Here is a 72089-nt window from a genome sequence, read left to right as displayed (position 1 = left end):
ATAGAATCATCCATGTATTTTGTTTTTTTCTACTGTATACATTCACTACCTATTAGGATTTCACCAGTTTAGGAACTGCTCATTGAAGCTCCCACACTCAGTGTTTCCTTCACTAAGTGTCATGCCATTATCTAAGTTTCATTTCTAAGTGTCAACAACATAAAGAGAAGCTCTTGTTGGCACTAGAAGAGTTACTCTATAGTGATGTCAGTGTAAATGGGAACCAAGATAACTTTTAGGCACGTTCTAATTCTTTACCCAATGGCCCCTCAGCTTGTATGGGACTTGACAGTACAAAGGTGATCAAGATGCTTCAAGGAATTAGCCCTGGGACACTGACTTTACACCAGGAATATGATGAAACATGTCCCAAGAGGAGTCATCTATTGTTCTCATCTTGGTCTTCTGAGTGCAACTCCTTTTGCCCATTTTTTTTCTGCCTAGATCTCAGGTTGCTGAGTCCAAGCCAGATCTCTAAGTAGTCAATAGAAGCAAAAGACAAGTCACTCAATGTACTCTATACTTTTTTTGGGTGTGGAATGAATCCATCTCTCACTTGTTCCCCAGTGCTATGTGGGTGGAGATGTATTTTACTATCCTGTTTTCTTTAAGGAGATATCCTGGGATGCCATCAATATGTATTTTACTTTCCCATATTTCTTTAAGTAGATATCCAGGGATGCCATCAATATGCCTTGATGGCCTGGTGCCAGAGCAGTCCCCACAAGAGTGCCATAATGAGTGCTGGGTAGTATCTTATAACCGACGTCTCAACGATAGGCAGAATGGGGAAGAAAGGGCTCACATTTACTTTCTTCTCTGCCAAGAACCTACTCATTCAGTCAGGAGATGGTTAACATCAGGAAAGAGATTAAGAAAGGAAGAACTACTTGCATCCTCTGCTCTTGCTCACCCACGTGTGCTTGAAGAGCCAGACCCAGCCAGACCTGAATCTAAGCCACAGCGCTCAGAGGATGTTTTGACAGAGCGAGGATGTTGAGGCTTGTTTGGTAGGAAGGGCAGCTGCCATAGAATTTGCACCAGACTCTCTTGTTCTTTTGGACAAGAGACAATTCTGATAACCTGTATATGTAGCTATATGATATGTAGCTAATTTTTACAGAATCCCTTTTATCAGTCCTCAGAAAGGAAAGTCTTGCAAAGACCACAGAAAAGTGACCTACTCTGCTAAATTTAAGAACCATAAAACATTAAATGACTAAATTGGAAATCAGTTCTATCTTCCTCCATCTGCTAAGCTCTGCCTTCTCAGCAGCAAAGCACGTAGCTTAGGGAAATTCTCCCATTTCTCTACATTAGGGTTTGATGTTAAAAGCTTTCTCCTGTCACAAATAAAAATTAGCTGTAATTAGTTCAGTTTACGTTCTACTACACTACCTTGGAAACTTCCTTTGGGATCTGAGAATCCAGTTGTCTTCTAATGTGTCTTATGACTCATCAGCAGCAATAAATAAACACATCAAGGTCCTTCAGCTCAGGAAGGCTCTCTCACCATAACTGGGGCTAGCTCCACTGAACATGCCATTTCTCATGCACAGTTCTGTATCCAGTCCAGTTCAGTTATCGTGGGCCCTAGGCTACCTCAGCACTAAGTTTAGTTTGGTTTTAATACAAATGCATTTAGGAACAAGAGTACTGAGCACTGTGTGAGCTGCTTCCATTCCCTGAAGTTCATGGTGCTAGAAGTGAAGGGGGATTCATTTCCTGATAAGTTGGATGAAATCCTTTTGCAGGTTGCGTAGTTCACAACTAAATATAGCACTTGTCAATGCTTTCCTTGCCCGAAGGAAGAGAAGATCGTCTAATGGTTTCCTCTTCATTACACAGTTCCTAAAATAAAATGCCTTTGTTTAATTGAATGCCTCTGCAGTCCCAGTCAGGTGCAACTCCTCTATCTTCAAACAAAAGGATAACAAAGGAAACATGCAACTGCCATGTGACCTTGTCACTCGCTTTGAGGAGAGGAAGAGCCACAAGCCAGTCATATGTTTCCCTTCGTACTTCAAGGACAGGAGGAGCAGCTGTCAGTCCGGGGGCAGAAGGATGGAGAGGATCACACACTGTATAAAAGCGGAATAGGAACCAGAGTTAAGCTGCAATCAGCAGGGGAATGGCATCGAAAAGGGTGCAAGGGGCTTTCTCCTTAAGTCTCCTTAACCCAGTTCTGTCATGGCAGTTCACTTTGCTGGACTGTGGGGTTTCTGCTGTGGTTGGTGGCTCTTCATCAAAGTCTCATGAAACTGAGTGAGATTTTACCATGACCACGACGTCAGTGAAGATGTATTGCTTGCAGAAATTGACTTCTTTGGTATGAGGACTGAGTTATCAATCTGAGCAAAGGTCTCAATAACTGTAATTCCTTTTATGAATGTTATTTTGCATTATTGTTTTCACTGTAAGCTTGACTTAGAACAAGATCTCATTGTATCAGACATGGAGCGTACCCACAGAGGCTCCTCTGGACTTGCATTTGAAATTGGTGATAAATATGTGGTGTGGCAAGGGAATGGAAAAAGAATGGAAGAGAAAGGAATGAATTAGGTGCTCAAAATTTGCACACTGTTAGCGGCAGTGTCTGAATGCCAGATTTAGGATGCTAATAATAAACTGTGGAAGAGCTCCTCATTCTGAGCATTGGCTGCTCGTGCACTCGCTGCTTCCTAAACCTGAATACCCTCTCCTGTGGTAGAAAAGTGAGTCTCGGCAATGACTGCATCTCCCACATTTGTTATCCTACAGGTGTGAAGGCCAGAGAAGCCGTTATGATCTTGTGATCTGATAATCTGACCTCTGGTGTAACCCAGGGCAGAAGAAATTCATGCAGGAGCTCCTGCACACCACTGTGGTCTCAATTTGTGGTTGATGGCGGGTTGGAAACTATGGCTTGGTGCAATCTCCTGAAGATGGATCACCACATCCTGGGTCAGGTATTGCAGCGGTTTGCGTTCAGTGAGTCACTGCAGCACGCACACCATTGAGCCTCGCCATCCTCCTGTGGTTCCCTCCTGGGAACCAATACATTTTGCAGACTCTTTCAGTGCAAAACAAATAAAAGTCTCATGTTGGGTCTATTGCTCAGCCTCAAGTATCTGACAGAAAACAGACCTGGGGCTCTGAACGTGCGCAGATTGTCAATAAAGTGTCACTGATGAAAGGAAAAGCTACTTTCTACCTATGTCACAAATTTACAAGCTGGGGTATTATCTAACCCAGACATTGTTATTTAAGCCAGTAGTCTTGGCCTTAGGGAGACGGTCTGGCTTTGCCAAGAGGCTCCTCAGGACATTAAAACTGAGTTTCTCTTCCTATCTGAAAACATCTCTCACTGAAACACTCTTCAAGGGAAATCACAAACGCAGGAAACAGCAGTTACAGTGAAGTGTGTTTGTCCATATAGAGGAATGCGATGATATCATTTTGGAATGTGCTTTCTTTCTCGGGTTTTTGTTTTGGTGGTAAGAACGTCACTTTCTTAAAAAGTAAAGCACATTCCTAGCCATTGTCTCCCTCCTTCCCCTCCAAATGTTGCCTACAAATCAACATTCCCACCTCCTGCCATGTGTTTTTCCCAAACTGTCAGATACTGTTCTAATATTATCAGTACAACCATCTGATGTCAGGTACACCAATAGGCAATTATAAATAGTTATTTGCTGTGAGCTAGATAACTAATTTCTAACATATAAGTTTCAAGATGTTCTTTGCTATTTTATCTTGAAGATGCCATTTTATTTGCATTTGGGATAGAAAATTTGACCATTTAAAAGCATCAGTTTCCATCATGCCCTTGTAAAACCCCAGACCTTGGTCCTCTGAAATGCACTCAGACACTCAATACCTCAGACTGAGAATTTTTGGAGGAACCCAAAGGGATTTAATGTCCCATTCTCCATAAATGTGTGTGGACATACTCCCACAGCCAGGTAATATTTTTCAGTGCAGATGAAGTTTACCACAACATGGAGATATTCTCTGCTATGATTTTCTGTGGAACTGTGTCTTTTTTTCCGCATTTTACTCTAATCCATGTTTTACGCACCTCTACCACATCCCCTATGACATCATACTTTCGGGTTACCACTGCCAGTTGTTGTAAAGCCTAACTTAGGGCTAAGTGATAACCAAAACCAGTTCAAGACCTCAAAGACCAGTGTTCCAAAGGGACCAAGATCTGAGGTATACATCTGCCTTCCCAAGAGGCAAACCCTGTCTTCCCATGCTAGGTTGCTGTCTGAGGGAGCATTTTCCATCTCATGGAGGAGTGAACATCCAAGTTTGCCCAGAAAATAAGCCTGCAACTGATAAGGATAGAAACAAATTCCCTATCAGGGAACAGCAAGAGGGACGCTCTGCGTTGTTGGAAGGTTCTGTTGTGTGCATGGGGAAGCCGAGTGCCACTTCCCCAAGGACAACACTTCTCTTTCAGGAGCTTGTCCTGCAGTCTGCGACCTCTTCAAATGGAAAAGTGGATCCCAGCTGGCTGAGAAAAAATGAGCTTCTTGCCCACCCTAACAGCCAGATTCAATATTGAAATTTTGATATTGAGAAAGGCTGAATTGTTGTTGTTGTTCTATAAGTAAGTCTTTACTTTCACTGGGCACTGTTTAAAATGCTACAGATCTGTGACTGGACAGAGAATCAAAATGATTGAGGACACTTCAAGATCAAACATTAACTTTGCTCTATCAGAGCAATTGTTATAAAAGAATGATTCTTCATACTGGGCTGGGTGGACATAATTCTACTAGCATAAATGAGTATATTCTCTTATGTCTTTTATTCTGGCTACAGAATGATTATAAAAAAGCAAAGGGTTCCTACTGAGTTAAGTCAGGATTGTGTGGGGGTGTAAGGGTGTGCCTTCACTGGCACAGTTTACAGGACAGTGGCCAGAAAACCAACTCAACACTTCTCTGTATTCTTTAACAATTAGATAAACCAGTAATAAGTTCATAATTGCAATTCCACAAGGTAATTTCATGTGCCTAAGAGATGACAATATGCATGCAATTAAAAGAAGAGAGCTTTTCATCCCTGCAAACTTTATCACCGAATGCTCCATCATCTATTTGCAGCATGCAAGCAGAAGGGAGGGCAGGGGTCACCCTGAGCTCGGTGGAGGTACCAAGAGGGGAAGCAGAAATCCTGCTGTAAATTCACCGAGTTCAGCTCAACAGAAAATACGGAAACGCCGCTCTCTGACCTGCCAAGCAATTATCAGCTTTTCGGTAATATGCAAGTGGAAATATCTTGGGATAAGGTTCTTAGGCCTTGTATAACAAATAGGGTATAAAAATCCCTTTATCCTGACCATCTTTGAAATTTAAAAAGCAGCTCAATTTCTGAATTATTACACTTAAGCTGTCTTTCAACTTTCTTTTTTCCCCCGACAGCTTTAAATCTCTTTGTGGGTGGAGGTCTAATGTCAGCACATGCAATTCTATACTTTAATCATTTTTTAACTATAAGATCAAAGTAAATAGGTTTTTATTACTCCAGTGTCCGATGTTTCATAACTTAACTATTGAATGCCAGGCAATAGGTTTCAATGCACTGCTTTAAATCATTCCAGCTGCACACATTTTCCACCAAGAGATGTATTAAAGGGAAAAAAAAAAAAAAAAAAAAAAAGAGTATCCTAATAATCATTAGATATGAAAATTATTAGCAGTATGAATAAAATATCACAGCCTTGATCCTACACTGACTCTGGGGCTGTGAGAGCGGTGTACTGTCCAAGAAGAAACCCAGTGGCAGGCTGTGTTAGCATCTTCATCTCATTTTCTTTCCCAACTCTCCTTCTCTTTCCCTACTCCCACACAGGAACTCAGAGAAATTAATACCTGGCTCTCAGCCAGACTGCGAGCAATCCCCTAAGGTATGGCCTCTCTGGCCATAGCACAAGAAGAACGAAGGCATCTTTCACCCCCCTGTTGTCTATCCATCCCTAAATGTGCCTGAATCCTGTCCATGCTACCGGTCTCACCCCATTGCTCTGTCTGTGGGAATTCCTCCCATGCTTGAGATGCTGCCTCACTCCCATGGATGGGTATCACAGGAATAAGGTTTTCCAGGATAACTGCACGCTGCTTTCATTGACACCACTGCCTTCAAATTTGGAATAGTAACTGCAAGCCAGGGCAACATTGTGATTGTTCCTTTATACTTTTGGAGAAAAGATTTCATTTAAGATACATTCTGATATATTAACATGGTCGGTGCTCATGGGAATGTGACACAACATTGCCTAGCAGCCCAGAAAAATTGCAGTGGCACCTTACTGTGACCATAGTTTAAGAAATACTGTTTGAATTTTGGGGGATCCTATGTGAGGAATTTGATTTGATGACTCTTGTGAGTCCCTTCCAGTTTGGCATATTCTGTGACTCTACGATGCTAAGCCCAGAGCTACACATTTCTGTACACAAACCACTTTGGATGGACGTGCCATCCTGCTGATGCTCGCCATTCAGCTGCTCCATGCACATGGGCTCATCGAGCTGTGCTTCCACATGAGCAGAACATGCTTGAAATCCTCCCAAATACTTCTCTGTCACAAGCTGTTCCAATTAAGAAAATATGCAATAATACCCCTAATTACATTTTACTTTGATGAGAGATCTAGGCTTTTTTTTTCTTTTTCTTTTTTTCTTTTCTTTCTTTTCTTAAATGTATGTTGTATAGAGTTAGGAGAACCTTCATTTCCATTCTTTGCATACTTTGGCATCAGCCATGTCTCCGCCCGACGGCAGGCTCAGGGCCCTGCAGGGGCACATGCACCTCTCAGCTCTGGGTTTGGGGTACCAGGCACTGGCAGAGCAGTGCAGGCTGCTCTCTCCTGACTCAGCCCTGCTTCAGCATTTCCAGCATAAGAGGTACACCATGCTCTCAAGGGGTTGGGGTCTTGCTGCAAAATTCCTCCCTTGGCACCATCAGGATCCAGCGAGTGCTGAGCGGGAGATTTATATTTTGTTGATTACAGTGGTAATCAGCCACAAACACAAATTCAAAGAGCAAGATTCAACCAAACACATGTTCTCTTTGAGCGAGATAAAATCTCTGCCTTTTACATGCCTATCTATTGATGTGTTCCTGGATAAAATGTGTAATTTTAATTAACTGAAAGTACAGGCTTTTTCATATTGAACTTGGTGCTCAAACCAAAAATCATACAGCAAAAACCCCAAGCTGGCTGAGTGCATGAGAGATCTTACTTTGTGCTGAAGAATTGGTATGTGTGCCACTCTCCTCTCAATCAATATGCATTAGTGTGCAACTGGTGACTACGGAAACATCCACACCACTTGGCTCATTCTCTTGCCAAGCATTGATGTGTTCAGCTTCTTAGATGCAAGTTACACAGAGAAATTTCAGCTATGAGGAATGCAATTATTGCTAAGAAAGAGAAAACCTGAAAATAAATTTGTCAGTACAGTACTGAAGTTAAGCACAAGGAATTAGATTCTTCATTGTAACTGTTCAATATTATTCTAGTACAAAACATTTTTCTGTTATATAAATTACCAAATCAAAACTATCTCCCTCCTTTTAACCCTCATGTATGTAAGTATGGGTGAAGGTGCAGTTATTGTATTTATCATGTACTTCTCAAGAATGTTGTGCTTTTGTTGGCTCTCAGGATTATTTAGTCAGTAGAGATCACTTGATCGTACCAAAGAAGAATTTTAGGTCAGGAATTTACAGTTACACAGAACCTAAACCCCGAGCCAGTGGCATTATATTAGTGCTATCTTCTCATCTCCATCCAGCCCCAGGTCTCGGGCGGCCCTTCCTGGATATCCTCTGTTGTCCCTGCCAAGGTTTTTGCCATCTCACTCTCTCTTTTGACACCACCCTGTTGTTTGGCTACTGAGCCCTGTTGTTTCTCTAATGAGATCAAGGATTTTGCCAAGTCCTGTTCCTTCCACTTCTGTAGCATATTTCAAATTCCTCCAGCCCTCTCTATCTCAAAATTCTTGGCTCTGTAAAACTGTTTTATTTTGGCTGCTGGAATCCCATACTAACCTAACCAGATTTATGCTGGCAACACACATCTTTGTTACCACGTCTGTTTTTCCCTGGGCACATCTTTGTTTACCTAGTCTGGTGGTGGTGGAACCAGTACAGTAAAACTCAGTGTATAGACACATAGGAAAGTCCGTGACTGAGTCTTTAAAATATATAAAAGTGCCACAAAACAGAGCTGAGGACATAGCTTAACTCAGAACTCTGGTTTTCTTTTTGTTTTGTTTCTTTCTTTCATGCCCACTTTGCACACAGGTGAATGCCCATGAGCAACTGTCTCTTGGTAATAGCAAACATGATGCAGAGACTCTCAGATTCTTCCATTAAAGCTGATTGAATTAGGCTATTGCAGCTAATAATGTCTGTTAATTACATCAGTGGATCACTGGTTTAATGTACACTGGTAGATAAATGTAGATGCTGATATTGGTGATGGCAGTGATAAAAATATAACAACACAAATGCATTCTCGTCTGCTGCAAATCACTTCTTCCTCTATAAACTTTCCCAGTGTTTCGATTAAAATTCACCTTCAATTTTAGTTAGCTAAGTAAAGCTCAGGTAACATTCATCCCACGACCATTTCTATCAGTACTATCTTCCTACTCTGGCAGATCACCCAGAACACTGACTACAACAGCTTTCCCATACACAAAATGCACTAGATCGCTTTCATTTCAGAGTTTCTTCAGTGGCTTACTAAAAGACAAAGTTCATCTTATTTTTAAAGCTTTTTATAAGACCCGTTTTGGCTGAACTTGGAAAATGTGACTATTCAATGGGAAAGGGCAGACCCTCTTTCTTTTTTTTTTTTGTATGAACACAATGGCAGGATAAGGGAGGCACCGCGCATTGCAAGGAATACACTTTAATCAAGTTGCCCAGCACCAAATATTCATCTCCTACCACTCTAGATGCCAATGTTTGTTTTCTGTCTGGGAGAAGAAACAGACAGCACTTTTCACTTCAATAAAAATCTTTCAGAATGAAGCAAACAGATGACCTAATTTGGAGGATCTGCTCCTTTCCTTGGTTTGCACGTGACCTAGGAGGTAAGGATGACTGCAGTCTCTCCTTACAGCCTTGCTGGAGGAGATTTAACACTTTCCTGCTCAGTTGCTGAGACACAAGAGAACAAACTTGATAGCATTGGGTTCGACACTCTCTTCAGCAAGGGACTTACTCTCTTCTACAACTCCTACCAACAACATCACTGTTACTAACCCATACTGCTTGCATGGAGTGGGAGCTGCAAAACATGCTGCTATGACTAAACCTGCAGGATGGAAGGTGGAAATCTAGCTTTATTAAACACCCGCAGGCGCTTGCTAATACTACTTGTGCAACTAAATCCAGGACTTTATATTCAGTCTCACAGCAGTCCCATTCTCTAGTACAATAGTATCCAGTGCTGTAAGTTTTAAGGATATCATCGCAAGCTTTCCGATAGGTTTCCTTAAATTCCCAGCTCCTACAATGGACATCCAAATATATCATGACAAAAAAGCATGAACATGGGGAAAACTTATCTTTACCTAAATAATTCACTCCCAGCCTTCAAGTTTGCACAAGAAAACATAAAAGTCTTAAAAGATTCACAGAAAAACTGAAATGCTTATTTATTTATTTTGAATTCTCATTATAGCATGGCCAATCTCCAGGACTTCGGGGCTCAAGTGTTACGTTTTTAATACTGGTGGCTGACAGTGGACATGAACAATATTGTAGGGCCGCAAGCATCTTGTCTTATATGCACATAGCATCTGGAACAGCAGAGATGACTTTGTGATCTGCGACCAGGCAGAAACAACAGCCTGAAGAGTCCTGCTCTTTTCACACGTTCATCTCCTTTGAAGCCAGATCTCCTGCCCTTTCCTTCCAGTAGAACTTAATGCTCCAAAACCAAGGGAAGAAGGGGTAAGAAGAATGGTGAAGAGGAAGAAACATGAAACCTAAGTCCTCCATCTCCTACATCCTACCCTGTTGCATGCTGGAAGAGCATTCCTGTTGTCACTGAGCTGCAGGTAGAAAAGACACCAGTGCTGCGCTGTCCTGAGATCCTGTGCTAGGAGTGGAGGAAGGGGAGAAGGGAGGCAGCAGTGTACTGGAACCAATGTGTTTTCTCCCCATGTAAATCCTTATCTGCTGTGCCTTACACAGCCCCACACAGCCACCGCTTGGTGGAATTTGCAGAGTTGTCCACAAACTTCCAAAAAATATAGCATCAACTATCAGCCAAAATGAGATGGTTTCTCTTGGAACTTGTACCCTATTGGTGAATCATAACCACTGGTGGAAACATATGTTTTATTTCTCATTTAAGCCTGGACACTATACCACTGTTTTTTGCTACTGCGATGTAATATAGCATCTCCCTGTAAAGATGCATTAGGCAAAAACCATGCATACACAGGTAATACTGCAATAATTTTGTAAGCAGAAGCTAAGACCTGCTCTTACACCTGCACAGGAGACTACAGCAGGTGTTGCTACCAGCATGGACTGTTACTGAACTCCAGGTACAAGGTAGTTAACATGAGAACAGGTGGCTTGTTTTAAGTATCTTGAAGTAATATATGGCAGTACATATGGGATTCCATCTTTGTTCCAGAGCCACGCATGAATGGATCAGATTTCATTTTCATAAAATCCTGTTGTCTTCTGCTGGCTCACTGGTTATTAATATTAAAGGAAATGGTACCACGTGTGGTCCTGCACATGCATTATTAAAAGCACCAGAAACCTAGGGCTACCAAGCACCCAGGCATAGTTTACTTCCGCTGTGCTTTAGGGCAATTGCTCTGCATGGGCTTTATCCATTCTGGTACCAGCTGCCTACCTGTCTTAGCCATTAGTTGTCACCAGTTCTCCATACGCAACAGGGAGAGGTTTCTCTCTGAGCAAGTTGTTACGATTATGAAATTTTCCTGTGTTAGAAGGGATAGGAGTGAAGATGCCTCCACATACTCTAAGCCCACATCATCTCTGCTGCCCACGTAATGTATCATCCCCTGAAGCCACATCCCCTACTCACTGCTGACACTGAGTACACTGAGTATTCATTCCGATTTGAAGCTGCAAGATATAATTTAGTACGTAGTTTTGCATCCAGGCATTGTAAACTGACTCTTCTCTCATCACTACACCTAAAGCAGCCACTTTGCTTACCAGCCCAACACAAGTTTTTTACTCAAATTGAAACAGTTGAAATCAAACATATAATCACTTAATACTCGTGATCTGTTGTTGGGAGAAAATGCTTTTCTTCTGCCCAGAACTTCTAATGCCTGTTGTTCCTGCTTGGAAAGTGCAGAAAACAAGCAGAGAAATACAAAGTTATTTTCTATAGATGTAAATCTTTTTTTCCAGTCAGTTCCATTACTGAGTCAGCTATCTATGTGCACTGCCAAAGCAAGTAATGGGAACTGTCTATGTAGAACAAAGAGAGCACAAATCAACAGGAGAGAAAATTGAGTCTCTTTTGAGCCACAGTGAAAATCAAAGCCATCAGCGATGTACAATGTGACAGGGCTCACTGCAGATTTGTCCATTCCCCACACCGTATAGACAGTGTCTACGTTGCATGACTGCTTTGCAGCTCTTTTTCCTTTAATCCAAATAGTGTCAGCCTTCAGCCTGCTTTTCAGGGTATCTGTCCGCCTGCAGACACTACTGCATTGATTCCCATCTGGTGCATGTTTTAAAAGTTTTCTACACAACCTTAAGGATTAACTGCCTTTTTTTTTTCTTTTTTTTTCCCCCCCCTCACAGAAATTTAGATTCTGAAGCCCACTGAAGAAAACAATCACTGCAAAGAAGTACCAAATCTCTTGCAAACTCTCCCCCGATCACTGCATTCAAAGACCTACCAGCAGCTGTTGATGTAACGTTATGGATGTTTAGCAGGACTTCCTGTATCTAATGAACATAGCTCTTTCAGTGAGGAGACAAAGTGCAATGCTGTCCCAGGAAAATAAAAACGATGTAACATTCAGTCAGGAATGCACTTACTACACGGCCTGGAATCAGGAATTGATCTCATGCCTCTGTAACAAAGATCCCATCTGTAGTCCCATGCGGGGAGGGCACTGACACTGCTTCAGAAGGGAAGTGGTTATCCTGCTCCCAAAAGGAACTGATTAGGGGAGATGTTCCAGAAGCTATTCGATACAGACTGCACAATTCAGGATGCCATTTATACAGTGATTCAAAAAACTACACAGTATTCTCAAATATTTTTACGTCTAAGAGTGCCAACAGCTTTGTCAACCGACAGTGAAAATTAAACTTTAAGAGAAATGAGGCGTTGTAAGTGCTTTTAAAACCTTGCTCCTTATTTGTGCCTTTTTGCACAAAGGATGTGCCCAGGGATATGGGAAGCAAAAAATACAAAGTTGTGAGGTGGTGTTGGAAACAAGGACGAGGTAACACTGGCAGCTTGTAAGAAAGGCTTTCAGCATCTTTTGCCAAATATCCAACTTGTGGAAACTGTGCAAGCAAGGGAGTTTTGCTTCATCAATACTATAAAATAAACTGAAGTTAAAATGGGTGCTGCCCAATCCAGTTGTCAAACATTGCTGCCGCAATACAAAGACAAATGTTTATTGGCTTAACTTTGAAACTGCAGTAAATGCTCTTCTATTCAATTAGATAAACAAATAAAGTACTGAGTATATAATGGGGCTCTTTCAAGTAAATTATGCTTCCTAACTCATGTGTAAAAGAAAAATGACTTTTAATGTTTATATTCCTGTAAAATAAGAAACCATCAAGGCTCTCCTTCTGCTACATTCCAAATATATAGTTAAAAAAAAAAAAAAAGGAGGTTTAAATGATGTCCATTTTATGACGTGAGCAAAGGAATAAAAAAAAGCCAGGCTGACATTGCAGCTTTTCTTCTCACTGTTACCAGAGAGAGAAAAAAAAATAAAAAAATTCTCCGTTCTGTTCTCATTTACAGTAGCACAAATCTCCAGGAACTGCACTGACTTCAGTTGGTTATTTTGGATTTATGGCAGACTGAGAGAGATTAGAATTTCGTCACACATAAATGAAGAACAGAACATCCACATTTGCTGTAAATATATTTTCCTTCTTAGGTACACAAAAGAGCAATGCTGCCTTAGCTCATGCGCTGCTGGTTTACCCGACAACTGAGAGATATTTATCCTGGTACTGAGTGGGATGCTGCAGGGAACTACGTACTTTGTCACCTTCGCCAGCAAATACTTCCATTTTATGGCCATAAAGAACCACATTCTCTACAGGATAAGGGCGTTAGAGAAAAGGCTAAATGCATACATACAGCATTATGCGTCCAGTGATGAGAACCACCTGTTTATGAGTCTGTTCTATTGTTTCTGCCAAAGATTGGCTCTAAGTCACAGCAATCTCTCATGCAGATATATTTGCATACATGGACTGTGTGTCTTTAAAATACCAAGCAGAAATCTGTAGTAGTTATTGTCGAGCACTCTAGTTAAAACAATATATAATTCCTGATCTTCATGAAGGATGGCATTTTATTCACTCAGCTTACCCAGTTATGAGAGTCTAAAATCTAAACTCAGCAACTAAAAAATATAACAAATAGCTCTCTACAGATTTAGAACCAATGACATCCCCTGCATAGCTTCAGATCTCAGTGCCCCCAGTGACTTATTCAGCATGTGGCCAAACAGTGACTTTGCACTGTCTTGACACCTCTCAGTTTGCAATACTCATACCTCCTTCCATTCTGCGAGCTTTCTAATGAAGAGTCTGCAGGCAAGGAAGAGGCGTTAAGAGAGGGAGCATGGTGAAAGGAAGGTGAAAACAGACTGCGTCAGGAGATCAGCAGAGATTAGGGATGGATATCTGTGGGCTTGCTTTTGCTGTGAGCATGCTAATGCCCAAATCTCCGACTGAAATGCACTGGTTACGTTTTCTGTGGCCTCTAAGGTTATACTACAAAATAACAAATCCAAATGATTCACAAATTAAAAATGTGCAGCTCTTCTTCAATTTTTGTGCATTTGCTTTTGGTTGTTTTTGTGCTGAATTAGAACTAAAGAATTGCTATTGTCTAAACGCACAATATTTATTACAAAAAAAAACACTGCCAGGATTTCAAAGTCAAGCACTCAAAAGCTAGGAAATGTCAATGCCAACAGTTTTGAGGGTCCAATTTAAAATGCCTCGGATTTAATTTTTCAGAACCTTCTTTCTTAGACAGCCCTTCATATTACAGTGGACCGGTCTCCACCTTCTCAGTGAGCTCTCAACAACAGTTCAGCTCAGCTGCTTCCAGGTTCATTGCTAAGCCACCCGAACTCAATCAACTTGACCCCCTACTTGATTCCTGACTTTAAGTTGTGCACCTAAATCCTGCTTCCCACCTCCTCCACTACTGTGGTGCTCTCCTTTCTGTGCTGTCCTTCAAGCACTCACTCTCCTTGATGAAAGCTACACTCCCTTGAATTAGGTTGTGCAGAGCTTAGCCCATCCTTCCTCAGAGTCCTCCTCCAGCTTGCTTCTAACCACAAGAATCTTTAAAAGCATCCAGGCTGTTTTGTTCTGATATTGATGAGTACAATAAACTTGTGGATTCCTAAGCACTACTGCAATACAAATAAATATGAAAATAATACTGCACGCTTAATGAAGAAGAGGCAGGAAAATGGCCAGTTGTGGCTTCTTACCATCCTATCTCATAAATCAGATATACACTTATATTGAAATACGTCAAAATAAAAGCCAGGTACTTGCTCCCTACATCTGGTGGAAAACAACTCTCCAACTATATTTTTCTCCTTTGGAACATCTGAATTTACTGGACAGAAACGTTTCATAGAGACAAGTATTCAATTAAATTCCTCTGGAAAACATGCAAGCTTCCCTTGGAGCTGCGCCAGCCCCCGGCTTCTGAGCAGCCCAGCTGGTAGTCTCCTGAGGAGCAGGGCTTCCAGCTCCCACAGCTTCAGCAAATCTTGCTAGGCAAACTGCCTGAAGATAAAGACCCACAGGCTTTTACTGCCTGCAGTCCAAGGCAGGCTACCAGGCTCAGCGTCATGGGGATTGGAGAGCTCTGAGATAGCCGGGTCATGGCTGGAGCCAGGGCCAACACTCAAGCATTCAGCCAGTCGGGCTCCAGTCCTTTTTACTATTTCAAACAACTGGAACATCAAGATTCCTTGAGAAATCGACATACTTTTCTCCTTTCAGCTCTCTTGCACACATATTGGCCAAAGAAAAGCAGATTTCTTATTCTTTTGCCTTTCTTCAGCTGTTCCTTATTACTTTGTATTAGTCTTGTTTGTTTCTTTGTATAAACTAGTTTGTAGCTCTTTAGGGAAATTCACTATTTTTCTACCTGTACTTCTAGCATAATGAGACCCAGATTATAACTGTGCATGGTACTGCAACACAAAGACAAGGTGTTATCGTTTTCTTTTATTCCCTCATTAGAGAGAGGAGCTTATTGAAAAATCAAAGTCTTCCCTGTAATCATTTTCACTCCGCTAGCTGTAGGCAACATTTGTTGGATAGTAATTAAAATAATTAAAAAGCATCTGAATTTTGCATACATATTGTTTCTGATTTTTTCCACAGGCGATGTGTTTGTTCTTCCCCCAGCTGAAAAGCTAGAAATCAGAATTTACTTCCAATGTTCTCACCTCCTTCTCTCTATGTTATACCATATTGCAACTTGTCATATTTTGTTACGAATACCTTATGAACTGCCTTATTGACATATTAGCTACATAAGTTACATATTTATGTGGAAGAGCTCTTTTTCCTCCACTATTTTTAGAAATCAATGTAACATGTCATGATACCTGTATCTGTAATTGTACTGATATTTCAATTATGTATTTTTTACAGTATTTAGTACAACCCAAGGCATTGTATGAGCCCTTCATTTCCCAGGGTGGATGGCTAAATTCCAGCTCTTCTGAAAAATGACACTATTCTAGTTGAAACAGGTGAGCTTTTCACTATACCCACAAGACAGTACTTGGCTTTGCAAAGTAAAGATGGTCATTTCTCACTCAAAGAGACTCAGTTTGATTTTCTCAAAACACGCAGAAGCCAATGAAAAGATCTAAGGGAAACAAACCAAAACATTCCCATAACTCAGAGTGGTGCACACCAGCAATACCACACACCGTTCCTGTCTCGCTCATGCTGTCAGTCCTTATGAACCAAATTCTGCAAACCCACACATGAATAATTACTCTGAGTCCTTCTGACTGAAGCTACTCATGTGATTAAAGCAACTCTGAACCAACTGATGGTAAATAAAATTGTTGGAACATACTGTTACGTGCCGTAGTGTGGACCTCTGATTTTATATTTAGAAACGTAAATGTAAATCATTTAAAACAACACCAAAAATAAGTCCCTCAGATAAGTTACTACTAAAATAAAATAAAAATTTCTCTAGGGCTCCATTTAAAATGCCAGAAGAATTGCATAAGCACGATCCTGACTTTCATGAATGTAACCAGGGTGGTTATGCCCCAGAACTGAGTAATAATTAAAAGCGAGATATTGGCAGTTTCAGGCTTGCTTTTCTGCAGGAGCCCAGGGGGTAAACTTTAAAGGCAAACTTCAGAACAGCCACTTCATTATAGAAAGAACCTGCACCCTATCCCCAGAGAGCCACTCACAACATCTCTGCGGCAATGCAAGGATGATGGCCCACGTGCAGAGGACATGCTTTCATGCTGTCACCCATATGGATTTCTAACATGAAATTACAAATCTTGCTGGATTTTGGATCTTTTACCCATCTTTTGGCAGCTCTGCTGGCTTCCTTCTGCCTCTCGCTGGGGACTTAGGTTACGTGTTCCCCTAACATCAAAGCCTTGCTACTAAATTGGTGGCATCTCCTCGGCACAGGACCTGAGCTTAGCAGCTCACAAATTCTGGTGTAGATTACATTTCCTTGTTTTTTTTTCCTGTAACCATGATGGTTACAAATAACTTTTAAAAATGAAAGCTGAGAATGGCAAGTCAGTGAGCCTCTAACTGCTGAGGCTTTCATACTTGCAGTATCTTTAACTAGAGTACTCACACACATCAAAAGAAACACAAGACAATAATGATATCCTGCAATATCTGGAGATAAGGAAAGCTCTGGACTCGGTGATTTTGTTCATGAGCAGTGGTTTGCCAAGGAGAAGGTAAGCCTGATGAAGACAGATTGAATTTAAAAGCATGCACACACAGTCATGTACAGAAATCACTGCAGGAAATGTGCTGCCTAACTGTACATGAATGAACCCAGCAGCTCAGGCACTTTGCTAAGCTTCAGCAGGGACATTCCCCTCTGCACATGAGAAACAGTGGGGCTGCAGCAGCAAACTTGTGGAGGAAACATTCCCAGTTGTGTCCTAAAGTAAACAGCATAAAACAAGCTAACAAGGATACAACTCAACCCTCTACAAAGTACATACCCACAGAGTGTGCATCTATGTGTGTTTCAGGGGAAGGGAAGCTCTGTGTCTGCAAAGAAAATTGAAGCTCAAGGAAATTTTTTTAAAACAACACCAAAAAATTGCTGGGAAATTTTGCTGGTAATAAGAGTTACACAAAACATCTATATTTTAGTAACTTACAACAGGATACAAGCAGGTCCAGATCACCACTCATGACAACATTACATATGGCATTTAGAATCACAGAACCCTTAGAGTTGGAAGGCACTTTTAATGGTCATCTAGTTCCAACTCCCCTGCAATGAACAGGGACATGCACAGCTAGATCAGGTTGCCCAGGTCCTGATCCAGCCTTGCTTTGAAAGTCTCCGAAAAGACATAACACAGAAATCCTTTCTGAGGAAAAAAAAAGCAATACATGTGCTGCCATGAAAGGCAACCTGTCATTCTGACGCCTTCTTGTTTTTTGGGAGTCAAATAAACAGTAACACTTAGGAAGGAAGATGAGATGGAACAAGGCAATTGGTTTTGGAAGCATATTATCTGTATCTATTTCAATTAGGAGTGTAGTGGTAAAAATGGATAGTGATCTGCAAAGAAACTGCGATAGCAAAGAGTCATCCAGGATGTAAGAAGTGTGGGAACTGATAATCTAGTGACAATATCATATAAATGTAAATGATATTTATGGAGAATTGCTAATTGAAACCAAAGGACTTTGCAAGCAGTTAAACATCTGCTTAAGTATCAGAACCATCTCTGTAAGTAATAGACACGAACACAGCACTTGATTACCTTGGAATTATGAATGCCCATTTTCACGTTTCTGGAGGAATGAAACCACCTTAAAATAGGAACAGCTTTGAAACAGGAACAGACATGTGGACATGTCTAGTAACACACAACATGGTACAGAGATCTGCAAGCTGATAGTGATCTGGAGTAATAAATCCATATGGGGCAGCACTGAGCAAATGCCTCCCAATGTTCTTTGGAATCAAGTTACACCAGCAAAAGTGGTGAGGACATGGTGGGCACGTCTGCTCTGGTGGAACTTTGTGTGCACTGTGTGAACAGAGCACCCCTGGCCCCAGAGCCAAGCTGCCATGTAGCATCTCTGCATTTGTTGGGTGTTGTGAAGTCAGTGCAGTTACATCCAAGTCACAGTCACTGTGCTGCAGTCAAGGTACAAAAGTAGTGCAAGGAAACAAGAAAGCAGAAGTACACCTCGCCCATTCAACAATATGTTATTCCCCTTTGTCCATGGGAGCAGGTGGGAGCAGAGGGGCATTTCCTTCCCAGGATTGTTCTTGGACTTGCTGCAAGCAGTATCTAGCCATTAATTGTAACAAAATTCTTATCCAGTTGCTCAATACTAGCTTCACCGCAGAGCATATTTTCCTATTTATTCTCACTCGGATTTCACCTGTAAAATAGCACTAAGCTAGCTCCTCAAACTTACTGTTATGCCCTTAGTTCAGCTGTCTGCTCACAACACCATCTGATACAGAAGTCTACTTCCAATTACAACTGCAGGTACATTAGCAAGACCAGGTCTGTGACATGCGCAACCCCAAAAGCTTCCCACCTAAGAATAAGAATGGAATATGCAATTCATCACATGCTATGACACGTTCCCAAAAACATACGCACACTCAAAACCTCAAAGTGGTGTCAGAATGTTTATTGAAGAGGGCAATCTAACTGGCTGAGCCGACCTGGGTACCCGGTAACTTTTAACATAAGCAAACAGAGATACTGTAAACTTGCTGTGCACGGAAACTGTGTTTATACTTAAATTGGTCTTGGAAGACTTAAAATAATTTAATAGCAAAATATAGCTTAAGTTCCCAGGAGCTCTGAATGACCTCAAGATCACTGTGAGAAAAACAGAAATACGGGGATACATCCAGCGATGCAAACAGTCACACCAATACTTTCAAATAGTCAGCTAATAAAATACCTTCAGCTGCCTACTTGTCATGAAAGTTTTACAAATATTTCTCTTAAAAGACACTACTTTTTGGTTCCACAAAACACACTATTTTGTCACTTGCATTATCAGAGCTGACAACAGGCGTTCTGCAATGTAAGCGCTGCCTCACTTCTGAGTTTTGTAATTGCTAGTTATCTTCTTTTTAGCCATATTGTTAAGACTCTCACCACCACATTAAGGGATAATAAACTTATTAATGATGCAGTGGGAAGAGATTAGAAGAGAAAAAAAAAGGATGGGAAGAATTGCAGGTTATTCCCAGCATAGTTAATGTATTCATAAAATAATTTGATTTATATGGCAGCTAAAGCACTGGAAGGAAGGTGATGGGGTCACCACCCCTGGAGGTGTTCAAGAACTGTGGAGATGTAACACTGAGTGACACGGCAGTGGCCATGGCTGGGGTAGGATGGGGTTGGACTGATTATCTTAGTGGTCTTTTCCAACCTTAATGATTCTACGAGCCACCCTTGGTGCAATTTGATGTCGTTACCTCTCATCCTGTCAGTTACCTGGGAAAAGGGGCTGACTCCCACCTCACTACACTCCTTTCACAGAGCTGTACAGAGCCATCAGGTCTCTCCTGAGCAAGGCATGCAGGCAGACGGGACTGTCCTTTAACATCCAGGTCCTCATCTGGCAGAGCCGAACGTGCAGCCAGGATCAGAATGAAATTCAGGCAAAACTCAGCACTGACGTCACATCTCTGGTTTCTGTTTAGAACTGGAGCACAGCACTGACGTTAGCTTAACATGTAGAAATAGCTAACAGACTGCAAACGTTCGCTTTCGAGAAAGCAGCCTCACATATAGGTGTTTCTGCACAGGGTAAACCTAAAAAGGCCCCTCCGCGCCTCTGCCTCGCCCCCTTTTTGGGGAGAAAGCCGGCATTTCAGCTCCTCTCAGAGAAGGCAGGCGCCGTGTCCTTGCGTCACTGCTGCTGAACGAACGGAGCTGCGGCCCCGAGCCGTGCCCGCACCCAGGCCCTGCCTCGCCCGGTCCGCAGCGGCTGCGCGCGCCTCTGCCCTTCCTCCTCTTCCTCTTCCTCCTGGCGGCTGCCGCCCTCAGCGGGATGGACGCCATTGAGGAGCTGGCGCTCCAACCCTGCACGTCCTCTCTCTACCTGCGGCCTTTCCGCCTCACCTACCGGCAGGTGAGCGAGCGAGGGAGCGAATACCCACTAGCGGCTCGCCCGCCCAGCGTCTTCCTCCACGTCCCTCCGCCCCTTCCCTCCGCCGAAGCCGGCGGCTGACGAAAGGGGCGGGAGAGCGGCGGGGAAGGGCAGGCGGGCGGCGGGTCCCTGTGCTGTCCCCGCACTCCTCCCAGCGCCGCCCCCGCCATCTTGGCGGCGTCACAGTGCAAGGAAGGTTGCGCGGGGGCTCAGGCTACAGCCAAGCTGGTTTCTTTTCAGTGTTGTTTTTTTATTTTATATGTAGTTTCCTTAAAGAATCGCAGAATCAGAGATGTTGGAAGAGACCTCTGGGGATCATCTAGCCCAGCCTTTACTAAGGCAGGTTCCCCACAGCAGGTTGCTCTGCTCGTTGGTTGGGATAATTAAATTGATATGCAAAAAAGCTGTAAGTTTGACACTGAATTAGTTATTTCTTTTTAGATTATCGGAAGGAAACTTGAAGAATGTTCTTTCATACTCTGAATTTTTGTTGGGTTAGTGTGTAAATGGCACTTATTAGTTTTATTTTCATTTCTGAGTCATGCTGTATTTACTTAGAAAATGGGATTCAATTAAAATGTATGAAACTATTACAAAATTACATTTAATTGAGTACAAGTGCCTCAGACGGGTTGAGCATGTTGAGAAACAACGATGTGTTTGTTCATATGCTGTGGTTTGAGAAGGAATGGCATTGCCACCAAAAGAAGTACACTTGCATTTTCTGCTGTCTTGCTGCTACTCTTCCTCTCTCCTCCTTTTACAAGGGTCTGTGCAGCTGGGTCAGGGACCTGCTCCAAGTCAGGCCTAATTGGTCAAAAAGGAAATAATTTTTGACCTAAACCTAGATCTCCAATTCAAGTGTTTATGCTAGCAAAGGAGAGGTGATAATCTGGTGGTTAGGGGTGGATGTTTGGGGGCTGATTGAGGGTAGAGATTGTTTCTGTTGGCCTCAGCACTATTTTGAAACGAAGGTGGATGATGGAGGTTTATATGGTGTTTGTACAAAATCTAGCTTGGGCCCAGCCTCCTAAGAGCATATGCTGAACAGCACGCAACTGCCCACACCTGACCTGGGAGACAGGCCCTAAGTTTATTAAAAGCACAATTTTTCATGTAAAAACTGACTTACTAACCAAAGAAAAATGCTGGATATTTTTAGTCATTTGACTAATTGTGTAAAAGGTGTTTAGGCCTGCTGAAAACCTCAGGAAATGCGTAAACACTTAAGTGTCTAAAGTCTTTTTGAACAAGTGGAATCATCTAAATGAGGAAAGTTTAAATAATAGCATTTGTTACACTGGGAAAACTGAAACCAGTTTGCATACTTAGTTAATGAAATGCATGGGATCTTGCTGTAATTGGAAGGCTTGAAGTGGTCTTTCAGATACTGTTTCACAAAATGTGATGTGTCCCCTAAAATTCATTGTAGTCTGAAGAAGATTTACTGATGCATATTTTTGTGTTTGTTTAATTCTGATGAAGGATACTTTTGTCCTTACAGATTGTCATTTTGTGGATGCCCTGGCCCTGGAGGCATTCAAGGCCAGGCTGGATGTGGCTCTGGGCAGCCTGGTGGAGCGGTTGGTGACCCTGCCCATAGCAGGGGGGTTGAAACCAGATGGTCTTTGAGGTCCTTTTCAATCCAGGCCATTTTATGATTCTATGATTTTAAAATCTATTACGAATTGTTACAAACAATATGTCACTTTATTTCCAAAAATTCAAGAACAATTAAGCCTTTGCATGGATTCTTACATACTTCATCTACAAATTGCACTACTTACGTGGAGATAATTTTGATCCCATCACTATGGCTAAAACAATGAGCTCTTCAGCGGTTAAATATAAATTTAGATACGGACGATTTATATCACAGTTTATCCTCCAAGTCTGTTTGTATCCATTAAACGTGCATCCCGCTGAGCTGTAAACTACCGTTGCTCCAGTGAGTTTGCGGACTGCCAGAAATGTGCAGGATACCAGAAGGTGATCCATAGGGGGGTTAAATAAGAAATGCTGAGGGGTAAGGCTGTTAGCTTCTATAGGTTACCAGTGCTGAAGGTGATTGTGTCAAACCTCGTCAAGTGGAACCAAAGACTTGGAAGGCTTCTGTATGTGCAAAGCGCTCCTGACCAGCAGGCAGAACTGTAGGCCAGAAGATTGGATATTTCATCCAGCTCAATGTTTTGCTGAGCATCAGGGTGTTCAGACAAGGATCTGTGGACGCATGCAGGAGCGGAGTTGTGTGTACTTTTGAATCAAATCTGGTGGTTCCTTTCATGTTAAACACAGCTTGTTAGGTTTGTGCTCAGGTCTTAAGTTTGCCTGTGTTCTGAAAGCTTGGATTTGTTCCATGTTTATATAATGCAAAAGTAGAAACAGAAACGCAGTGAAGGAGTCATAGAAATCAGCAAACTGTAGGCAGATTTGGATAGGCGCAATGCAGAGGGCTGTGTTTAAAACTGTGTTTCAAAATAAAAATCTACCAGCACCTTGGAATGGACTTCACTTTCTAGTTGAGATTTTCAGCCATAAACTCTGTCCTCACTCACATACAGGATAGCATCTGGCTGTTATTAGTGTGTACTTGCCCCCATAGTGCAAACTGATTTGTTGTCTAAAATGGCTCCTTTTTAAAACATATATCACCTACAGAATTTGCTTCTCTACCAGGAACTCCGTGGTAAATCTCTTTTCACTTTTTCCTATTGAAGTCTTTTTTTGCTTTTCATAAATAATTTATTCAAGAGACCAGAGGGATGGCTAATGAGAGATTAACTCTGTGCCCAAGGGCTAGGGCATTTCCCTGGGATGTGGTAGAGTCAGGCTGCAAGATCTTGCTTCAATTAATATTGCTTCCCACATCACAGGAGAGTGCTCTCACTGCTGGGAAACACATTTGTGTGTAAATCTTCAGCTCTCTTTTGTGTATGTTAGCCAGGCACTGGCCTGTATGCTAGACAGACAAAAAATAAAAAATAATAATAGAAAATGAAGGTTACAAAGCCTGCTGAGGCTGGGCAGAGTTTTGAGGATTTGGGGCAGCTTTAGGTACCTAAATGGGAATCTGTGTTCTCAGTGTTCTTAATAACAGTTGCATGGGATTTCAGTGGTTCTTAATGTTGGGTTTGGACTGTAATATAGGGTTTTGACAGGCAGAGCTCTGGTGAATCTTCCTGTAGTAATATGTTAGTGCATGCATTTGTTTGTCTGCAGTATTGGTAATTACCCTGTGAGAATTAGCAGAAGGAAAAGTATTTTTGCTCCAGCTCTCACTCTGCTGTTCCAGTTCAAACCTACCTTTGTTAGCCTTTTAACTAAATTAGCTCCACAGGAGTAAGTGACTTGGCATGTTCTTTTTGGTGACCTCTGAGCTGGGAAGTGTCCTTCCATGGGAGGCAGAGCATGAGAAGCGTTCAGATGGAGGAGTAACACCTTGAGCACCTATGGGAACTTTTGCCCAGAGCTCACATAAAAAGGTTTTGTGGATCTAGCCCAGACTTCTATAGCTTTGTTTTTGAAGGTTGTTCTGGCAAGGGAGTTCTTGCCACGGTTTCCTTGCATTGTATAAACATATGCATTCATTCTGCCCAGGAACTTTAAGAAGTTTGTTACTAGACTGATATCAACTATCATTAATTTTCCCAGTATGCATGTGAGTGAGGCTGTATTCCAAAACTGTGGAATGGTGAATGGGCATCTATTTCCATTATGTGGAATAAACCTGAAAAGCTCTGCATCTCAACTCAAGAATATGATCGGTGATGGTAAACTGGAACTCTTTGCTCTTCTGTGAGCTTCACATCCCTTCCACAGTTCAGAGTAATCGTGCTCATGTTTCCTCCCGATTTAATGTTTAAAGTAGTTTATTTTAAAGTTAGATATGTGAAAAACGCTCCCTTTAATTGAATTTTAAGGTGTGATGCTTTCATTCTGTGTTAAGGGAATTAAATTATAATCTCTTAAAGTTTTACAGTCATTCTAAAGTAATTTTCAATACTACTGTGGATTTTAACACACGATGAACTTTATAATGGATGGAAAACATACCTCAGGGGTAGCATACAATTCACTAATGAATGAGGCATTTCTTATTTCTAATCTTAGGTTTGATATTGCTTTCTTTTGGGGCTATGAGCTACCACTCTGCTTCTGTGTCTTTACAATTTAACTGCCTCAGAGATGTCAAGAAAATTAAGACCCTGATTCTATGATAAGCTGTGTGCATGCAGAGCAGAAGCTAGGCCCGTATCATTTATGTCATGAAAACTTTGAAGATGAAAAGAGCAAAGCTGCGCTGTGTTAAAATAATAATAACAATCTGATTTTACATTTAAAAAAAAATGGTTTATATGGTAATAGCAACGTGAATGTGCCCAGCTGCCTGAAATGTTCTCTGGAACTTCCGTCTGCTTCTTTATAAACATAAAGCATTCTTTTTGTATTTTGACAGTTAAAAATGATGCTGTTGAGGGAGTAAACAGATTTTTAAGTTACCTGTTCAAACAAGTAAGTCTTCTCTTGAATCTTCAAAAGGCTCCAAGCAGTAGGAAATATGCTACTCAGTAATACATTTATTTTGCACTTCATTTTTTTTCATAAAAATTGTGCAATAAAAGGAGATGCTGTTTTCACTGCAAAATTTGTTTCATTTTCTTCAATTTGACGAGTCTGTTATGTCAGTCTATAACATCAATCTTCAAAGCAAGTGTGCTGCTGCTAGCTGAGGAAGTCTCTGAGCTGCAAATTGCAGAAAGCTGGGAATGTGTTAACAATATATTCTTCTTCAGGCATCTGGGATCCTGGATGAGATAGATTTTTGATCTGCTGTTGCTGTGTTGACTGGGAAATTATGGCTGAAGTGCGACATGATTCTTTTGTATGGGTGGAAGAATGGAAGCGTGAAAGTTTCACAAGAACAATGTTAGGGAGTTAAGCATGGAGGGAACACAGTTTCCTTTGAAAGGAGCAGTATTCTTTGTAACTAGGGCACAGGTTTAAGAAAAGAAATTACAGAATCTAGGTGTATCTGCTTCTGAGTCAGCTATACAGCCTTGAATTCAGTTCTGGAAATCTGCGAGATATATTTGTATGAGATATTTATGAATTACCACAGCAGGAAATGAGGAGTGTTACTAAATAAGAGCAGGAGTTGAAAAGAAAGCAAGTTCTCATTTTTGTTTCAGTGAACGTTAAGCTGTGTAAGTCTGAATGCCTTCATCTAGCATACTTTTAGAAGAGAATATGGAGTTGTTTGAAGTAAATACATGAAAATTAATTGGCAGCAACAAAACTTCACATTTTTAGGTCAGTCATATGGTGAGTCAGTAAACTTAACGACAACAAATGTCATTCACTGGAAAGAATAAGATTGTGTTGTGCATCATCTGTAGCATCCTTGCAATGGGCTGAAATGTGCCTACCCTTAGGTAAGTGAGCATTAAAATAGACTAGACTAGTTCATTTGGAAGGGATTTAGGAAGATCATGACGTCCAACTGCTATGAGATTAATATATCATTAATGTCATCACTAGCTACGCAGCTTGGTTGACTTTGGAGTATCTATGAAGCTGAGGCCAAGCATTAGGAGGAAATATGTGTGTTGTCTTTCCCTTAAGCCAGTACTTTGCAGGTTCTCATGCACTGTTTTGTGAGGGCTGTCGGACTACTTGCAGACAGTCTGTCAGCTGGCTAGGAGAACCAGGCTATTTAGCAGAAGGTTTTAATGTGTTACCAAAGGTCTGCAGCTTCTGTGGAAGATGTTTCCAGGTCTGGAGGTAAAGAGGCTGCAAACCATTGCCTCTGACAGCACTACTCCAGTAGCCTCATCTGCGAGGGCTTGTCTACACAGGACTTTCCTGATTGACTCCAAGTCTCATTCTACAACAAAGAGTCTGGTGCTGTTTACGTTAAACCACTTTCAAAGTACCACTGCACTTTGAATTCATACCCTACCTTGATCCACGCTAACTTTCCTGTTCGTGCCCTGAGGGAGCAGTAAACTCAACAGAATGACTTTGTCCACACAGGGGTTTAATGGAGTTTAACTAGCAGAATTCAGGTTCATCGAGGTACTTACTACAGATGCATTTTCTTGATGTCCTGGTATAGACAAGCCATAAGAAAAAAAGTGGTTTAGGTCCCTGTGATTAAACAGTGTTATAAAAGCCATCATCAAGATTTTTATTATTATTGTTTTTTTACTGGAGTGTAAAGTGGCTTTTTTGACTCGTTTGGTACTGTCTCCTTTGTAGTAATTGCAGTTAGATCTGAGAAATAAAATAGTGTTCGTGTACTTCAACAACGAAATGTTGTATTTATTTTTCAGTTTGGATCAAAATACATATGTTTGCTTAAATACCAGATACTTCTTTTTCCCAGCACAAAAAATCTGTCATCTGAGTCATTACTTCAGCTATGACATTATGTGTATTCTGTATGTTTTAAGCAGATGAACACTGTAACATTTTGAGTGTTTACAGCAAATCTGAGTATTATGGAAATGAGACCTTCTCTGTCAGTGGGAATATTCTCTAAAATGTCAAGTTTTGATGGTCTGTATGGGATGAAAATATGCCTTCTGATATTCCTGAAAATACAAGTGCATTTTCAATAACTATTTTACCTCAACTCCTGCTGTATTTAAAACACATTTGTATCTTCATCTTTAGCTTACAGAAGGTCAGCTCCTGTGCTATGAAAACTCTTACTACAAGCTCAGGCTGCACAAATATGCTTTACGCAGCAGGCGTATGAAGTTTGCTGCCTCTCTGCCTTGCACTGGGATTCCTTCTTCTCCGTAGCTTCGTAACAAGTTTTTGCATCTCAGAACTCAGCTTCTCGGCGCTGTTCCCCAGACATCGATCAAAGGCTTGTTAGCACAGTAATGCTAAAGTTTACTGAAGTTTAAACAAAGTAAAGCTCAGTTTTTCTTAGTGGTCAGCTCATGTCATACTAAAGCCGCGATCGCTGCTCAAAACAGCATTAATTATTTGTTTCACGTCGTGGTTGCTGTGTCAAAATCCTTTAAATACCACATGGAGCTGAGAGGGAATCTTAGGGCCTGTGACAGAGCAGCTGGTCTGGACATGGGCTGATGCCCCGGTTGACAGGTTGTTGGATTAGAAAGAATATCAAAGGCAGTGAGCAAGATTAGGGATAAGTGAACATCTGACAGCAGTTTGCAGCAGGGGAGAACAGATGATAAACAATGGGAGCGGGGTGCGTGGGGGGGGAGAGGTGAGAAGGCCATGGGAAAAGTGTGGCGGCAATCACTGAAGCTCCAGGTTGCTGAGCCTCATGAATGGGACAGGAAATGGGATTTGCTGGGACAGATGTGCTGAGTGGTGATGAATACATTATAGGGAAATGAGGCTAAACTCCTGAAGGTGAGGGATGTGCTTTCTCTGAAAATACAAAATATGGGAAAAGAAGAATTTATTCTCCTGGAGAAGTAATCACAGACGCTTGAAAACTAATGTGGGAAGAGTAATGCTAGTGGTAACTTTAATTAAGTGGTGATTCTGTAGTGTGACAAGCTCTAGGTTGTGTATTGCTGGCATAACAATGCTACAGCAATACTACACGTATAGTATTGCAAGTGTTTATTTTAAACCTAAAATTGCCAGAATGATTGAGTAGCTTGAGCAATAGAACAGCCTGAACAGAAGCTCTGAGTGCGTAACGCTCAGATGCCTATTCGTATCTGGCATGCATTATACAGCACTCACATAACATATGTTTGATCCTGCCACCGTTGAAAGAGATGTGCTGGGGATCTTGTGAGGTCCTTCCAGCCCTACATTTTTCTAATTTGGTAAATTATTGCATGCTTGTAGGAAATTATACGTAACAGTTAGTGCTGCTCAGAATATTGCTTCTGTACTTAGTGAATTTCTTTGTTTTCAGGTCTTGCTGGATCTTTTTCCTATATTTATGATACAGTTATCTCAGAAAGCCAACAGAGACTTTCTGTGTGTTTACTGATAGGGCTCTGTGCCAGTTCACAGACTTAGAGTTTCTCCAGTGATTTTTTTTGTTTCGTTTTTGATTTCGATTTTTAAGCAAAGCTCACTGAAAAAGGCATCTCAATTCAGTGGTTGCACAGTGTGTTACCTTAGCAGGAGGAGAGGCAAAAGGTATGCTTGTTGGTGTTCATCTCAGACATGAAAGAGGTTATTTCATAATGTATTCTTATACAGAAGAGGGAGTACGAGCTTGCCAAAATAAAGCAGAAACACAAGTTGTGAGAGCCAGCAACTGTAAAACATAAAGCTCAGTGTTATAAGGACAAGAGGTGACTTAGCTATAATGGCACTGCCCACCATCTGCCTTCTTGACCTCAGATCTCTCCCACATGCTGCCTCTGTCCTAAAGATGAGGATATATGTGTCTGGCCTCCTTCAGTCCCTGTTTGCTCATAAACCTTGTGTACTGTAAAGTAGCTTAATTTTTAAAAGAACAGGGACCTGTAACTAGAGTCTGGGATGAGTGGTTGTGTCCCATAGCCTGACTTAATTAAAGTAGAAATGCCCCATACAGCACTTTGACAACAGTGGTGTCATTCGAGTGCAGCAGTTGTGATATAAGTAGAGTGCTGAAGTGCTCAGGTCCAGAAGTTCCCCCAAAAGATTGTACTTCAAGTGGCCATAATAATGGAGAAATAAAATGTTGGTCTGCATGGCAAAGTGTAGATCAAAACAGTACGCTCTGCTGATTCTGGCCGGTGTAAATACTATCCTAATAGTTCTGTTTTCCATTAAACTCTGATTTCTGCATTTGCATGGAGCCATCAGCAGACAACTTGGCCATTTGTTACAAGCAGTTCAAATTTTTAAAGAGTGATTAAAGGTAATTTTCCGTTGGCTTGTGCAGTTCTTTAGGTTAAACCTCTTTAGTTTTAAACCATTCCAGCATCTCTGTCATTATGAAGCTTTCAGAAATACTGAGCTAAAATGCAGAACAGCATATAAATCACTAATCAATTCAGTTAATCACTTATTAATTTGGTTAATTGAATGTCAATTGTATTTTCTGTTAAGCAACAGGTCCATTTCTCTGTACCAGTGCTCCCTTCAGAATAGGTGAGAGTTTAGGAGATGTTTAGGAGTTGCTTCTTGAATCTTTCCATGCGTTACTTCTTTCCCAATGGAAAGACAAGGAGGAGGTGGCTGCTGCTTTTGGAATCACATTTCAGTGGAGTCTTTTCACAATTGGAAGGTAAAAGCGAAATGAAGAAAACAGCAGAACCTGGAACTGGTTGCATCTGTCACTTTGAACTGCATTGGGGGGGGGGAGTTGGGGAGAAAGGAGAAGATGAAAAGCCCTGAGTATCTTTGTGAGGAGGGTCTGTGAGAAAGTCTTAGGAGAAAAATCTAAAGATTGTTACTAAGCCTTGGCTTCTATTAGCCCCCTGCTGCTGTTCTTCATCAAGTTATTTTAATGGCTTTCAAAGCAAGTGAGTGGAAAATGGTTTCTCTGGAACTTTAAGGAGCCTGAACTGAAAACTGTCATTGCTTTATAAGTAAAACACATCAAAGATTGATGGAAGAATTGCTTGTTAAACACATTGAGGATTTGAATTAAAAAAAATGGGACATATCATAAAAGACACATCAAATCATCATAACTACCTAAGGTGAAAGTTTAACGGCTTGTCATCTGCTCAGGAACCTCTGTTAAGTATCTCTTTCATAGCTTTTGTGACCCTCTGTGTGTGTGCATGTGTGCAAAATTGCCATGGCTGTTTTTTTTTTTTTTTAGGGGTTTTTTTTCCTTGTGTGGAGGAGAAGCACACACGTATAAAGTTGCATGTTGCTGTGCTTTCTAGTTTTCATTTCCCCATGTATGGGGATGTCTTCTGGTATTTTCAATATCAAGTGCTTCAAATCCCTGTATCTTTCTAAGGTAGTTATTTTTCTTCGTGCTGTAGTATCTAAAATACGTTGTGTGCGTTCACTGTGTGAAAAGTACATTTGTGTATCACGTGGGAATGGCACGAGTGTCTCTTCTGGAGCCGTCCTCTCACCTGCCTCTCCTTTCCCACGTTCCTTTCCCTCCACACAGTGCAGCCCTTCCAGTCAGTAAGTGCTGTGTGCTTTTTAGAGTTGTGCAAACCAGACCTTCTGCTGTACGAGAGGAAAAGAGGCGAGTGCACATAGAAAGCATGAGACACAGCAGTCCTACTCCAACTTGGAGCATTACATTTTTGAGCCCAAACCTCCTTCTGGCGTGTCATGCTGCGTATGATGGAGGTGTGCATTTAGTAAGCAAAACAAACAGTTGCTTTAAAAGACTAAAGAAGCAGCTCAGCAAGCTGATAGAGCACACAACGTGCTATTTACACGTCTTAAAATTTCAGTTTTAATTCATTCTTTCTGGAGTTAAAACAGCTGCATCTATACATAATTTGGACACTAGATCAGATTCTTAATGAAGAAAATTGTTTTTTCCAAGAGTTTGACATGTAATATTGCAGTCACTTGATGTTCTGTATGAAATAGTTGGAAATGGAGTGCACAAGATTTTTTAAATTAGGATTATTGACCATACAATCAGCTGCATAGAATTTGATAATGTCGTTCTTTTAGTAGTTCAACAATTTTAGCTGTTTTTTTAGTTAGCCATAATAATTGGTGTTATTTGTAAAGTTGAAATGTACATAACACTGTGTTTTGCTGTTTAATGCTCTCAACTGTAAAAGGTTCCAGGCTTTGAAAGGCCAGGTGCTGAGAACCTTAGTATACGCTTCTATAAACTTGTGAAAATCTGACCTTGTTGAACACAGCGGTGTATTTTTGCTCCTTATCAATATATTGATGAGGTCAGGGCTCCGTTTGCATTGTTTCTACTTGATCCTTACTTAGGGCAAATGTAAAGCAGTTTGTTTATCATCATCTTTACTTAGAAAATAGGGAGATTGCAGCTGTAGTGATGTGGCCACCAGCTCACGTCTGCAAGATTTGGGCTGCTCTTTCAAATGGCATTTCATAGCAGTGCAGTGTGTACAGCATAAAACTCAGTAACTCGTCTGCTTTGTGCCACTCCATTCAGTTCAAGAATAATGTGAGAACATTTGCCTTCCATTCACTGTAACCGGTCAATAATCGTTGGTACAGAACTGGCTGCTACAGTACTTTTCAGGATAGTTCCTCCAGAAACCTGACTGTTTCCATAAGTAGATCCTTGTAAGGGTAGGTGACTGACCTGTCAGCCTACAGAACCTTTTTTCTTTTTATCCAATTTATCTCCTTGCTTTCTCTTTGATCTGTGTGGAGCTTCGCTGCTCTCACATGAACCACTAGAACATATGAGCCTCCCTGGAGCACCATGATACCCTCTGTAGAGAAGGATTAATTTGTAAAACTAATAAGATAAATGATGAGATTTAAGTATAAGAATTATGTTTGGAAGTGGGGAGAAGAGGTTCAACCGCCTCCTGAAAACAAGCAATGAGGGAAACTTTCTCACTAAATGGAAAAAATGTTGGAATTCGTTGTTGTTTTTTAATAGAAATAAATCAAAAGAACAACAGGTGAATGGCAGTTGGCATTGTGTCTTTCCTCCACTCTGCCTGTAGGTTCTCCTCTAGCCCTAGTGACAGAACAGCTGGTTGTGCCTTGGCAGGGGATTGCTGCAGTGGTACGTTTTGTATGTTCTTTTAGTCCTAAGAATGCACCTTGCTCTTGCAATGGCAGATTTGCAATTGTCTCCAGTATTTGTGGAACTTAATTCTTTCTTTTCAGTCCAGCCCTCCTAAATCTGTGGAGCAAATCTGTGAACTTCATTCTTTGTCTGAGAGTTGAGTTACTCTTACACTTTTGGCTAAGGACTTAGAGCTTGCAACGTCTTGGTATTCTGTTGAAGGAGCCAGCAAAAATTATATTTATAAAGCTCATGGTATTCAAAGTACTGAGCAGACATGGTAAAAATGCTCAGACCTTGTCTATGAAAACACCTGCAGTAAGTGGTAACCTTGAGTTCCAATGGGAGTAGAGTGTGTCGGAGGCGTCCCTTCCTACCTCTGCCTCTCCATGGAGACACCACGGTGCTGCACCTGGCTTGGTTCCCAACTTTGTTGGAACTTAAGCTCTCCCGAGTGCTAACCTTGGTTAATCTTGTTAATGCTGGTTCTTTGTTGGCACGTACCAGATTGGTGTGTGATGCAAGGTGTACAGTTCACTGAGCTATATTGTTCCTGCACTGATTTGACTCCTGCATCAGAAATATTTTGTCCTTCGTAAGTTATAAATCAATGGATTTCTGAATTACTTTTAAAAATCATACTTACGGGATATACATTATTGCTTTATGGATGCATTTGTAAAACCGAGTAACTTTGAAGTTATGTACAATTAATTTTCTGCCTTTTAAAAGAAATCTAATTTTAATGATACGACAGTCTAATATATCCACAGCCTTTTTCTTATCTTCAGGTGACAGTAGTTTTAATTTGGTTTTGAAATTGCAATGACAATTATCAAGTGTATGGGTTTTAGTGTAGCTTTATTAGCAGTCTGGAAATGCAGTAGTCCAGGGCTGCAGTAGCAGAGGGCTAGGTTCTTTTTCTGCTGGCTCTTTGTCAGCCAGAGAAGATTTTAATCAGATCATGTATAAGTTGCAGTAGAATTTGTTAGAATGACTAAAGAGGTAATGAGAAGTATTAGACAATTGATGGTGGTGGTTAATGTTTGGCTGAACTACCAGTGGTAACGTACGCTGCGGTTTTATAGGGTTGTCAGTGTTGTTTTCCTTGAGTGGCATAGCAAAATTAATGATGAAAGGACACTTTCCTTCCTCTTCTGGATGAGGGTCATGACCTAGGGTAGCAAAGGAGAAATTACACTTGTAGGCGTAGTGGTTGCCTTGGGACTGATGATTTTAAGATTCATTTTCTCCCTCCACTGACTGCACTTGTGTTTGCTTCTCTCTGCACTGTGCCTGCAGAGTTGGGCTGAGAAGCCTAAATCCTGGCAGACGGTGTGAATGCCTCCTTCAGGATCAGATATTCTAATAGGTTGTCCTCAGCAGTCTGGAATTCTTTGAGATTGCTCTACTTGTAAGCTGTCAGGGGAATCAGGAGTTACAGGAACATGATGAGTACAAGAAGGGGCTCAAGAATATCAAGTGAGATGTCATACTGTGTAGAAATGCAATGAATACCATGTGCTGAATGTTACTCTGGTCTGAAATAGTAACTACAGACATAACCAACCCAGGTAGGTTGTGTCAAGTGCAGACTGTTTTCTCTGACTGCCATTATCACTACTCTGATAGTAGTTAGGCCCCTTATCTTGGTAACTGCGGCCAGAATGCCAGCTGCCAATGGACCAGAAAAGATGAAAACAGAAGCTTCCTGGAGATGTTTTCCATTTAAAACAGGGATGTTTTTATTTTTATTTTTTATTTCTTTATAGTTAGTTGCATATCAGTAAAGTTGAATAGTTCAAAAAATGTACTAATTTATACAAATTAGGAAAAGTTTGGAAAAAGAAATGAAATACAGAGCATGTAGGATTTCTCAGCAGCCCTGCGTTTTCCCTGGCTGTTTCCCTGGGTATTTCCCTGGCTGTTGGGCTCTGGGCTGGAGCCAGCAGCCGTGTCTCCTGTAGCACCAGAGTCTGTAAGCACCTGACAACTCGCAGTGATGAGCTGGGGGTTGTATGGCTTTTAGTAGGAGTGCTACTCTGAAAGAAGTGCTACTCCAGAAAGAAGACTTTTGATGAAACTTAACATTCTTTTGTGATTTAAGAAAAACAGGGGCGGTGGGCTGAGGTGTCATTTTGATTATTTTCCATTTTTAAACTGTCTAGTTAAAAATCTGAGGTATGCTAGTTTCCTTAATACCAAATTAATTTTGAAAAATTGAATCTGTGTTTCTTACCTCCAAGATTGTTTGGGGAATTTTATTTTTAATTTCCCTTAATGTTCACTGGATGTGGGAGGTGTACAGTGATCTAATCAAAGACCCATATTCCTTCTCCTCAGGGATGTACTCTTAATGTTAGAAGCACATTTGCTTGTTCTGACACAGGATTGAGGCAATGAAGCATTACCAGTTTCTGATCGTGGTATACCCAGGACAGTTATGTCAGTTGCTTCTAGCATCAACTCATCTTCTAAGATATGTGTATTAATCCCACTGAACTTCATAAAGTCTTGCACGTCCATCATTATTTGGAGATGAAGACTGAAGAACTTGAGAGACATGATCACGGTTACGCTGGTCCCACGTGGCACATGCCTTGGTGCAATGGCAGCAGGCCTGGCAATGGAGAAGCTTTTTTTTGTCTAGGTCCTTTATCCATCTTCCATCTGTAGTGTGACTCAGTGTGTGGCTGGAGAAGTATTTGTGCTGTTTGCAGGGCAGGAGAGCATGCAGGAAGTGGGGAAAGGGAGGTGGTCCTATTTTGATGGAAGTGCTGACCTGGGTCAGACTGGGCAAAAGAAATCGTTGTGGCTGACATTTCCTGAGCTTTTCCTTTTGTCTCTTTGATAGCAAATTTGCAAAAATAAACAAACAAAATCAGACAACTAGTGCTTTAAAAACAACAACACAACAACAATGTAGAACAATGGAAAAAGATGGTAAGGATGCTAGGTGAATTTGTTTGCTGTGGATACAATGGGCTGTAGGAATTTAGGTAAAAGAGCACTGGAATATTCATTTACAGCTTGTTTCTGAAACCTGCTTATTAGCAATTGGTTCTTTACAACAGAATTCATTGGAATCAACTTGATATCAGAAAAACCCCATCTGCATCTCAAGTTAGGACATTACCAACTCAGAATATAATTTAAAATGATGTTAGTGACCACTGTGCATATCATGTTTCTTCATGCAAGCACCATATCCTTACTCTTTGTAGTATAGATTTCAATATGCTGCCGCATATTTGACTTTGAATAAAGCACGAGTAATATATATATGTGATCTCTCTTAATAATAATGTATTTTAAAGCATAAGAAAATAAGGACAGAAAGGAGGTTTGACTTAATGTGTTCATATGTGCTTAATTGTCATGTTTTATAAATTTCATTCGAAGGTAAGTGATCTTACTGATAGCTGAATGCCAAACTAACCTGTAATAATTCCATTGTTGAAAAGTACACACAAAAAACCAAACTGTGATCTGAAAAGTAAACTTCCAGAGGACTATATGAGAAAGTTTACTTACACATCAGGTATCTTAGTTGTAATTGTTCTGGCATTTGATGTACATAAAACGAACAAAGTGGCTTGGCCCAGTATTGCATTAACAGTTGAATAAATTAGTGTGTTCTCCATTGTTTATTTTACCTCCTAAAGTGTGAAAAAATTGCACCTTTGAACAGCAAACTCTGTTGCCATAACCATCTGTTTGCAGTTTCATTACAAACTCCTACCAGAATAACCCTCACTTTGAAGAGAAAATTGATATGGGTTGTAAAAATTGTAGTCTATGACCTTAGGTTTCACATCTCTTTAGGTAACCCTGGTGTGGTCTCTACTGGTGTCTGTTAACGTTTCTTCAAGGAAATTTTGCCTTCTAGCTAATTTAGATAAGAAGTCAAGTCCATGCCTCAAAGAATTTGCTTTTGCACAGAGCTGAGCACCTTTATCACTCAAGATCCTCATACAAGAAATGAGCACAGCGGTGACCACAGCAGCCTTGCCTTGCTCTGCCCTGCCCAGAAGTGCTGTGTCAGCTGGTGGTGGCACAGAGCTCTGTAGTGAGTAGGGTGATTTGTCCCTATGAATTTTGCTGGTCTTGGTCTTAGTCTTACTTACGGAATTGTTAATTTAGTCAGTTAGAGCCAATTAGCAGCAGTATTTTTGTACTTTAGATACAGCATTTATTTTTAATGTACTTGAAAAGTCATCCGTTTGTATATTTTTGCATGCGTGTTCCACAAAGGCACGAATGACTAAAACAGTCCTTTCTAACTGAAGCATTGGAATGCTGGTAAGTTAAAAACTGCAAAGTACCATTATTAGTAATCATGATGCTTTTAAAATAAACATTCAGAATAGTTTAGGAATGAAATCTTAAAGCCTTTGTTTAAAAAACAAACAGTCCCCCCACCCCCCCTTCCTCTTGAGCTTAAACAGTGGCTTGTTTAAAAAACAGTAAAATTCCATAACACTTAAACTCTTTTGAAGTAGTTCTTCAACATCAGCAAGTAATTCTGCAAATTGCTTTTGAAGATGAGGCTTCATTTACTCCAGCATGTGCAGTCTGATGCAGTGGATTAGTGGGTGTGAACTGAAATAGTAATTTAGGCTTTTTTTGTGTGCATGTGTCTTTCTCTCCAACAGTTCTTATCGGATACATCTCTGTATTCTTACAATAATTTTGAGGAGGCTAAGACTGTTCTGTTTAATAGTCATTGGTGAAAACGTGATGTGTATATAATGGCATTTACATTCATGTCAGTTACTAAAATGCATTTTTTTCATTGTTTTTTCTTGTGGAGCCCATTTTTTTAGATAATGATCCAGAACCAGCTTGAAGCATGGTTGCACAATTGCGAGAGGTGGGGTGGGGAAGAGATGTGCAACTGGGGGAGAAAAAGAGGCAGTCTGAGTTTAAATTCACCTTACAGTGTTAAGAAACTGTACCCTCAGATTGACTTTAATAGAAACAGTTCACGTTTAAATGAATAGTTCTGTCATGTGATAGGCAGGCATAAGACAGTTTGCTAATACCGATACATACCTTCAGTAGGAAAAGAAAGAGGGCCAGGCACTCAACTAATGAAGATTAGAATGATTTTATTGATAACTTTCTTCTTTAAAGCTGCATGTTTTTATGTCAGCTGAAAGTGCTCCTTTTCTTCTTGGAATATATGTAATATTTTCATAAAATCTGTCAGTATTTGCCCATTTTGGTTGTGGATGCCCCCTCCATGGAGGCATTGAAGGCCAGGCTGGATGGGGCTGTGAGCAACCTGCCCGAGAGGGAGGTGTCCCTGCCCATAGCAGGGGGTTGGAACTGGATGAGTCCCTTCCAACCCAAACCATTCTGTGATTCTGTAAAAGATGACAGCCACCTCCCTGCTTCTCACAAATCAAACCTTTGAAGTAGACAACGAAAAAACCCTACAACTGTAATAAGCCTTTACTTCAGATGTATTTTATGTGCAAAATAGTTTGATCAAGATGTTTTATTAACATGAAAACATTGAATTATCTGAGAATTTTTGATTGTTTACATCTTTTTTTTTTTTTGTTAATGAAAACAATATTTCAGGACAGCACAACAGCTCCCTATCTCCTATAAACAAAAAAAAGACAGGTGTTAAGCACCCCCTAGTTTACTAATCTAACAAAAATACTCAACAGGAAGCAACAAAAGTTCTAAAGCATGTGGGGCAGCTATTTTATTTTATTCTTATTTGGAAAACTACACCAGTCCAAACCTGTTTCAGCTGTTTTTTTTTCCCATATAATTTCTGTTCTTCGAATGGCAGTATCATGTTGATGATTAATGCTGTATTTCTTTAAAACAATCCCAAACTCTGGGGAATGGGGATTTTCTGGCATCAAAGCTAACATGTTTGTTTGTTTGTTTAGATAGCTTTTCTGTGTTTGGCATAGTGTTGAAAGTGCTGTGAAATATTCAGACAGTGCAAGGTAATTTGATCACTAATTGATAGGAAAGTGAAAATGTGAAGTATTAGCATTAATAATTCAGCTAACAAGAAATGGTCTATACTAGTTTATAAATCCTAATAGATTTCCACTGAATATTACTGAATATTGCAGGTGTGACATCAGATTCCATTAAGCTGAAAAAGGAAATGTAACAAGGAAATAGGAGCACTTCTGTACTGAGAGAAGAAAGGAAGGGAAGGGTTCACGTACAGAAGGCTAAGGCCTTAGGTTGTAGCATCCAGCGTCTCCTGTCTTGCTGGGTTTATAGCAGGGGAAGTCCACTTTGTGTACTCCAAGAGCTCTGACTGGTTGATAAAGAAGCAACAGTTGATGCACATCTTCAGGGCATAATTTACTATTATAGGAACATGTATTTTATAAACCAGGGAGTACTGAATTACTGTGTTACTGTTATTATAGATGTACCTCTTTGCAGATTTTATTGATCGTAAAAAGGTGAATTTGAGTGAAAAGCATTAAGCTAATACACTTAAGAAAATAAATAGCAAAAGGCTGCAGGAACTGCCTGAATGGGTACAGATTTTTGTCTGTCTTCCGGAATCAGTTACTTGATTTCCAAGGCATCCATTTCATATGGATTAACCTGAAAAGACCCAGCTAATAAAGTAATGAGTTTGGCATTCTCTTGCCAGCTCGTTCTGGGCAACAGGTAGATTCCTTAACAAGGAAATGTGAATTTCCACATGGATAGGGGCAACATAATGCGCACTGGTACCAAACTGTATAAATACATTTATAGAAGATTAGTTGGATTCCAGGGCTTGGATTTGATGATCCTCATGGGTCCCATCCAACTCGTATAGTCTATGATTCTAGTTGAATATGAAAGTATGCAACAGAAAAAATAATTTTGCATTTAATGAGAAAAAGACACAATTCTGGTAGTATTTCTCTGAGAAGACAGCAAAATCAGATTATTCCTGTAGGGAGTTTTACTGCTTCATGACATGTAAATGATTAAACAGAGACTGCACACTTGCTTGGCACTGCTGGCTCTGGTTGAAGACCATTATTTGCCAACTAATTTTCTTACCTGTTTTTCTTTACCTACGGAGTAACTTTTATTGCTTAAAGAATGGTCATAACCATTGGATTAAGGACATCAGCTGTTCTTTTGTCTTAGAACTGTGAAAATGGAGTAAGTGGAGTAGCAGAGTTATTTTTGTTATAATTATGTCAACTTCAGGAGTTTTATTTTTTTTCACAAACGTGGAACATTCATTTCTTGGGTAACCATTTAAACCCAGTCCAATTGGTAGAATCTAAGGGATCATTACTGGTGTTTGTCATCTTACCCCTCATAACATCTCCATGTAGCTTATCTATACCATGTGTACTATGTATCTGCCTTTCTTCCTTAACTGCCTCTCTTTGTTTACACCTACTTTGTCTGAGCTCTAACTGAATTGTAAGATCATTCAACAGGAACTGTTCCCATTACCTATTTTTAATGCCTATCACAATAGGTCACCAAACGTCTTGTTGTCTCTCCTGTAATGTAAACAGTAAGAAGTTAATCATTGTCAAGGACAGATATATATATTTTTCCCTCTTTTTAATGGCATATGTGAAGTTTGCTTATTTTGGACACAAATCTGCTGCATTTTAAGTGATCAGCTTGCTTAGCCTGCTATTAGTTTCCTTAAAAGTCTGCTGTAAGGAAGTCTAATAAAGTACTGGCCCTTTACTGAGGTGACTTTGGTGATACTGTGCAGTCCTTGGAAACTTTGTCCAAGCAGCAGCTTTCCCTGGATAAACATAGGAGATGCTCCTGGCCAACATTTTCAATTCAGTAGCTGTTTAAATTGTCAAATGCTTTAAAGAAGCAAGTAAAAGAGGAGCTTTAAGTAAGGCCTAGGCAGATACATTTTCTGCTCCAGTCACACAGTTGTCCATGCAGAATTCATTACAAGAAGGTTGGCTGTCATTTAAATAGGTGCAATTCTAACATAAATTTGTTTTTTAAGTGGTCTAGCCTCCCTACAGAGGCATTGCGGGAAATGTGTTACTGTAAACCTGCATGGTGAGGAGTTGTTTTAGACACCCTCATCCTAAACATCATGTAGCAATTGTTTTCTGCTGTCAAAGAAAGCATTTAAAGAGATTTTTGGAGTGTTCTCCTGTCTGTTATAGTGCCGTGTTTTTAGCTTACTCTTAGGAATAGAACATCCATAAAAGTGAGGCCAGGTAGGCTAAACCTTAAATTAGAATGTTTTAAAACCTGTGTGTAATGCAGAGTTTGCATCTGGGTGTTTCAGAAACTATCAATTAATCGTTTTGTACTTAGAGAAAGGAAGGCAGACTGCTGGCCGTACGCTGCTTCCTGGAGCGGGGCCAGTTCAGCAGCCAGGTAGGCCTCAGCTCTTCTCTTCAGGAAGCCAGCTATGACAAAGTGCTTCTCAGTTCTGGGAGCCGGTGAACAGTTGTTTCATAGCCACCATCTTCATATCATTTGTAATTTTGAAGACTTCTGCTTTGTCAGGAGATCCCATTCTTTGATGGGAGTGCAGTGATCCTTGGGAAAACTCTATAATCTGTCTCTCATGTGAGGAGCACACCCTGTAGGATCAAAGGCAGTGAATGTTTCATGTCTTTATTCTACTCTTTCTTGGCTAGGCTGGGCTAAGTCTTCAGTGGATTCCTTTAGTAAGGAAAAGAGATCTTCTGTGTTTGCTAGCCTGACAATGTGACTGCATCATTCAGATACTACATGACATAAAGTAGTGGAGAAAGGCAGGGGACAGCTGTATCCCTGGTGCAGTGTGTGTCCAGGCACTTTAGCCAGATGGTGTAGGTGGGTAAAAGAATGGTATTCTGATCAGAGGCTGTAGTCAAGTCTAACTTGTCTGTCATAGATAGTGTGAACAGACTCCTGTCTGTAAGTATGGCAATGAGCAGGTGCAGGAAGGGTCTTCATTTCCTGGAGAATGTGGAGATCAGGTATGGGTGGCATCATAAACAGCTTTCTGCTGGTAGGGGTCACATCTGCTGACCTTAAATCTACTGTCAACACTTAACCAAGTAGAGAGTGCTTTCCAGTGCATGGTTGTCCTGCAGTCACTTGAGCCAAAAGGGATCAAGTTCTTCTTATGTTGACTGAGAAGCTTGTAGTATAGTGTTGTGATTCTAAGTTGTCAATGGCATTATCAAGTCAAACTTGTGACAAGACTGTTGTGCGTGTGTGCAAGTAGAATAGAAATTGGTATTCCTGCTTGCTTTTCTGGGTTGGAAACTGAGAGAGACTGTGTTTAATTTGGATGCCTTGTAGAGGGATTGTCTTCTGACATCTTTCAACTACCTTTTGTCAGAGGTCAGAAAGAGTGTCCTGGGGAAGCACTGCAGTATGCTTTCTCTATCCCTAAACTTTCCTTTCACCGTCAAAGGCAATGTATCAGGCAAGATGGACATCTCATCTGGCCTGATATGGCTTTCTTATGCAATTTGTTCTTATGTAAGTAATCTGGCTTCTGAGTAACCCGGAATGAAGTTGTCTCATACGCTACCTCTCCTGGAATACAGCTTCATTAATTTACACATACTATATGCAGTATTCAGCACTGCAGCATCCCAGAACCTGATCACTGAGCACAGAAATAGAGTGTGATTACATTATAATTAAAGATTTACCAAATCAGTGTCTTACACAGTGCTGTTGAGAGTATCAAAACTGCTATTCTGAACAAATAAAGACTAATACAAACTACTGTTGACTTGTCTTTATGAAATGTGAAAGGATGCATTTCCCATTTGAAGGATAACAACAAAATCTGTTTTAAATGTAAAGTACTAAGTGTCAATGTTAAGACCTCACAGGGATGTATTATGCTTACTTCTCACACTTCATTGAGAGATACTTTGATTGTTCCTTAGCAAACATTGGAGAACAGACTACTTACAGTAAAACAAATGTATCTGTATTAAAATGAACATCATTTAGTGTTTGAGAGAGCCTTTACAAAAGACACTGCTGTTTCCTGAGAGTATGTTGGTCACTTGCATGTTTTAATTCTTTGCAGTTGGGATCTGTAATTGGGATGATAAGAGAAGTGCTCTCAAAGGCCGAAGACAGGATATACAGCATGGGGCAGTTTAATGTAACAAATAGTCATGGCTACGCAGTTTTTGAAAGCGTGAATTTTGATCAGTTCTGCAAATAAAATTTTTGTCTTACAGCTAAGATAGAGATATTACATACAGCTTCACATAGGTGGTTAGGAACTGGTTGGAATTAATGTTCTGTAAAGTATGTAAAGCAGCATAAGAATCATTGGTAACTGTTTACATGCTATTAATAATTAGCAACCTTCATACTAGTCTGTTAGGAATGAACCACACATTGGGTACAATAGGAACTCAACTCCATACGGTTGGGTTCAAATTACATTTGACTTGGACAATAGGGCATGACTGGTGCTCATTTGAGTTTCTGCCATTGTAAACAATGAGATGTTGGAATGTTTCATTTGTTTATTGATTTCTTTATTTGGACAGGTGCAGGTTGATCATATAAAATATTTTTTAATTCAAATATAGGCAGACAAGAACTTAATAACATTGTCCAGTCAGAGTGTATCATCATAACCAGCTTCTTGAATGGACAGACTGAAATTAATTTAGCTTGTGACTTGTTTTGAATTTGAGTCTTAAACTAACTGAATTATGTTCTAGTGAAAGTTCTTTATGCGCTGGCCAACCAATTAGAAACTAGAAGAAAAAGAGCTATCTTGTATGATTCTTTTTACATACTAAGTTTTACATACTAGTTTTTACATACTAAGTTTCTTTTACCTTTTTTGTTAAAAATTGCATGCACATCTATCAGGTAGATCCTGCTAATGTTAATGGGGCTCACCCGTGAGAAGAGGTTATTCAGATCTCATGGATCCCATCTGGTTAAGGCTCATTCTCCAGGGTTTAATTTTCTTCAGCTTTATGAAACCCTTCCTTAAGTACTCCAAAGCAATCAGATTCTGTAGTAAATGATGGGAAGAGGAAAAAGCCAGGAGGATTGTTGTTGGGATCATACAGTAGGAAGTAATATCACAGGACTAAGAGCATAAATTAATCTAGGATAGCCTTGATGTGGGTGTGTCTGTCATCTCCATCAGGTGGACACCCATATTTTTGTCAAGGGAAGGAGAAACTACAACAGGAGAATGGATGGGCAGGTATCCTACCTGTGGTGGCAGGAGGAGGTTGAAGCTGGTAAACTGATATGAAGGTACACGTAGAAGGTGTTATCTCTAGTTCACAGTTCCTCAAGTCACTCACGTCAAACAGCAAATTGCACTGCAGTCTGCAAGCAAGAAAAAATACCACACATTCATTCGTCTTACATGTATAAATAAATCTCCGAGAGGATCGAGCAGAACTTATGGATGTAATGCCTTAAATTATCACACAGCACTGGGCCTGTGCTTTTAAGTTGCAAATATGTGTTGTGTCATAGTCTTTTCAAAGTTGTTCTTCTGTCTGTCACCAGGTGGAACAGATTGGATATACTCAGCTGGATGGCCAAGGGTTTTAGTATTTCAGTTCCCACTGAGAATTTGCTGTCGTTATTTCTCTTTCAACATTGTTGCATTTAAGCATTGACATGGCTTCTTTTCTGATGCATGCATTTGATTCCTGTCAATGCTACAGAAGTTATGCACAGGCATTGATGGAAGAGTAGACTAGAGTTTCTCTTGAGGTGGACAACTGTTTATAATTAGAGCTGTGGGAATGAAGGAAAACCCAGCTAGCAAGCAAACCGTCACTCTTCCAAAAAGCTTGGTAAACTCATAAAGCTCAGGAGCTTAATCTCTGAACCAGAGTGCTTGTTATCTAATCCCCACCAGCTGTTGTGTACTTGGTAGTCATGACATCTGTAATAGAGCTGAAGAGCCTTTCTATATTGGTTGGCACCTTTACCAACCAACTGAACTTGTTTCTTCTTTCATTGCTTGCATTTACCTGCTTTAAATCATTAACCAGTTGCTTAGGGTTTGATCATCTGCTTAAGTATACGTTATAACAGCGAGCTTGTGCTGCTCTTCACATGAAGCATATTTAAGGTTTGTATGTCTTCAGCTGGTCTGGTTTTTGTTTGCTAATACAAAAAAGGTATCAGCTGCAGTTGTACAGCTGAAAAATATCGCCACGTGTCTAATAGACTTAAAATAGGTACTAAATTATATACATCTCTTTTAACTAGTATGTATGGACTGGTGTAGGTTATTACAGAACATAGATATGTGTGCAAGTAAGTGTGTACATGGTCACTGTGGAAAAATGCTTTCAGGAGTTGCTTTCAGCTGTGCTGTGGTAGATGTCATTCATTTTAAGAGAGCGGAGGACAAGATGACTTACAAGTGGTAAACAGTGGTGTGGAGGCTACCCGAGAATCACCTTTTGGAGGATATCAAGTCAGAGAAATATCAAGCAGACATGTTCAATGGTTTGGTTTGGTTTTGCCAGTATATGTCCTAATGCTGGAAAGCAGAAACCAAACTATGAAACATCAGCTAGGTGGGCTTCAACCTTCTTAGCCTGGATCCTAAATTAGTTCAGCTGGTGGTAATTGCTGAGCTGTCCTGAAAAGATAAATTATTCTTCTGCACAGGTACCATGGGAGAATGTAGGTCTGTGGATTATTTTACTGGTTAAAACTTAGCTGCATATAGTTTCCTGATACATGGGGATTAAACTGGGGGTTTGAGTTGACACTGCGGCCAGAGTTGGACCCACAGGCTGTTATACATTAGCAGTCAGCACAGTATTGTCTATTAGAGATTTGGAATGCCCTGTGATGGTTCCCAGCATCTGTAATACATGCTGTCAAAATCCAGAATAATCTCATCAATAAAGTCATCTCTACCAAGTTTTTAAAAACATAACTGTTAAATTTTTGCTCAATTTCATTATAATCAGTTCTCACTTGGAATTAATTTTACTGACACATTTATTATTTTTTTTTCCCCAGAATGGCGCTAAGAAGTTTTGGGACTTTATGAGGACACATGACAGGTAACAGATGGAATAACATTACTTCCTTTTGTCTTCAGGTTGTATTTCACGCTATATTCTTCCAATGGTTCTTCCTTAATGTTTTGAATATTCCGTTTTTCACAGAATCACAGAATGGCCAGGGTTGGAAGGGACCTCAAGGATCATGTATCTCCAAATTCCTGCCACATGCAGGGTCACCAACCTCCATATCTAACACTAGACCAGGCTGCCCAGGGCCCCATCCAATCTGGTCTTGAACACCTCCAGGGACGGGGCATCCACAGCCTCTCTGGGCAGCCTGTTCCAGCACCTCACCACTCTCTCTGTAAAGAACTTCCCTCTGACATCCAACCTAAGTCTTCCCTCCTTCAACTTAAAACCATTTCCCCATGTCCTGCAGTTATCAACCATTTCAAAGAGTTGACTCCACTCCTGTTTGTAGGCACCCTTTAGATACTGAAAGGCTGCAATGAGGTCACCCCGCAGCCTTCTTTTCTCCAGGCTGAACAAGCCCAGCTCCCTCAGCCTGTCTTTGTAGGGGAGGTGCTCCAGTCCACTGATTATCTTTGTGGCTCTCCTTTGGACCCTCTCCAACAGCTCTCTGTCTTTCTTTTCCTTTAGCTTCCTCTTCAATTCTCACTCCTTGTGTAATGCAGATACTTCTCCATTGCTTTAAACAGAATTAGCAGAAATTTTCAAATTTTCTCATGGTTTATGTCTTTCAGTATGATTTATCTGTGCCTGACTTGTCAGATATTATAGTTTTCATACATGTTGCATTGCACGGGATGTAACGATGGAATGGAAGATGGAATTAAAAGCTTGAATTGTATGAAATTCTCTTCCTTGAGTGTGAAAATATCAACTCAGGGAAGGGCTCTGCTCCCATGAACTTATGTGTTTACACATATGTTTGGTGCATATATATACACAGTTGTGTGTTATTCATGAAGATAGATGATATAGACTCGAGTATATGAGCATATTCCTTCACCTGTGAAAATACAAGCCCACACATTGTACTAATGTAAAGGCTGTTAGAAAACAATCTTAAGTTGTGGTCATAGTGTTTGATTCTGTCACTGGCAATTACTTGAAATGAGACATAGATTCTATTTATGTTTAATTGTATCCTAGTATTGTGCTAACATTTTTATTTCACTGGCTCCTTACTGGCATGTAATGATGTTTCAAGCAAAGCACAGTAGCTCTGCAAATATTTCAGACTTTTCAGATCATTCATTCTATACACCAAAATGCTTTTCTAAGCACACAGAAAGAGATGGATGGCCTTTGGCTTTCTTCTGTCTTTCCAATTTTATTTCACCTATTAAGAAAAAAAAGAAATTAACTCCTGACTTTAAAGATCAGTTCATGCAAAATAATAAAAAATAGAGTGTATATGAGAGAGACTCAGTCTCAGACTTATTTAATAATGAAATATTTGACTTTTTACATTGTACAAATATATGATCTAGTCACTGAAAATTCAAGTATTGGAAAATAGAAAAATAAAAAGCAGAAGTAGCAGCTTTTCCCTGGAAAAAGCCTTTCTGAATTTATTCATGTAAAAATGTAGCAAAGCACTTATGGCAAAAGTAGCTGAAACAATCTGAGTCATCTTGAGGGGTGTATTCTTCTTCTGTATGAGGTAAGTAAAATCATTTGTATTTTCTGAAATTTTTCTGTCAGAACCCTCTCAGTCCTTACAGTGAATATATTTTTTGTGTAGGTTCTTGAGATGGATATTTGCGTCACTTTGATGATAGCGACACTTTCTATCAGTATAAAGATTGTGAGCATAAGGCTTTCAGGATGTCTATGAAAATATTAAATTGAGGAAAATTTTAAAAAGCTTCTACTGCTTGAGGTTAAAAACAGAAAAGAGAGTGATATTTCATTACTGAACTTTACACTTGCTTTTGGAATTTGCCTGAAAGACTGTTCTGTCTTTGCACTTTGTCTGTCCATATGGGCATGTGGTGGGATTTATGATCACAGATACAAAGGCTGAAATGATAATTGATTGCTGGAAATTTAATATATGCCTTGTACTTTCAAGCGAGTGAATCCAGCTTCTAGTCACAGTGCTAAGGAGGGCATGACTTCCAGAAAAATAATTTGTCATTACTTTTGTATCACTGTGTGGTAATGTGTGAGCACATGCAACTAACTGAACGGGGTAAGTATTAAAGGCTTGTTTTTCCATGAACTTCTCGAGAACGGTATTTCTGAAGGACTTTTGTGAACATTTTTAAAATAGTTGAGTACATAACTGTATAAAAAGGCTACAGACACATGTCATGCCAGTCATCTCTGGCCACATAACATTTGTTAGCTTCAGATGTACAACAGCTGCCATCCAAACTTATTAGTGATCACTGTTGAACTGCAGAATGCCTAATGCTCTTTCACAAGTAAATTCATGGCAACTTCTGAAATCAAAGGTAATAACATGATCTTTCTGCATAGGAAATCCATGCTTTTGCATAATCTTTCTTTGTGAATGGAAAGTCAATTATTATCAAATGGGTTAGTCAAGAATTTCTTGTCAGCTTTTGATAAACTGTGTTTTACTGTACCTTTGTAAGATAGCTGTGATGCTAGTTGTAAGGAAAAGTCATTTCCATATGCTGAAGTACATAGAGGAATCTATACTTAGATAAGGGCCTTTATAGGTTTAAGGGTCTTAATGAAGGATGAGATATAGGAGAAGAAGAGAAGTTTCCATGACACACGTGCTGTTGATCATGATTACCTAGTGCATAAAGTTAGGAAATGATGGTCTCACTCAGGAAGATTGTAGGAGTTTCCCATATTTAAGACACCTTTTTCAAAAGAACTTTTTTTTTTTCCTTCTGAAAATGCTGTAATAACATTAAATGCTTCATTAAAAAAAAAAAAAAGCCTGTTTATCTGAATTGAACTACAGATTAGAATGCGAGATCTGCAAAATACACATGTAAGGGCATTATAAATTTCCGTACAGTTGATTCGTGCTGTATGACAGTAAACTGAGAGCTTGTGCTCTGGGCTCCTCTGGGACCTCAGTGTTTTTTCTTGTTTTGGATGAGGTCAGCGTAAGCCAATATTCAGTAGATTTTTATCAGAATATATATTTGATACAGGAAAATGTTTAGCAAGAGAGTTATTTCCGTATAAATGTATCCTTTCCAACTGTTCAGATGAACAGCTGATTGAATTTAACAAAGAGGAAAAGATGAGGACTGCAGCAGTCATTTCACTTGCCCTAGGTGTGAGTCACCTATTTTAAAAATCTTAAATATATATCAGGAGGGCTCATTATCTGTATCATTTATGCATCCACAAGCTGGCGTAACACTTGTGCAAGCTGAAATGGTACACCTTTTTTTGATTTTCCTTTTTTTTCCCCTTCTTTCTTAGTTACTGCAGATCTGAATTTGAGCCCATAGCGCTTTATTTAGTTTGTAATTTATGCTGAACAATTTATGCTTACTCTCAATCCCACTACGCTATTTAAAGAGTTGATTTTTGTGGGTTTTTTTTTTTCCTTTCAAAATTATTAGTGGTCACACAATCAACTGTTACCAAGGCAGACTTTCAAAAACTTATTGTTAAAAACTAAGTTGTATCATGGGAGGTTCAGGCTGGATATTAGGAAAGGTTTCTTCTTGGAAGAAGTGGTCTGTCACTGGCACAGCTGCCCGGGGAGGACATGGAGTCACCGTCCCTGGATGTGTTCAGGACCGTGGAGATGTGGCACTGAGGGACGTGGGCAGTGGGCATGGTGGGATGGGTTGGCACTTGGACTAGATTATCTTTTCCAGCCTTAATGATTCGAAGGTTCTATGAAAAGTCAGTTAAGTATTGCTCAGCCAGACCTAGCTCTGAAGTTAGCTCTAGGATGAGAAGGAGATGGACTCAGGTGATCCCCAAAAGTCTCTTAGGTCCTGAACATTTCTATGATTTTTTTTTTTTTTTTTTGGTAAGTAAATTGAATATACTTAATACATTTCTCATCTGATGACTGTCAAAAAACTGTAAACTTGTCAAGAAATCTATCAAGTCAAAAGCCACTACTTTGCCTGTAAGTAATGCATTCATTATAATTCTGGTCCCATGGACTTGCATTTCCAAATACTCCGAATACTCAACTGATTTATTTCCACATTATTAAACGCATCTTTAAGAGAATCATGCAGAGTGCAAGAGATGAAAATCTAAATGCAGGGTGCTTCTTTCTCTTTGGTCTTTCAAAAGTACTCAGCAGTTGGTGTTGGTGGTCTTTAGGGGGGAGAGTTTTTTGATTTTATTTTATTTTTTTTTTTAAGATCAATGCTATTCAAAACAAATCTCTTGATTGGGAGGACATTTTACTTCTGCCCATTTACAGTGATATTCTGTCAGAAACAGAAATAGACCAAGTATTACAAAATAGTCATCGATGTCTGTAACAAAAATCTTGTCTCTAAAACCAGACTCGCTCTCTGGTTATATTCCCCCGCATCCTAATTCTGCTATATTTAGTACAGTAAGAGCCTGAAATGTAATACTTCAGTTTTACATTCATCTACTCTATAAAGCAATAGACTCAGTTCGTTTCAGGTTTCAGCAGCTCCCCTTAAGCGGATTCAAGGCTTTTAAAAGACACAATTTGGGAACAGATGAAGGTCAGTGCGGAGGCATGCGCTTGCTTTTGTGCTTGGAGTAGTAATGTTCAAGAGCAGGAAACTTTTTGTAATTGACAACTAGAAGGACACCTTTCAGATTGGATATAAAGCAAAATTACGGCTACTTCTCTATTTAGAATATCAAAACGTCACTCTAAAGTGCACTGCATTTAAAAGGAAAAGGAAAATTGAGGAGCTTGAACTGCACTGTTTAGGTGAGTTCCTCCTGACCCTGACAATGTCATGTGACAAGAAAAATGCACCAGGACCCAAATGTTTACAACAAAGGTCCGATGCACACACACAGTTATACTTTGGGTTAGACTACAAAAACGTGTCACAGTGTCATAGGAGTAGTTCCTGACTTAAAAATTCTGAATGGAAAAAAACTTCCTTTTCTTTCTCGTCTCTCTAAAAGGGGAGGAAAAAGTATTGCTGCATTATGAGATTGGCTTCTTTGAAGGTAAGAAATCAATTCATTTATCATTAGAAGCAACTTCATTCTTATTTGAAGTGTTTGCTCATTGAGGAGGCTGCAGGCTGTTTGTACTGCAGAGACAGCTGACAAGTAGAGCTTCCCCATCAGTTTGCAGGCAAAAGGGAACAGAGGAAATCTGTGTGGTCTCCCACAGGTTCTTGAGACCCACAGAACGCCTGGCAGCACAGCATGGGAGGAGAAAGCTGCTTTTGGGGTGGCTACCCACAGCCCCACTGCCCACCCCACGGCTGCAGCCCAGGTTGCTGGAGCCAGAGGCAGCCGGCTGCTATTCCGGCCCGGTGGCTGCAGCAGCAGTGCTGGAGATATGGTGGAAGTCACGTGCCCTGAGCATGTTATAGGAGTAGATTAAATTCCTTCTCCTGTTTCATATGCCGGATCGGTTGGGCTTTATGGAAATTGAATCCCGCATGTATTTTTCTGGTTTATGTCCTGGTGTATTATAAGATGCCGTGAAATTTAACTCAGATGCTTCCTTTGCACAAGAATTATCACAGTAGCTTTAAAATGGGTAAAATACAGCCTTTTAGCATCTTTACAGCTTAAGAAAAAATTAATCTTTCTTGGGTGGCATGTGCCTCTTGTGCACAGCGATGCGTTGTGCTGTAAAGCTCCTCTGTCTTTGTAACATCTCCAGGGTGTCAGTGCTTGGAGTTCACATCATTATCTTCAAAGATAGTAGAGGAGATAATGTACCAGATGTAGTTCAACAAACAACAGAAACGATGAAAAGTTCAGGGAAATAATGGCTGAGGGAAAAAGTAATGATGGCTGGGCATGGTCGTGCAGAGGATGATGCGACTGGAAAGAAAAATTACTGCTTATCAGGAAAATGGGAAGGAATGTTAGGAAGCGGACCAGAACCATTTGATCTCATCAGTAACCAATGACAGAATAAGAAAGAATGGCATTGTACAGAAAATATTTCAGAATTGAAATGCTAAGAAACTTTTTTTAACAGTTGGCATTAAGAAAATCTGGGAAGGGATGTTCTGTAATCCCTGTCGCTGGAAGTGCTCAGGTATACAGCCGGTATCTGTTTATCGAGGATGCTGTCAGGATAATGGTATGTTGGGGCAAAAGTAAATGCATTTCATGCTGTAAAGTTATCAGAGAAAAACGCAAAATCAGAAGCCAGATTTTCAAGTTCTGATTTTACCTTTTTAAGCAGATGTCATTAAATCACCATCTAGCTTATAAACTCTACCAAATAGGATAAGATGGCAATAAAATACTTATTTGGGGCATTGATTCACTGGAAAATTACATGAGTAAATAAAAATACTTAAATCTAAGCACATACATAAGAGTTTTGGTTGATGAGTCGTATGTTTCTAAACAGAAGTCTTTGGTGGCCAAATTAGAGACATCTAGTTTTTACAACTTCAGAAATTTCTCTTTTAAGTATTGTTCAATATTATGCAAAAGAAGCGGACATGTTTGTTTTCTTCTAGTCAGTGAAATCTAAGGTCTTTACTTTGCTTCTGAATGGGTTTGACTTAAACCTGCTCTGTCTGAAAGGAGTGCCAGAAGTGTTTGCATCATCTACAGACATGTAGTAAGATGGGCATCGCCAGCATCTGGGATTGGTAAAAAAATAAATAAATAAAATTTCCTCATTGAAAATGAGGAAGTATTCTCTAATTAGAGTGCCTCTATTTTGTGAATTTTATCTGGAAATATCTCTCTGAAAGAAGGGAGCTATTAAATTGATCATTCTAGAAATAGGGAAAGTAGGTAAAATATGAATTCTCTATTTGTTTCTCACTAATGGTGATGAAACTCACCATCACTTGAGAACATGTTGCTATTCACTTCATATTTGATTTTTGATAAGTATGAAGTTGCTGGTTTATCCCTTCCTAGCTTGGGCAAAACGGTTGGCATTTTTATTCTGTGTACTGTCCTTGAATTCTCAAATTGTTTTAAAGCTTTGGCTTTCGCCTTTTTGGAATGAAGTCATACCTCTGCCTTTTAGATAGGTCATTTAGTGGTCTTATTATGTGATAACATTTATAAACAGTGGTTTCACTAATAATTAAGAATTGGAACAAAAGCCCATCAGATTCAGACTTACTCTATGCTTAATGCCCACAAAGATTTATTTAATTAACCAAGTTAGAATAAAACCTGAATTTATTTGTTAAAATATTTTGTTGAAAGAATCCCATTGAGATGCAGTTTTTCATTTTCAAGGGTATCCTGGGATACAGGCCAAGATATGACTCTTGAAGAATGTTATTGAGAGCAATGTGCTTTGATGTCTCATTTATTTTGCAGTTGAATTTACTTTCTATTTTTTCCTTTGTTAGATGAAAACAGCCTGCTGGGAGGATTGTTTATTCCAAACAAGTTGTCCTGCGCCTTATTCTTTGCCTGGGTACTAATTGCTACTTTACAATTAGAGATTGTTTTAGAAGTGCACGTATATGGGTTTGTTAGCACTTCTTAAGTCATTCTTCTGTAAGTCTGATGATTAATCAAACATACATGTCTTGCTTTATGGTGCCATGAACAACTTCCTGCTGCACTTCAATTTACTGAAACCTGCCTTCCTTTCGATTTTTTTCAATGTAACATTAATTTTCTTAAGCACAAGCATCTTGCCACTTTAATCCTGGTTTCACTTAGTAATAAATATTTAAATAGTATTGGAGAAAGCATTCAAATTTTATTTGAATACAGAAGTCTTCTAGACATCTCTAATTATCTTTTGCCAAATCCACTTTATCTGTGATTAGTATGAAAGGGTGAATGTTTTTGTCAGGAGCTTATGGCTTTGCTTTTGTAATAGGCTGCATTTTAAGTAGCCAATTGGATTGGTGTTGGCCTTTGAAAAATGTAAAATGCTTTGAAGGAAGACTTAAATAGACCAATAAAGATTGTACGAGCACACACGTTTAATCTCAGGACTCTCTGCATTATAGTTCGAGCTCTGGGAAACTGAAGGAATTGCACTGGAGAATAATCAAAGGGTACAGCTTTATTACTTGTCTGCTCTGAAAACGGGCTGTTTCCTCTGGCTTAAGACACTGGGTGCTCTAGATTTTCTGATAAAAGAAAGAACACAGCACTTTAGATACTATATATTGTAAATTTTAGGGATGTGCAGCTGTGAAGTTGATGGCTCATCTGATTACAGAAGTAACACAGCATGCATGCAATTCTTTCTCGTGGTCCCCCAAAATAATTCTGAAATAACTTGGGATGACAAAGGTCTCCCTGAAGGATGAATCCTCCCTTACAATTATTTTTGATCGGAGTCATAAATTGACACAGAAGGTGATGGGAAAGATCAGTTTGTCGACTTTGTGTTCAGAAAACTTAATCCACATAAATTTAAGAACAAAAATAAATTTATGCTTTAAACAGTGGTATCACATCTAAGTGATTTTTTTTCTTACTACTTTTCTTGGACGATTCATGAATCTTTCTATTTGCTCCATTATGAGGCCATATAAGGACAAAGTGGTAGATGTATGTTTCATATTCACATGCTGTCCAGCTGAAATGAATACATTTTTTCTAAATACTTCTGTGATTGCACACTACATTTATTTTCTTCTGATTGTATCAGGGGGACCTGAAATACCAAATATGCTGATAGTCAGTGGGGAGGGACAGATTAAATCAGTTACTTTTATTCCTGCATGCTATTCTTGTATTTCTTTTTTTTATGAATCTTATTTTCATTGTCTATTCTGTTTTCATTGTTTTTGAGAATGTCAGTTGAATTAGCACGGGCTCTGACAGTGTTGTGAGGGTTTGTCTTCTTTATCTTTTCCTTTCTTTTTCCCATTAATCAAATAGCATTATTTCCTGCAGTCTCCTCTATGGAACATGATCATTTCCAAGAAGCACAAAGATTATTATAGGTTTTCAACTAATTGTGAGATTTTTAGTCTTTAAAAGGAGGTGGAAGTGACTGGTTAATAGTTGGGAAAGCTCTGGCTTTCAGTGTTAATGCCACTCTTTTTTTAAGTGCTTCACCTTACTTTATTCAGTTTTGATTAGAATTATTTGTGTGACACATACATATACACATACCCTGTTTCCACCTGCACAAGGAGGGTCCTGAGTTCCTCTTAGGATGATTAAAGAAAGGTCAATTTCTTTGCCCTTATTACCCCATCAATTACTTAATGTACTGTAGTCTTCGTACAAGATTATCTTTTAAAAAGCCTCATCTCCAGCCTTGAGAGCCTCACTTCATTCAGAGAAACACAAGAGAATCTTGTCCTTTTCTTTGCTGTTATTTAACTGGGGTTTATTTGTGCATTTACTTATTTACTTGTGTTGTGGATAAGCGTTTGTAAAATAGGTGATGAAGTCACGTGTAAGAATAAGGAGAGGCTGAATGAATCTTTGTTTATTAAAGCATTCTAAAAGTTTGTCTTATGAAAAGCAATTAGTAAGTGTTAGCAGTTGCTTGTGAATTAGCAGTAGCTCAGGTCAACAACTGACAAACCATCAGATAGAAACCAACAACAAACCATCCTGGTAGAAATTACAAAGCCAACGATTACAAGCTGAAATTCTCTTCCTATCCTCAAAAAGCAGCAACAAGAAGGAAAGCCCATAACGTCAGCAAACTCAGAGGAAAAAAAGCATGCTTTTAGTATTGGATCTCAAGACGTACTGGTTCTTGTAGCTTTGGCAAAGCTCATTTATTGATCTTAATGGCTGGGGTGTGTTTGAAAAGAATTAACTTTCTGTCCCTCCATCTGCGTGTGCATGTTTTAAAAAGGTGTTGATTATCATCAGGTCCCTACCTCACCATTGCTGCTGTCAGACCCCATGGTTTTTTGCATTGCTTCTAGAAGCACCACCTGCCTTTCTCTGCTGTGAGCACATGAAGCTATAATGTCTTTTCTCTGTCAATGTCTGCTCTGCTGAAATGCCGTAAAGCATCATTACGTAAGCTCAGTAAATACAGAGCTGTACAAGGCTCACAGAAGGAAGAACCTGGAGGAGTTGTTTAGGTCAGTGGCATGCCACAGAGGCATCTTCTAAATTCTTCTAAGGGGTATTTTGAGATAAAAAGGAAGTATTTAGGTGGATATCACTCTTTTAATGGTAGAAGAGGAATCAGTCACTCCAAAAGTACTGCCTCCTATTTCTTTCCATGGGAAATACAGTAGATACAAAGAGCGCAATAACACTATTTGGTAGAGCAAATTTTCAGCTACAAAACACTATTTTTCAGCAGTCACCACCATTTGATAACGCATTTTTGCCTGTGATGAACAGGAGCTGTGCTCGTAAATATCCGTACCAGTGGAGATGGCCCACTGTTGCTGTTACGCTCCACCCATTGCCTCATTGTGCTCACGTCCACTGTTTGGTGTCCGTAAGTGTTGAGCAAGCATTGATGAATGTCAGTGGGTGCCATTGGGTGCCATTTTTTCTGCACAGAGGAATTCAATTCCCCTTTGCTCCATACGCGCCTCCATGTCAGACGCCATTCTGTCAGACTGCCCCTCTGCTGCCAGCTGTCACATGGCAGCGAGATGGAATATTGGTGGGAAGGTTCATCCTCTGCTGCCTTACCACCAACATCTACCTCTGGTGTTGTGGGCTGACATAATAGAATAGGCAGCATTACTTTTGGAGCAGTCCATGTGCTTTCTTAATCTTGCAGGCCAGACCAAATGACTGAAACGTATTGCTGCATTAGGGAAATCAATGAAAGCAGTGGTCGTGGGGATCTTCTTGCCCTAGCTTTCTGCCGTACTCAGATAACTGTCCTGAATACTTCAAGTGGCTTCTCTTAAATTATACACATGGTAACCTGTGGAAATATTTCATGTTTTATTGTTTCTTGTGGAATAAAAAAATACCAAATGGCATTTATAGAGTGACACTCATCTTAAAGTATTTAATTTTGAACTTTCTCCTCTGTGGCTCTTTAATTGACGGGAAATATTAGAACTTGTACGTTGCAGTTTGTTAAAAAATGTAAATTTATGTTCAGAATTGTTTGTCAGTCTCTCAGAAAATTGAAAGTAATTAAATAGAAAGTTCTACAGATTTGTGCCATCTCTGTACCCTCTCATCTCAAGATGGTGTGAGAAGCAGACAATTGTAATAACTTGCTGCTACTCCTTTCCAGCTTAATTTGATCTTGTTCCTTAATTCTGACAGATTGTTTTTAATTTTCCCATCTGTTCCATAAAAATCTCAAGTGATTGACTCTTAGGAAAAAAGTAATGTCTAATAGCTGAACCACTTTTAATGAGTTGGTACGATTTATTTAATGAGACGTGCTGAAGAAGGAAAGCCAAAGGAAAAATTGTGTTTGGGGTGGTGGGAGTGAAGAAAGGGAAAGGACAACTGCATTCTTCAGAAGTCCCCACTACTCCCTTTCCCCTTAGCTCTGGGCTGCTGCTATCTCTACTTTCAGGCAGCGTGCTCTGTCTTGGAATTACAGTCGGGTATATATACATACATTCAACAGAAGTAATAGCTTTTTGCTTTTTGCTCAGTATCGACGGCTCCAAAGGCTAAAATCATTGCTTAAAAATTGCCTCCAAATGCCATCTCACCATCGATGTGCAGTACAAATCTTTAAGAATAATGAGTGTGAATATAAATGTTCGCATCTGGACTTTCCTCTTCTGTTTTGCTCTTTAAATATTATTATAATAAGCTTTAACATATATTCTTAATAATCATCAAATAGCAGTTACTCTGTCAGCTCTACTTCATTATAAAATCAAATAATGAAAATAAATGCACAGCTCTTTTGCAGGGAAAGTTGAAAGTTTGACTAAATGCTGCATATCTGCCATTGTTAGTATCATCTTTTCTAGAATTCATAGAATAATGAATTAACTTTCCAATTACATATGGTGGGGTATAACAAATGAGAGAGTGCTGCTATGGGAAGAGCACAACATACACTTGTTCTGCAGGTTTTGATGGGCTACCAACTTTTTTTAACTAGTAAAATGTAGCAGTAATTGACTGGAGATCAGAGCAGGGAGGATCAATTCTCCACACTTTCTGGGCATCTTGGAATCAGTTTCCCTGTGGCAGGGATTTCAGACAGCCAGGAGGACAGGGGAAAGGTTAAAATCTGACTTTTGAACCATAGAATGTTGTAGCGGTTAAAAGCACTCCAGATTTAAGTCTGGACAAAGTTGGTGGTGTCTTTTTTTAAGGTCCAGCCGAGCAAATGGCCGCAGATCAGATATCTTCTGTGCTTATACAGAAGTCTGGTTTTAGGTAGAGCTGGACGGTGCTTAAAAATTAGATTATTCTAATATGGGCCTTATAGGAGGAATAAAATGGTCTTGGTTTTGTGGAATTTTTGACTTGTTGCTATCAAATAGATGTTTTACTAGGTTGGGTCTTCTTGTTGTTGGGAAGAAGGAATCGATTGGTAGAGTGCTTTATCTGCACGACAGAAGGCAAAAGTGACTTAATTTGGGCTTTGGGAACACGACCCATTATCTGTGTTTCTTGATGGATCTTTGTCAAGGATCTTGTTGCATTGTGGTTTAATAATTCTTCTATGTATTTATGTAGCTAAAATGAAATTCACAAGATGTAAGTTTAATAGTACTGCATATATCCTTCATAAAGCATTGATCTTGTGTTTTTTATCTTCTCCCTAGCGTGTCAATCCTGATCTTCAATACTTCTCGGCAGTGCTTTGTAGTGGTGAAGCAGTTCCGCCCAGGTAATCCTCTTTTTTTAGATTTACTTTTGCTCTCTAGCGAAGCAAGCTTTTAAGGGTTTAGCAGTTAAAAGTTGGTGCATCTGTGGTGATAAAATCTTTGTTCTATATTCTGTTCTTTGTGCAGCAGCCCACCCTTTTCAGCAAGTTGGAATTTCTAACCAAGGAAATTTCCATTACAGATGAAATGAATGATGAGGGTAGCCTCACACCCTGCTTTTGGGAATGCCATTGTCCTCTTCTGGGGACATTTCAAACAGCTCGTGCAATGAGTTACTCTTATTTGAAGCTGATTCTTGACCTACCTAGCTGCCAGCTTTTGTTCAGAATTGCAATGGTCCTTATTTTTTTCTAAGTAGCTTGTGGTTTTTTATGTGTTATACACTTAGAAACTGAAAATATGAGAAAATCAGGACTATTTATGCTATAGCTTCATCCATGTGATTACAGTTTCATTTAATGGGACATTATTAGGAATATAAGTTAATATACTGTATTTTCTGAGTTTTGAATCAGTTATTTTTATGCAAAGCAGTATTTACTTTTTGGAAGTTAAAAATGAAATGCATATTGTTTGCATCTTAAATTAAAAAATTCACGAGATATTTCACTGACTGTTGCTAAGAAACCATTTCAAGATTGTTTGTGATAGACTTCATTGGAAACTTTCTGGGGTGGTGTCATGCTGTCCCTACTTACCAACAGTGATTGACAGGCTCAGTTTTGTGCCACACTGTTGTGATAATAGCGTTTATTTCTCATGAAGCACTATATTGATTATTATAAGGAATTTGTTTATCTATATATTAGTAATTCAATGCCTTTTATTTGCCAGCTGAGTAAAATCACTCATGTAGCTGTTGCTCTCTTTGAGGCAATCTTAAGCAGAAGCTGGCATAGATACACGCTTAGTAATGTCCATTATATCATCTCCATGGGGATGTCAAACCTGGCCTTGGGGGCCAGTGGTCAGTTCAAAATCTTGTAGCAGCTCAGTCGATGCAACCATGTCCCCTGTTACTCACAACACTGTAATTTTATTTCCATCAGCTGGTTACTGTCTGCGTTGATGCCTGTTTCTCCGAGCAGAAATTAAAGCGAAGGCTTCTCATTGCCTCTCTCAGGATCCCACGGAAGATGATAATACAGCTTTCTTCTTGCAAGCAAACAGCTGCAGCTCAGGCAGCAGGCTCGTCCCCTGCATGTGTGGTGGATGACATATGTGCTTGCCTTGCCTTGGGGTGTGGTGTGCTGATCAGGTTTTCCCATTTAAGTCCGTGCTGTTTCTGAAGGCAGTTGTCCATCTTTGTACATACATCCTCACCACATTCCCTTATGCAGCACTAGCAGAGGTCTGATGTGGCTGCAAACAGATCATTTTGCAACCTACTGTAGGGAACCTGCTTTTAGCAGGGGGTTGAACTTGATGATTCACATAGGTCCCTTTCAAGCCCTACAATTCTGTGATTTTGAGGGTTAAGCAGCTTATCTGACTGGCCTGAGAGAGGTCAAGGATGGAGGAAGCTTCGTGATGGTAATGAAGTGGCTGTTTCTGACCAAAATAATGTAAGCCATCAGAAGATGAGGAAGCAATAGGACACAGCACCAGTGAGTGAGTGACTGCTGGAAGAGGAACCCTGGATTCTAGTTTCTGCTCTCTGAACTCTTCATGCCTCTGCAGTAAGCAAACAGCCTGCAGTGAGGAAGAGGAATGTCTTCCTCAAAGGCTGATGTTTGGTCTGTTACCTTAGGACCTTGGGTGTATCACTTGTGCAGTCAGTTCTCCATTTTCAAGAGAGGTCTGAGGGACTCTGATGACTCTGATCCCTGGTTCTAGGGCACCTTGATCTTCTAGGCTTTGCTTCTGTACGAGAGAGAAACTCAATCCAAACCTTTCCAAGCCTGGTGGTAACGAGTCCGTGCTTGATTGAACACTGATTTTTGGACTCTTTAAAGAAGTGATTAGTACAGCTTGTTTTCTTCCTTATTGACAGAGAAAAGCTGCTAGTGTGCTAGCGTGTTGGCATATCCCAGTGTTTTTCTCTGAGGAGGACTGCTGGATTGGGTCCTTCTAGGAACATAACTTTGATCTACATGGAGCCCAGTTGTGCTGGGGGAGAAGGAGGATGGCAGGTGCCTGCTGGAATGACAGAAGGGGTTTTAGGGATTCAGCAGCCTTACAACAGAGAGTTACTGTAATCACAGTTTCATATTTCCATTCCCACACTCTTACCTATATCCTGGTTTGGTGCCTAAGTCCTTTATTGGAATGTATCTTTGCTCCATTTTGTATGTACTGATAAAGATACGTCCATACTGACAGAGCAACACAATCTTAAAAGTATTGGGTTCATCTCAGAGAGATCCTGAAAGTAGTTGTCATTTTTATGGTAATTCATAGCTTTTAAAAGTTTGTGTATTAACAACAGTAAGCACACTTCAAGGACTTTTTTTTCCTCCTCCTCACTGCGTTTTAAGAAGAAAACAGCTCTACTTGTGTCTATCAACTTAAAAAATGGAGGCTTCTTTTCCTTAAATGTTTGTATCTCAAGGGCCTAAATGTACCTACTTGCAGACAGCTTTGGGTATCTTGAGTTCTGGATAAAAATGAATTTTGGGCATACTTCTGCACCTCACGTTTCTATCCAGACCAATCTGAACAACGCCCACAAAGTGCTGATCTCTTGTAAAACCCTTCTGAGTTCTCACAAGAAGCCTGATAGAACTCCAGGCACTAATTTCTGGGGTTTGGAAAGTGCTTGAAAAGTTGTTGCTGTGGTACCAAAGTGATAGGGATCTGGATTTGTCAACAATGATTTTTAGTGTTTACATCCATTCCTGCAGTTTTCACTCGGGCAAAATTTCAGTTGACATCGGTGAGAGGTTTTGCTTAAATGAGGACTAAAATCTGGCACTTCCCTTAGGAGTGCATTACAGTGGCAGCTGTTTGTAGATTAATTCAAGAAGTCTTTTTCAAACTCCACACAGGAATCTGTGCAAGGAACTATATGTTCAAAAGGGGATTTTTTTTTTTTTTCCCCAAACAAACATACATGCTTTTCATACCCTTTCTAAATAACAGCTGAGTTGACAGGCTGAAAGACTCATCATTGTGCACATGGTACATTATGTGCAACCCAACTTTCCTGCAAAATAACGGCAGCTTTAAATTAAATCCTGATAGCCACACTGCTTAACGAAGGGAAGCTGTTAGGAACTTCTGGGGTGTAGACTTCTTGGATGAGCTAGCTTCCTTTTTAATGTGCATGGCCTCATCCCAAATGATAAAGGCACAAATAGAGCTCAAAGAATAAATTTACGGAAGTCGGAGGAGATCCTTTGCTCTTTAGAGTTGTATTTTCTCTGTGTCATAATTTTAATAGCTAGCACAACCAGACACTTGCTGCTTTCACATGCTCTCGTGATAACTTTCTGCCCCAGATTTGTGTGGTCTATGTATTTTTTCCTTTGAATACGAATAAACTCAACCCTCTCGTTTCTTTTCCTTATGTATTTGTTTGTTTGTTTGTTTTAAGCTGTTTACATGTGTGAAGTAGAAAGGCAACATCCTCAGCTCTTCCAGAACCAGGACAAGGAAAGTTTCTCCCGCCTGGAGGATCCCTTACCTGCAGTGGTAGGAGTGACTTATGAACTCTGTGCTGGCATCGTAGACAAGCCACACCTTTCTTTAGAAGAAATTGCCTGTGAGGAGATCTTAGAAGAGTGTGGCTATCGTGTTCCTGTTACAAACCTAAAGAAGATCACTTCTTACAGGTAAAGAGCAGCAAGTAAAGCACCATGTTTTCTTGTGTCACAGATTTCTGAAGTAGCTTGAATGTGAATTAATGCTCCCTGTTCCTGTATTTAAGCAATGTGTTGGAGCTGTTAATGAGCTTCTAAGAGCAGTTTGTTACACTGCTTTACTGGGTCAGTCTTTTTCCACTTCTGGTTCTTACTATTCTGATACAAGTGCACACAGTGGGCTCTGATTTTCTAGTTATGTGACTTTGTGGAAGCATGAGAACTTTTGCCATTATATTTAGGGCATAATTAATGCATCTTTGAATGGAATGATAATTAATGTCATCTGTGAAGATTCTGATGATTTAATGGTGAAGGTTTTTACATGTCATTTGTTGCAGCATTTTAAATGACTATTGAAATAGATTCTAATGTGTAAGAAGAAAATAATATTTAAGAAGAAAAATACAAAATGTGAGTTGTTTCAAGAAAAAGAAAAGAAAAGCTCAGGAGAAACTCTGCACACAGCTCTAATCCCATTGTATCTCCTTCCCAGCATTTAGTATCCAAAATGTATGTATGTTTGTATTTTACAGAGAGTGCTGCAGGTTTTTTCTTTTCTTCATTTTGCTTGACATCTCCATTGAACCAGGCCTTGTCATTGGTTTTTAATTTGGGAATTGAATACAAATCCACAGCTGTCAATCCTGGCAAATGTTATTTCCTGCTGGATTAAGAAGCAGTGCTTCTGTTGAGGGGAGGGGTTGAATCACAGGAGCTGCCTCCTACAGCTCCTTGACACTAAACCAAGGGATGTTCTGCTGGAAGAAACAGTGCCTTCCAGACTTAGGAGAAAAAACTGTCCTGCATTTCCTATGTTGGGTTACACTGGTGGGCTGTACCATACAGATATATACACTTTTATACACACCCACAAACTAGAAAAGCAGAGTATAATTTCTGTAGTCATCAGTGTAGAAGTTTGTCTCAGTAACAATTCTCATCCCACTAAAATGGTATATATTTTTGGTTGTTCAATGTCTTTTCCATTTACATGTTGTTGTGAGGTTTTTCTGTTTGTTTTTAATTGCAGTCTGACTTGCAAAGAGAATATACAGTGGGAGTTTTCTGTGTTGAGACTAAGTAAAGCATGCTTGCTTACTATGTTAATCCCCCAGTCTTGCTTTGTGTATGTGGACACAGCTTTCTGCCCGTGGAGATCCATGCTGAAATCAAAAGATCCTGTGTAATATTGACTTTTTCAGACTCATATAAAAGGCTGAAGCATCAAAGATGATATTTTTACAGTTTCTTACTGCATTGTGTATTAAAATTTGATTCTAAATGTCGCAATCTTGCTGTTAGCAGTGTCCTGTTACTTTTCCTTTAGCCAGGCTGGTGTATCTCTTTGATCCTTGAGCATTTGATGCGAAGACAAGAAATAATTGGTCCCTCTAGGCTCTGCTAAGGACATTTTTTTTCTGTAATAGCTATATTATGTACTAGAATTTCAGGGCTTTTTCTAAGTGCAACAGATTTTTCCAAATGGTTTATGCTGTTTTGTGCTGCAACCGTCAACATAAAGAGATTAACATAAAGTGTTACATGAATGTACATGCATGCCATTAATAGTTATGTCATACAATTCTTTTATTATTTGTCATCCCAACGATCCGTGTAATAGTTGCTCTATATTATTAATTGATCCATTGCAGCAGTTCAGAGAGAAGCCTTGACAAATGGAATCGGAAGGAATTTTGGGAGGATCTCCTGTTCCAAAGAAGAGGCTCAGCTGGATTTATGTCATTTCTAACAAGCATGCATCTGTGCTTTCTCTAAAATGACATCATTTCATAGCCTTTCCAAGTATTCAGTCTGAAGTGTCCTTACTATAAGCAAGGTTTTCCTGATATCTGGTCTCATTTTCCTGTTCTTCATTTCCAGGCTGTGATTTATTACTCTCTTTCCAGCAGACATGACATACATCTGCACCTTCTGTGTATTTGCTTGAACATGTCTCCTCTTGATTTTATTTTTGTCTATGCAAAGCTGTCTTTGTTGATTTTACCTTTCTCTTCAGACAATGCTTTCTCAATGTCTGATCATTCTTTCTGCTCTGTTCCTGTTCACCAGACCTATTGTCCTATTACAGCTGAAGTTGTTTGTATGTGACACATTCTTTACAAATCTGTTAGCTGTTGGTTCTTTCTTTGATGCAAACATTAAAAATATTTATAGAAATATAATTCAGAATTACTAAGCCTGCTATATTTTTGTAGATGAAAGCTCAGAATTCCATGCACAGTGAGAGGGCTTTCATGAAAGCAAGGGCTTATGTGATCCATCCTTTGGTCTGAAAGGAAGGAGTTGTCTTGTATGCCTCATGTCACCCATTCCTAGTATCATGGTAATGAGAATGCAATTGCCTAACTTGAATAAAGGCACATCTGACAGAAGAATATGGAAAGCAGAAGATGCAACAAATGTAAAGGGAGAAGCAGTTTTTGCTAGAGAGGCAAACACAGTTCTGTGGCTGATGGATTGGAAAGGGGAGGGACGTGGACAGTATGTGGTGAGAACTCAGAGTAGGGGTTGAAGTGGAATGGAAGTAGGCTCATTTCACCATTACAGCAAGTTTGTTTTCTGTTCCATCAGCGGCTAATCCACTCTTGTAGGCTTCATTTTCCATTCTGAGTGTTTTGACACGTAGTATTGTGCTGAGTTCTAGGCAGCTGTGTCTCTGGCCTCAGTCGAAAATGGAAGGATGCAGTGGGTGTAAAGGAACCATTTAGACCAACAGTAAAATGAAGATCATACAGCAGCAGTGGGATTGAAAACTGGGGCTTCTTGAAAACCGTTGTCAGTGAAACTGTCAATCTGTGGGATTTCTTCCCTCTTTGTTTTCCTGAATGCAAGATTTCAGAGGGGGAACGAGCCTTTCTCATATACCAGGTTATTATTATTCTTTCTGTCATTGAATCCCAGCAGCTTTCAGTTTGAATCCCATGTGGAATTAAGCTTTTAGTTAGTTTCACAGCTTGAGATACTGTCTTTCTTGAGACTTGTTTCGTTACAAGACTGGGGCAAAGAAATGTTTTGTTGTTACTAAATATGTTGTCATAAATATTGTCATTGCATCTTGTAATATTTTCTGCAAGTTCTTGAAATGTTTGGTTGTCTTGAAAAATATTTCTAAACTTCAGTAATATGTCATCCCGTCAGGAGAAAGGCTACTTAGAGCTTCTCATTCAGTTTCTTTCCCCTTTATTCCATCCTTAGTTTCTCTCAGAGGTTGGAGGGAATATAAACTGAGTACAATGGGTCCTGCAGGTTCTCAGCCCTCTAAAACGCTCGGATGGATTAGTTTAAGGGCTTACCTATATTAATAACGGTACTTGCTTTAATCTTTCTACATTTGAAACTTTTCCAAAAGTATACAACAAAGAAGAGTATTCATAGAATTAATATTGGATGTTCCAATTGCTGTGCCATGGCTATTAGTCGCTGTGCAGTGAGGTAAAAATGGTCTGTATTCACAGGTTATTATGTAGAAAGAGTAACGGCCTCGAAAATGTCGGAGTGCATTATAATTAGAAAGATCACCTGCTAGTACACCTGTTGGGTGATGGCATAATGTAATATAATTTTATGTTAATTACTTCTCTGCTTTTCTCCTGCACCTGCTGCTTATAAAGTCAGAATTGTGCAAAGGTCTTAAGAAGTGACAATGGGAGCTGCATGTCGCCGTTCATCAGTGTACATCTTGTGTGCCTAAGTAGATCTTGATTTCAGCATGGATAACTGAGATTTCTGTTGTTTATTTGTAAACATGAGTTACGTATTCATTGTATATCCAAATTTCTGTGCTAATATGAACAGACAACTGTTGTTTCTTCATATAATTATATTATTAAATACTAAAAGATGGGAGAGTTAGCTATTAATTACCGTCTATCAGAAATCCGAGTTTAACTAGAAAGTTAATTAGTTGATAGTAAGTTAGTTAATAAGTTAATCTCAATTAAGTTATTTGTTCCTCACATTTCAACAGAGGAGCACGGTATCAAATGCTGGCTGTATTCTCACAGGTGCTTGTGTGTTCCTTTAAATTAAAATATTGGATGTAAAAATGGATTTGAATAGATGAGTACCTGGACACGAGAAAAGGAGAAAGCTAATGTTAAGTGTGTGCTTTCAATTTTGACCTGCTTACAAATGTTGACATGTGCATATGTGTGTACACGTTTGAAGCACAAGCTCCCTGTTCCCGAGCATAGGCACTCACACGAGGTGGACTCAATCTCATTTGTAGCTTTTAGGAAATACTTAACTTTTTTTTTTTTAAAGCAGTAAGTAAGATTCTACCAGCCAATTGCAATTGAAATACGTTACCTATCTTCATGCTTATGAACTCGGTGAGTGAGAAGTTCTGCTTTGTGAGCTCGCTTTCATGTGCTGTGTATTTCCTGATAGATTTGAGAGAAGGGAAGAGCTAAAGAAAGGCTTTGTGGGAGCTGCTGTTGCCGTGCTTCAGAAACAGCTTGGAGTGACAGTCTCTGTATTGCAGCCTTGTGCCACCCCTGTGCGGGAGGGTAGGAGAAGCACGTTGCAGTAATGCTGCAGAAGCTGCGTCTCTGCTGCGCTGATGCTGCCAAGTGTTGCTCACAGGTCTGGAGGAATAGCGTGGTTTGAATACAATGTTTGGGCATTTTAGTTGAAGTGAAATGTGGGACGGCAGTGTGCAGTCTTGTTTTGATGTAGTCAGCTGAAGCTGAAGTTATTGTTATGATGAGAACCATACCGCGTTGGTATCCTTAGTTTGACATGCTTACATTCTTAGACTTGCTGTTGACAAAGGCGTTGGGGGTTTCTAATCATCTCTGAAGCAATGCTTAAGGTTTAGTGCTAAGAGTCTTTTAAAAGTCTCTCTCTTGAAGGTAGAGTTTGTGAGCTTAAGCCCTAATGATTTGCCAGAGTCTTTGTCAGCCATGTAGCTGCTAATTGAAGTAACTATAAACTCAGAATATCCTTCTGAGAAAGAGACCAGGGAACCATAGCTGCATTTTGTATAGAATCATTTGCATTTGTCCCACATTGGTAAATGAGAGTCAGGCACCATGCAGACGCATCAAAATCCATCTGGAACAGTGAGCTAGGTCAAGCCAGGCCTAATAGGTCTGGGTCAGTATGAGCCATGCCATGCCTGGTCTGAGCAGCTTGGGGCTAAACCTACAGTGTGAGGCTGAAGCTTGAGGGGCCAATGCTGTGAGTTCAGACCCTGCTTGCCCTTCCCCAAAACTGCATCTCTCTTGTGTTAGAAGGGGAGACACCTTTGTTAGGGGGGTGGTTTTCCCATCACTGGCAGCTCGGGTGTGCTGACCCCTGTGATTTTCACAGATGCAAAGCTAATGAATGTTGTTGTAATCTGTTAATAGGTAACTCATTTTAGACCAAAAGCATTTTATTTGTAGCATGAAATAGTACAGAAAGGAAAAACATATGTTGCAGACTCAGGATAGAGAAAGAAGGTAGCAAAAAAAGGAATATGACCACAAATAAAGGCAGACCAAAATTCCTTGAACAAAGTGCTCAGAAGATAACTGTGGGAAAGGATAAGAAGTTTCTAGTAACAGATAAACCTGAAAGCACACTGAAAGCAAAATTGTAGCCTCTTTAGTAGTCACTTGCCTTCTGCCCCTCCCCTCTTTTCCTCCCTCTGCCCCCAAACCAGTGAAATGTGTACGTGTTTTCCAAGGTGTATGTTAAAGCACTTTATTACTTCATCCAGGTGGAGGCTTGGGTTGGCTTCAAAGCAACAGACCTGCAGAGTTTTCATTTGTATAAAAAAAACAAAGGTACTAAAGATGGATTGACATTAGAACTGATATTTTTACGGTTTTCTAAGGACAAGCAGAATACAGGAATACCTGAGAGTCTGGAAATGTGAAAGCGATAGGCAGTCCTGGAGAATGTTTAATTTAGTAAAGGGCATTCCACATAGCTCCATGCGAAAATGATCAAGAGTCAGTGAGAGCATTTGGAGAAAGAAATATTAAACTAAAAAGATGAGAAAATATCTATTACCTGCTTTTATGAATTACAGTATCTTGCATATGTTCCTGTGTCTTAATGAAGACACTGAAATAGTCATGGAGTTAGGCAATAAGTCAGTGAATGTGTACATAAATAACACAATGTGCTTAGTCACCAAAGTCACCCAACTAAATAGTGAGGGGATCTTAAGCAGTCTTCACGTGTTTATTATACTACTACGGAAACAACTGCAGAACAAGTGTCACTGTACAGAGAGCAGCAGACCTGGCTCTCTAGTTGATTAGGAAAAGTCCTTTCTGCCTCTTCCTGCAGAAAAGAAGAAAAAGAGGGAAAAAAAAAAAAAAGAAGAAGAAGAAGAACAGAGAATGAAGTGCTTCATCATTACAGTGACTGAAATCACATAGCAGCCTTCATTCTGAGTCCTTGGAAGTGTGAAAGATGCTTAAGTATCTCTATCACTTCGTAGGGATGGAGGAATGATTCCACAGGGGTGAAATGCCTTACCCAAAGTCAAGAGTACATCTGTAGTGGTCTTAGGAAAATAATACACTGTTTCACTTCTGTGTTTAGAAAAGGAGGTGTATATTGATGTAAGAAACCAGTTTCAATAACCAGTGTTAATTGTCCAAACAAGATAATTGTCATTGTTCTTAGAAAACATGTAGGTATGGATATGCACTCTAAGATCGTAACACTGCTACAAATCTTGGCATCCTTTGTGTGTATAATAAAACAGAGGCTAATTTTGCAGCTTTCCCTAAGTCCTGATTCATAGCTTCAGTGAACTCTGAATCCAGCTTCAATCTGAAAAGTCGCTTGTAATCATATGAAATGACGAAATTGCAATTACAATGTGAATATTTTCTTGGAAGGACTAAATGAGTGGATTATGTACTAATCCCTTAGTTAAAAATATCTAAATGAAATAGTCTCAAGGAAATAGAGGATTAACAAATAAGAAGTATAATGCACAGCAAGTGGTCTAGCTGAAGAAAGATGATATAATCTAAAATATCCTCAACTAAATCCACTGTAACAAATTTAGTGGGAAGACTGAATTACTTCAGATACATGTGGGCTTACAGTGGTCCATTTGGGTCAAGGCTAAAGTTCAGGAAGGATAGAGAAAGACTTTCAAGCTGCCTTTCTATTGTACTTCTCCAGTCCATGAACAGAGGATTCCAGCTGTGAATGGACCTAATCTTCTTAAGAGTAAAAAATCTAAATATTTATGTAAAAACAAGTAAGCAAATGTAGCAATAATAGCATGCAGATACACTGAGGAGCTTCACTCTGTTGTTTGTAGATCTCTGTGAGTCACGGTGCAGTCCTGTTCTCACCAAGATTAATTGAATTAACATGCAACTGTATTCAAAACTGATGATATTTTGACATGAAGACTGTATTCAATTTCCATATTAACAAATTGCTTTTGAAAGCTCTAAATGACATTAACAGAGAGTCGGGACCCAAGTTAAGGATTCAGGTTTCTAGGTACCATTTTTTGTCTAAACTTTCCTCTGTTTTTTTCTAGGTCTGGAGTAGGTGTGACAGGTTCCAGGCAGACATTGTTTTATGCAGAAGTAACAGACCAGATGAGAACGAGTGAAGGAGGTGGCCAACCTGAGGAAGGAGAGCTGATTGAAGTTGTAGAGATACCTTTAGAAGACTCCATGAAGTTTGCTTATGATGAGACTTTTCCCAAGACGATGGGTGTCATTTTCAGCTTCACGTGGTTCCAAAATAACATAGCACCCAAGCTACCAAAAAAATAATACAAAAGCACCCTGATTTCAAGAGAAGATCTCCTGCTGGAAAACTGCAAGTCTGCCTGCCTTCATCAACTCACCTTGCTACAGTTTTCAAATCATTCTCACTATAAATTTGGAATTAAAATCCGAAGTAAAATCTGAAGTAATCCATCATTAGCAAAAATCTGATGAGCTGCACTGGGGCCAGCATTTGTCTCTGGGAGTCAAGTATTAATTCTCAGTCAAAGGCTAAGGAGATGTGCCTGGTTCTCCTTTTTCATGGCACTGCTCTACCACTGTTTTGAAGAGATGCTCAGGGCCACGGTGCAGCTGCTATGCCAGCCTGTTGCTGTTGGCTGTACATACTGGCAGCTGTGTATTCACTGGAGCTGTGTATTCACTGTTTGTCCTAATATTTTGGGGAAGGCAGCACAGCTTCGTAGTGACAGATATCCTAACTATGTTGTTGAGTTTTGCACAGCTTTCAGGGAACAGCTTTCTCTGTGTAGCTCCTGTACCAGAGAAAATGCTTGCGTTTCTGAACATGCAGACCTTTATTTCATAAGCAAACATGTCTGTAAATCCTTTTGCTAACATGTCATTCTGACAATAGACCAGCTGTAAGGCTGCCTACTTCTGTTTGCTCTCAGCAGAACGCTGAGCAGCAGTGGTGGGGGTGAGTGATGGGGGGTTTCTACGGGAACACATGCTTCTTTGTTTGTCTTATGGATAGTACTTGCTTAATTAGATCAAACTTTGTCCTCTAGAGCAGGACCTGAGAGGCCAAATTCTTCTCATTTGACTCCAAGGTGACTAACACAAGTGATTTCTCTGTCGTCTCAGATTCCTTATCACCAAAATGTGTAGAGTGGGACTTTCCCCTCCAATAACACTCCTTTGAATCCAGCAATCAGAAGTGCTTTAATGAGAGACTTTATCATCATTTGTGCAGTTTACACTGAAGGCCATGCAGCTTGCACAGACATACTGAGCAGCACAATTTGATTTAATAAAGTGGTCTAATTGAAATGTATATTATTCTGCCAGCATGATTTAGATGTGGACTGTTTGTCACGTGAAACTGTTAATAGCATGAATGAGAGAGAATCAAGTCAGGACATTTAATTACAGAGTTGTTTATGTTATTCACTGAGTTAGTGTTAATTAAGATGTCTGCATTATCTGTACTTGTAGGGCTGTGGAGGTATGAAGTATTTTTAGAAGACGAGTAGAGGGAATGTGCAAATTTTCACATAGCAGCTGGAATAAATGCGGTAGGGAAGTGATTTGAAATAGCTGCAGATCTAAAGAGGTGCTTAATAAATTAATATAAATAAAAAGCCTTTAAAACTGGTGCTCGCCTCTTGTGCTGACGGGAGGAAAGCTCATTGAAAAGCGACTGGAGAGAGCAGTGGCAGCCTGTGGAGTTGGACACCTCTCATCAGAGTTCAGCACAGTTGCATTGAGTTGTGCCTGTGGACAGTCGAGGGCTGAATAATCATGAAAAGTAAATAAATTTTGTCTGTCTGATATATTTACATTGGAAGATGTTTTAGGGCATGGTCTCCATTGTTGTGCATCGTTACAGTGCTCAGTATGTGTCCTATTGCTGCTGTAGCCTTCAAAACTGAATAAAATATGAGTTATTAATAGTGCCTTGACTGCCCAGGAGTGTCGGTGTTGGGAGAGGACTGAGGGCAGTGCCAGACTTCCCAAATCTCACCCACACTGCTGCTGCTGTTGTGAGCAGGAGGCTGCTTAGTCCGTCCCTCCCCTGGACGCGCTCCATTGGACAGAGTTTAAAGTACGTTCATCCTTTTCCTTCTTCCCTGTTAATTTTGGTGGTGATCTTTATGAGTAATTAGGACGGTTTGAAAATGCAGGAGAAAGGGTTTGAACTTTTTTCCAAATGGTAGATGATTCATATATACAAAAATACGACGAGAGCAATTCAGATCCCACTATTTTTCATTGTGGCTCATTTCAGAGATCATAATTAGAGCAAATCTGATATACATCGGCCAAGCCCAGGCAGGAGAAAAGTGCTTCTAATGGAATCTTGAAATCACGTCTGCATTTCAGACCCATCCTTTGGACGTGCCACCACACATATGGCCACGGAGAGTCTGCATTTGGAATAAAACAAAGTCCCCATTTGCTGGTAATGAATACTGACTCCGGCTTACAAAAACCTTATCTGATCTCATCCCGCCTTCCCCATGAGATCAGAGTCTTTCTTTTATTGAGCACAATCGATCAGACCACACTTAAAAAACAAACCTTAGTGTCTCTAATCTTCCTGATGTGGGATATGAAAATAATCTAACGATACCAAAATGCCAAACGAGCTTTGTTAGAAATTCTGCTGTAGTGGATATGAAGCCATCATCAGGCTTACTACGAGATGGCAGAAAGGACGTGACCAGTAC

The 72089-nt window shown here is 39.9% G+C and overlaps 1 protein-coding gene and 1 long non-coding RNA gene across 4 annotated transcripts; one reads left to right on the top strand and one right to left on the bottom strand.

Annotated features, from left to right (window-relative positions):
• Positions 1–19137: 19137 nt before the first annotated feature.
• LOC146544353 (uncharacterized) lies at positions 19138–20722 on the bottom strand. The gene is made up of 2 exons (XR_014883770.1): positions 20611–20722; positions 19138–20187 (listed from the first exon to the last, which is right to left on the bottom strand). It is a non-coding gene; the product is annotated as an uncharacterized LOC146544353 (long non-coding RNA).
• On the top strand, positions 20393–71310 carry NUDT14 (nudix hydrolase 14). Of its 3 annotated transcripts, XM_085225765.1 has the most exons (7): positions 47667–47732; positions 50356–50400; positions 51395–51499; positions 52746–52813; positions 58053–58117; positions 61651–61888; positions 69444–71310. In XM_085225765.1, exons 1-7 carry the CDS (start codon positions 47682–47684, stop codon positions 69682–69684), a joined length of 813 nt encoding a protein of 270 aa, XP_085081891.1. In that variant the 5' UTR covers positions 47667–47681; the 3' UTR covers positions 69685–71310. The 3 variants fall into 3 exon arrangements, with proteins under 3 accessions (XP_003206813.1, XP_010710303.1, XP_085081891.1); XM_003206765.5 differs by lacking the exons at positions 47667–47732; positions 50356–50400; positions 51395–51499; positions 52746–52813 and adding exons at positions 20393–20616; positions 45260–45303; XM_010712001.4 differs by lacking the exons at positions 47667–47732; positions 50356–50400; positions 51395–51499; positions 52746–52813 and adding exons at positions 20788–21040; positions 45260–45303.
• The last annotated feature ends 779 nt before the right edge of the window (positions 71311–72089 follow it).

This window comes from Meleagris gallopavo, chromosome 5, assembly GCF_905368555.1.
Source record: "Meleagris gallopavo chromosome 5, MGAL_WU_HG_1.1, whole genome shotgun sequence".
In the NCBI taxonomy this organism is placed as follows: domain Eukaryota; kingdom Metazoa; phylum Chordata; class Aves; order Galliformes; family Phasianidae; genus Meleagris; species Meleagris gallopavo.
The sequence above is the reverse complement of the archived record's forward strand: the minus strand, read 5'-3'. Positions and strand labels throughout refer to the sequence as shown.

Bases quoted from the DNA above. Each gene is read 5' to 3' on its own strand.
- NUDT14 (XM_085225765.1), top strand. From the start codon at position 47,682: ATGCCTAATGCTCTTTCACAAGTAAATTCATGGCAACTTCTGAAATCA. The intron at 52,814-58,052 runs GTACTAATTGCT...TCTTCTCCCTAG, and splicing joins GCGCCTTATTCTTTGCCTGG to CGTGTCAATCCTGATCTTCA. The intron at 61,889-69,443 runs GTAAAGAGCAGC...GTTTTTTTCTAG, and splicing joins AAGAAGATCACTTCTTACAG to GTCTGGAGTAGGTGTGACAG.